Source organism: Cajanus cajan, chromosome 10 (assembly GCF_000230855.2).
Source record: "Cajanus cajan strain Asha chromosome 10, NIPB_CcT2T_4, whole genome shotgun sequence".
Lineage (NCBI taxonomy): Eukaryota > Viridiplantae > Streptophyta > Magnoliopsida > Fabales > Fabaceae > Cajanus > Cajanus cajan.
The window spans coordinates 14,777,159-14,849,247 of record NC_138526.1 but is presented as its reverse complement, the minus strand read 5'-3'; the positions used below and the strand labels follow the sequence as shown (position 1 = coordinate 14,849,247).

At 34.4% G+C, this 72,089-nt stretch overlaps 3 protein-coding genes across 6 annotated transcripts; all 3 read left to right on the top strand.

The window, feature by feature from the left end:
* The first annotated feature begins 5,128 nt into the window (after positions 1–5,128).
* LOC109810304 (Ribosomal L18p/L5e family protein) lies at positions 5,129–17,063 on the top strand. Of its 3 annotated transcripts, none has more exons than XM_020373725.3 (3): positions 5,129–5,275; positions 12,223–12,436; positions 16,438–17,063. In XM_020373725.3, exons 2-3 carry the CDS (start codon positions 12,326–12,328, stop codon positions 16,888–16,890), a joined length of 564 nt encoding a protein of 187 aa, XP_020229314.1. In that variant the 5' UTR covers positions 5,129–5,275; positions 12,223–12,325; the 3' UTR covers positions 16,891–17,063. The 3 variants fall into 3 exon arrangements, with proteins under 3 accessions (XP_020229314.1, XP_082921117.1, XP_082921118.1); XM_083064991.1 differs by lacking the exon at positions 5,129–5,275 and adding an exon at positions 9,173–9,259; XM_083064992.1 differs by lacking the exon at positions 5,129–5,275 and adding an exon at positions 12,889–12,967 and having other exon boundaries at positions 12,229–12,436.
* Positions 17,064–36,958: 19,895 nt separating this feature from the next.
* On the top strand, positions 36,959–47,038 carry LOC109810305 (uncharacterized). The gene is made up of 4 exons (XM_020373726.3): positions 36,959–37,110; positions 43,299–45,424; positions 45,503–45,619; positions 45,706–47,038. Exons 2-4 carry the CDS (start codon positions 43,343–43,345, stop codon positions 46,441–46,443), a joined length of 2,937 nt encoding a protein of 978 aa, XP_020229315.2. The 5' UTR covers positions 36,959–37,110; positions 43,299–43,342; the 3' UTR covers positions 46,444–47,038.
* Positions 47,039–61,429: 14,391 nt separating this feature from the next.
* On the top strand, positions 61,430–67,473 carry LOC109810308 (uncharacterized). Of its 2 annotated transcripts, none has more exons than XM_083065248.1 (4): positions 61,430–61,574; positions 65,631–66,258; positions 66,342–66,458; positions 66,543–67,473. In XM_083065248.1, the coding sequence occupies exons 2-4, from the start codon at positions 65,644–65,646 to the stop codon at positions 67,272–67,274; spliced, it is 1,464 nt and encodes a 487-aa protein (XP_082921374.1). In that variant the 5' UTR covers positions 61,430–61,574; positions 65,631–65,643; the 3' UTR covers positions 67,275–67,473. The 2 variants fall into 2 exon arrangements, with proteins under 2 accessions (XP_082921374.1, XP_082921373.1); XM_083065247.1 differs by having other exon boundaries at positions 61,434–61,579.
* The last annotated feature ends 4,616 nt before the right edge of the window (positions 67,474–72,089 follow it).

The following is a 72,089-nucleotide window of genomic DNA, read 5'->3' as shown; positions in this document are numbered from 1 at the left end:
ATTTACAAAAGGATTAAGGAGCAATTTTATTGGCAAGGATTACAAAGGAATGTAAAGAGAAGGATTAGGAAATGTGCCACTTGTCAAAGGTTTAAATCAGTAAACCAATTACCTACAAGGATTCTTTATCCTCTACCTATACCTGATAAAGCATGGAAGTCAATCTCTATGGATTTCATCACAAGTTTGCCTAAGTCTTATGGGATGAGTGTCATACTAGTAGTCATAGATGCACTCACTACGTATGCTCATTTCATAGCTTTTGGACATCCATTTAGTGCAGCAAAAGTAGTAGAGTTATTCATGAATACAATGGTGAGATTGCTTGGATGGCCAAAGGAAATCATTTCTAATAGAGATACAATCTTCTTAAGCACCTTTTGGATAGGTTTGATGCAGTCACATGGTGTTAAGTTGTTAAGATCAACAGCTTTCCATCCACAAACTGATGGACAGACTGATAACTTCAACAAGTCCCTAAAAGCTTACTTGAGATGTGCTATAGGAAGTATGCCCAACAGTGGAAAAATCACTTAGCAATGGCAGAACTATGGTATAATACCAAGTTTCATACAACCACCAAAATGAAACCTTTTGAGGCCTTATATGACTACGTCCCTACAATTCCTAATTTGGTAGACAATGGAGAAACTCTAATTGAGGCAATAGATTACATAGTGAAGATAAAAGAGTAGATTGGAAGAATGTTACAGGAAAATCTCTGTAAAGCTCAAGAGAGAATGATGATGTATGCAAACAAGAAGAGGATAAACAAAGAGTTTAACTATGATGATCTTGTGTACTTGAAGATTCAACCATATAAGCAACATTCTTTGGCAAACACACCTTTTCACAAGCTATCAACTAAGTACTATGGTCCCTACAAGGTTATTGAAAGGATTGGGAAAGTAGCATACAGATTGGACCTTCTTGCAAAGACCAGAATTCACAATGTATTCCATGTGTCATTATTAAAGAAGCATCATGGCAGCCATGGAGTTTCAGAATAATTACCAAGATTCAATGAAGAAGGAGACTTATTAATTAGACCAATGGCCATATTGGATAGAAGAGTGAAAAAGAAGAATAATAAAGCCATTAATGAAGTATTAGTACAGTGAGGGCAAACCAACCTTGAGGATGCAACATGGAAAGAATTACATGAGTTGTAGATCCAATATCCAAATTTTAAGTGGAAAGTAGTGTAAGGGACTTGGAGACAAGTCTTAATTTGAAGGGGAGAAAATTGTAATAATAGGAAGTGAAAGGAATTAAAAATAGGATTAATTCTATTATTAGTTGTTACTTTTTCTTAGAAAGCAAACAATTAGGATTCTGGCGCGAAAAAAGGTTATAACCATTGGAAGCTAGAATTATAAATAGAACCAATTGTACATAATTTCAATAAATCAATAAGAATTTCATTGTTCAATTTCCTCTACGATTTCTTAGAGAATTGTGAGTGAGTGAGTGCAATCAAGGTTAGAATCAATTACCTTTGACAGCCTCTAATGTCATTGAGAGTGAACTTGGCCAACATTGTCGACGATGTGGCTGCCCTCGGTCTCAACATGCACGTCCTTTGTGATCATCGTCTGCACGACGACTTCATTGAATAGTCCAGCCATGAGGCACTACCACTGCCATGTCCAATCAACATTCCCTCGCTTGTTGAATAAAAGACTGCTCATGCTCAAAGTAACTCGTGCCCAAGTTTTTGTAAGCAACTTGACTCTTGCCAAAGTATTAAGATCGCCATGGACACATAAGTCCTTTATATTATTGTCTATGATATTGAGAAAACGAATGTGTATGAATTCTTGAGACGTGCAATGCACCGAACTAAATGATGGAAACTCCAAAGAAAGATTAAATTGATGTAATTCCTCCTTTAAGCTTCTAAAACGGATCTTTTGCTTCTTGGTCTCCTTTTAGCTTCTTCAATGGCTTTCTAAGGTGTTAGAAGTCATTTCCAAATACACATGGAAGAGACGGAATCTCCCTTGGTGATGCCACACTTATGTAAGTGATAAGTCCCTCCAATTCTCACCACACTTAAGAGAGGATAAGAGAAAATGATCAAGTTTCAAGGAGAGAAACAAGCTTTGAGAGAGAATTTGGAGACAAATTTCGTTCAAATCATGTATATTACTCAAAACATACAACAATATCTAGAGCTAGATAGGTGCGGCTTAAACTCTAAAGACCCCTATTGAATATTCATAGATGAAAAAAAAAAGTTTTCGCTGAAGGAAGGTTAAACCATGATTCTTTGTTCGAGAGAAAGTTTGTTGAGATACAAACAAAGTCTCACATCATTGGATGACGTGGAGAAATAAAAATTTATAAAGTACACATAGTTTTCATTAATACGAGACCTTTTGAGAGATGATAAAAAATAAATCATGAGGGTTTAAAGTCAAAGTGGACAATATTATATCAATGTGGAGATGTGTGTGAACTTTGTGTGTCTGATAATAAATGGGAGACCACTCTTACCTTATCATTCAATTTTATAGGTTTCAGTTAGGTTTAAATTCAGTTTCCTAAAATTTTTCTTTATTTTATTGTCCCATAGAAGTTTCATATTTTTCTGGAACCAAAGTTGTGGCCTTACCACACCTTTTAACTTCTCCTTGAATGTGTGCAAAATGTTCCTTTAACCTAGTAATTCCCCCGATATCATTTTTCCACAAAATTTACAAGCAACATTGTTTCTACTTTTACCCGACAAGACACAAGTGTACCAAAGTGCCAACCAATATCATCACTTGGACCACCTTTTGCTTTACCATTTGGAAATTGTTCCATTAAAACCAACAAAAAAATTAAAATGCTTTTGAAGTACAAAATAAACACAAATTATATAAAATATAATTTGAAGTCATATATATATATATATATATATATATATATATATAATGAGCTTATAAAAAAATCTTTAATTTATTTTAGTTTTAATTTAAATGATAATTTTGTTTAGTTACTAAATTATCTTATAATTTATTTTTAAAATTTATATCATAAAATTGTTTTAAATATTTTATTAATTACTATTTCATAAAGTATTGATGGTTGAGACGAACTTTGTGTTCAATTTCTTAACTCTTTATCCTCACTTCTTCGTAAAATTACTACTTTATTATTTTTGAAATCCTAAATCTTAAATACTATTTAACTTCCATTCTAACGCCTCTCTTTTTTGAACATACACACACATACACACACATATATATATATATATATATATATATATATATAATATTTAAGATATATATATATATATATATATATATAACTTTATCTATTTAACTTTCTTAAAATATAATTGACAAAAAGAGAAATTAATTATAAAATTTTCAATAAAAGATTATGAAATTATTATTTTATATATTAGAAACACGGTTATATTACTTATTTTTTTTAACTTTTTCTGTAACTCATTTTCATTACAGTTTTAAATTATAATCTAAATTAATTTAAAATAATTTAGATCATTAATTTCCTTTTAAACCTTAATTAATATTAAGAAGCCAGATCAATTTCCTTTTCGTTAACCAACCTTCTTCTTTCTTATTTTTTATTCAGATTTTTTTTTTTCAATTCATAATCCTCTTCTTTCTTATGATTCAAAAATATAAGGCTAAAAACCTATTTTAATCCCTTATAATAATTGTTTGTTTCAATTTAGTCCCATTTTTATTTTTAGTCTCAATTTGGTCCCAAATAAATTAATTGGTTGCAATGTCGGACTTCCGTCCAAATTATTTAAACAGAGTTAACTGTTGGCCACGTGGATGCCACGTAGATGCATAGGTGGACGCCACGTGGATGCTAAATTTCTTGAATACTCCTAGAACCAGAACGGTCCGTTCTGAAACCAGAATGACCCGTTCTGGTTGCACTCTTAGTATGTTAATTTTGCACCTGGAACGGACCATTCTAGATGCAAAATTAACACACCAAGAGTGCACCCAGAACGGGCCATTCTGGTTCCAGAATGCCAAACACAAACGATCGATGATTATAGTTCATGGTTGTGAATCGTGGAAGTAAAAAGACCCAAGGTACAAAACATTTCAAATACTGGATTTGGTAATATTGTCAATGGAAATTGATAACTTCAATTGCTAAACAGTTGAACTATACAGTGTATCATTAAGGACACTGCATATCACTAAGGACAATGATAGCATATTTTATTTCATTGTTAGTCAAACTGGAGTGAACCACTTACTACCAAATTGACACTATACAGTAAAAGATGAAATGACATAGTATTTTTCCTTGAAGTCATTAATGATGTACCCCAACAACAACAACTTGTTCTTGAGGAGGTACAACCTGAAGTAAAGGAAGAGGATATATAGGACTAACATTTCACCACACAACCACGTGTACAGGTAGATAATGTTGATATCATATTGTCATTCAGTGTTATATGGTGGATAAGATGTATTATTGGCACCTTCAGCGTTATCTAAATGATTTTCCTTCTCAGTAATTTCTTTGAACTTTTATAGTATATGTTATGTTCTGAATTTTTGTTTTAAGTCTCTAAACCATATTTCTGTTTTTGAATTTATGATATATGAATTTTTATTTTCAATTTTTGAATCACATTGCGGTATTTTGGTTGGCGCAAGGATGAAGTTAGCGTTCTGGAACGTGCCATTCTGAATCCAGAACAACCCATTCTGAATCCAGAACAGCCCATTCTGAAACCAGAACGACCCGTTCTAGTTTCAGAACGGACCGTTCTGTTGTACTCGTGGTGTGTTAATTTTGCACCTGGAACGACCCATTCCAGGTGCAAAATTAACACACCAAAAGTGCACCCAGAACGGCTTGTTCTGAAACTAGAACGGGCCATTTTGGTTCCAGGTGTATTCAAGAAATTTGGCATCCACGTGGCATCCACCTATGCATCTACGTGACATACACGTGACCAACAGTTAATTCCGTTTAAATAATTTGGACGGAAGTCTGATATTGCAACCAATTAATTTATTGGAGACCAAATTGAGACAAAAAATAAAAGTGAGACTAAATTAAAACAAACAATTATTATAAAGGACCAAAATAGGTTTTTAGCCGAAATATAATCTCTTACGTTTTTTATTTTTAATTTTAATTTCAACTCCCCCTTTTCTTTATATAAATTTCAGTTTCTCACTTGGAGCTGGAGTCTCTTACCACGCTTGTTTGGCACGTTAAAACAAAGCAATTGAATTTCACCTCTTTCGACATTTTCCGAGTTGACTCAGATCCTAAGGTACTTTCCTTCTTGATTACACCTTTCTTCTGTTTGCGTGGTTTTATTCAGACGATGAATTTCATTTCGGAACTCGCGAACCTCAATTTCATGCAATTTAATCGTTTCTAGGGCACACATTTTGCCATTAACTGTTCGTGTTTATTTTTCGCCATGTGAGAATGTCTACCTCTCAATTTTGAGTGATCAATCGCGCGTGCAAAACCTAAATTGATTATGGTTCAATTCTTCACTTGAATATCTCATTATCAACTCACCTTGGCATTGTTTCGATATAATACAGTTGTTTGCATGGTTGCCCCTCTTAGATCTTACAAACACAATCTGTGAAATATGAAACTCTCTAATGTGATTGGGAATGTTATTTTTTGTTTGAATATTTAAGTCTACACAATCTGTTAAATATGAAAAGATTCATTTGCCTTTTTTTTTTTTTTTTAATTATTAATTTAAGAAAAGAGATTTTATTAGATAAAGGAGGGGAAGAAGCGTTAAGATTGCAGGATAGGGAATCTTCAACAAAGGCAGTAATACCAAAATGAGAATAAAAGAGACAAAAAGGAATCTCACTGAAGCTTGTTAGTAGTTTCTATAGGAGAGTTGTGCTGCCCTCCTTGTAAGGGTTAGAAAACCTGCTTCGGTATTTGAGTTTTGATTGTTCAACACTTTGCACAAACATTGATTTCTATTTCATTTATTTGTTATCTCCAATAGTTGTTTTATGAGGTGCCCTCTTCTTTAGTCTCTGTTTCCCACCTCATAACCTTCTGCATTTTTCCTTTTAGGTTCCTTATTTTTCACTGGAATGGTTGAAATTATATGTTTTTGTATTCACAAGAGTGTTGCTTGGAATGAGAATTAGCGTGGTGTTCATAGTTTACTTTTGAAATAAGTAAACGTGAATATGTAATGAATATTTTAATAGCATTTCTAACTGTGGTACCTTTACTATAATGTCACACTCTGTCGTTAGGAAACAAAAAATTAGAACAAAAATGAGGGCTTTATTCAATCCAAAACCAAGCTCAATGAGCAGATAACATACAAGAACCACTACCTCTTCCAGAGCAAAAGCTCCTGCTCCTTGGAGGTAATACTTTCTCTGCCCAGCCAAAGGGCCTAACAACTAGAGAACAAAACATAGATACAGTACTATAGATACTAGGTACACAGACATCTAATGTAACTCCTTATTACACACATTACTGGGGTGAAATTATAATTTTGATCATTGAACAACAGTATACTAAAATTGCAATTAAATAAAAGTTTAATTAAATGTTACGTGGGTTAGGATAAGTATATATTGAAAAGACAAAGAAAGTCTCGGATTGAGTTTTGGGACACTGTGGGTGGTTTCAATTTGAAGCACCTGTGTGCATTTTCATCGTCATTTCCTCTTTTTCTCTGCCCTTGGAATCTCTCTCTCGGTAAGGTACTCTTTCTCTCTCTCTCTCTCTCTTTTTTTTTTTTGTATATTGTTTTTTATTGCAGCTCTTTCCTGCGTGTGGTTTGGGTTTTGAGATGAGGGGAACATTTTGTTATTGATGTTAGATAGGGTGCTGGATAAGTTGCTAGCTAACTGCAGAACTGTCTTGTACTAATTATATGAGTTTTTTTTTTCTCTTGGTTTTTGGATATTTGAGTGAATTTAGGGTTATTTTTTTTTTGAAATGTATGAGTGAATTTTGGGTTAAATTGATTATGCTTCTTCATGCACCTTCAATTAAGCCCTTATTATTGTTTTGGTGTATGTCTTTTATTTTTTTGTAAGCGGACTGGTGCAAAGTATATGTTGTCTTTTTTTTTTTTTGGGGCAATTTTTAAACCTTATTATGATTTGTTCAATGTTTATAGTTTCATCACTGTTTTAACCTATGACACAGCACTATTTAGAGCATAGCACTGTTCATATACATATAAAGACATGTTGGACACAGACACTTTTATACTCCTCAAGTATGATCTTGTGGTTGGCTTTTGGAATGACTAAATACTGATATCAGACCATGTCTTAATATGATCCAAGTATGTCACTTTTACTCTAATGTCAAACTTAATTTAGTAACCTTTGTTTTGGAATAAATAATCACTCTTTGTTGTATTCCCGAGACAGTTTTGAAAAAAAAATGAATTATTTCCTAATAAATGCAGTACCCAAACATTTTGCATGTTCCATTTTGTTCTCTGTTTTGTTGTGCTGCTGTTCTGTTGAATTGCGTTTTGTCGGTTTTCTGTTTGTGTATTCTTAAGTTTCCATTTATTGTGCTTATTCCTCTGTGCATGTTGGATGGTGGCAAGAAATTGAGGATGTAGTTGTTATTGTCAAAATTTCTACTATATATATTACACTCTTTTTTCTTTATTTTTATTTTATATCTTTAACACTTTTAATCAACCTATAAAGTTTCAAATGGTTTGGCTTTATATGATTTTAATATTGAACTACACTAAGACACAGTGAAATTAATTGATAAATTCATCACATCACAGCAATACATCCCTGATTTATCTTTTTCTGCATTTGGTAAGTTACTCAAAGCTAACTTGTCAATGTTATAGTGATGCATGAATATATTGTAGACATGGCCTTAAGCATTTATCCTTTGTTTTGTTGAGTTTACCTGTTTGTTTATTTTTATTACTGAGGTGAAACTCTAATTCCGATCGTTGAACAACACTAACAAGTAGTTTTTAGATTCTTATGATTTGATACAATTCAGCCACCTATCGATTTGTATCATCAGATGAATCTTAAATGACTTTCTATCTTATGATACATGAATGAACTTATGTAATTTCCTATCATTGACACGAATCATACAATTCAACAATTCATTATTTTTTTTCTTCTTTTTTTACCCTTTCACCAATTCTCTTGGAAAAATTGAAAAGTCATATAATCTTGAATTGTTAAATGAAAAGGAATTGAAGGAACACTTACGAAATTATCCTATTTGATTATTCCATTTCTCAATTTGTAACCCACTCATTCAATGTATATACTCTATTTAGCTATTTACTTGATTTGTTTTCATTCTTCTAAAATAAAGGTTTTCACAAGCTCATATATAACTAATATTTTTGTTCTACAAGATTTCTACTTAAGTTGTTTTATTTATTTCTAGTTTAAATATTGTATATTGAAAACTCTAACCTATATGATATATTTAAATATTGTATATGTTGTTGGTTTGTGTATATGAGATAGTGAGATGGTATTGGAAAGAGAATCTGCTGGGTACATTTTTTATTTTTGGTAATTTTTAAACCTTATTATGATTTGTTCAATGTTTGTAGTTTCATCACTGTTTTAACTTATGAAGCAACACTATTTTAGAGCATTGCACTGCTTATATACATATAATTTATAGACATGTTGGAAACAGACTCTTTTATACTCCACGAGTATGATCTTGTGGTTGGCTTTTGGAATGACTAAATACTGATATCAGACCATGTCTTAATATCATCCAAGTATGTCACTTATACTCTAATTTCACACACAATTTAGTAACCTGTTTTGGAATAAATAATCACTATTTTTGTTGTATACCCGAGACAGTTTTGAAAATAAATGAATTATTTCCCTAATAAAGGCAGTGCCCAAACATGTTGCATGTTCCATTTTGTTCTGTTTTGTCGTGTTGCTATTCTGTTGAATTGCGTTTTGTTGGTTCTCTGTGTGTGTATTCTTCTTATGTTTCCATTTATTATGCTTATTCCTCTGTCCATGTTGTATGGTGGCAAGAAATAGAGGAAGCATTTGTTATTGTCAAAATTCCTATTATATATATTACACTCTTTTTATTTTTTATTTTTTTATATTTTATATCTTTAACACTTTTAATCAACCTATTAAGTTTCAAATGGTTTGACTTTATATGATTTCAACAGTGAACTACACACAAAGACACAGTGAATTAATTGATTCATTCATCACATAACAGCAATACATCCATGATTTTTCTTTTTCTGCCTTTGGTAAGTTACTCAAAGCTAATTTGTCAGTGTGTGAGATGTTGCATGAATATATTGTGGACGCGGTTTTAAGCAATTATCCTTTGTTTTGTTGAGTTTACCTGTTTATTTATCTTTATTTATTTTCTATTGTGTCACCGGTAATGGGTTTCAGGGTTTCAAGGCGTATAATTCTTCCTATTCCTGAAGTCTTGGTGCATCGCTTTCTTTTCCTCATTAACTCTGTAAAGCAATAACATTTTTTGTATATTTTATTGAACTGTTGCAAATGACTGTATTCTTAGATGGCCTATAAATTTTTTGCTTTGTATTCTGTACTAGTTATTTAGGATTGTTCTATGGTCTCATAATTGTCAAATTTATTTGGCTGTCAAATTGGCAGAACAGATTAATGGCCAATTGTTCTCTTTTTTTTATATATATTTTTTTTGGGAGGAACTATATGACTTTTATTGGTTATTACTACTTGTAAATCTACTCATTTTAGTTTGAGTAAGTTCTTGAAAAGTTAAACATAACATTGACTGGTGATGAAAAAGTGCTGTGAATTGTTTCATGCATTAGCTTGAGCTTCTGAATGAAATGATTTCCTAAAATGTTGTTAAAGCTGATTAAAAATGAAGTTACCTCAGTGCCTCCCTGTCTTGTAATTAAAGTTTCCATGTAACAAATTGTTAGTCTAAGTATTAGTAAACTAGTAATGTTGTTATTTTTCAACGCTTCATTTCATCAGCTTTAAACATTAAGGGAAGTTATAAACATCATCCTTACTCTTATATGTAATAGTTTGTATGTCAAATGGGTTGTTGACACTTTCTTCTTTCCTCCCTTTATTTCTAGTCTAACCCGAGCCTTAATATAATTGTTGTCTTTTCTGCTTCCTGTGAATTGTCAATCAATTTCTAAAGCCATTTATATTTGCTCTGTTTTATTTACCTATTTGAATTTCTGTGCTCAAATGCTGTAAGATGCAGGTCTGAATTAGTTGACAAATTCATTACAACCCTAAATTATCTTTTTCTGCTTTGTTTTGTCATTCAAAGTCAACCTTTAGGTTTTTGGGTAGATTTATGAATATATAGTGGACATGATCTTAAGTCTTAAACATTTATCTTTGCTTCTTTAAGTTTTACTGGTAGTTCCTTTCAGGGTTTAAATCATATAATTTCTTCCTCTACTGTTTTCTTCATGCCTTGTATAGGACTATTTGCGTGGCTGATTACTGGAATACATTCTCTTTTATTTTAAGATGTACCGGTCTTTTATTATTTATTACTGTTTGTAGATCTTCTCAACTTAGTTTGAGAAGATCCTTAAAAATCTGATCTTAATATTCATACTTATCAATGGAACAGGATCACGCCACTATAGTGGCTGAGTTGTGTATTGTATTCTGGTCTTTACGAAACAACTGGTAGAGTCTCTGCCAGTTTTGTTTTGTATATTTATGTGTTTCATTGATGCCAGAGTTGTGGTCATGAAGCAATTGACATCCTGGAATAGTGACCATATTGGATGCTATGCTTCACAGGGGAAAATCCTGTTTCTACACCTGATATTCTGCAAGCATGAACCCAATTTTTTGTGTAGTTTTGAGATTTCTATTTTGGATACAAACACAGGTTTCTGATTGGAGAATGAGCACAATTTCTCACTGTTTTGTGACCAAACAACACAAGTGCCTAAATCTCATTTCTGGTGAACCCACAACGCACAAGGTTATCAATAACGGATAATGGTCTATGGTAGTAAGCCCAAAATCCGCCATAAACATATAGCGGATGACATGGCGGCTTATGGAGGATGCCATGACGGACAAAAATAATATATATATATATATTGAAAAAAAAACCAAAAATTAAAAAAACAGACTTTTAGGATGCATGACTTTAGTTTTGGGTGCTTACTGCTTCCCATTGTGCTATAAGTGAAACAAAATTGGGAACAACATTATAGGTTTAATATAGAAAACAATATAGCAGACTATGATAATGAAATTCTAAAATACAGATAACTAAATTCCAAAATTTTGAAAAACCAAGAACAAAAACATTGAACAGATGCAGAACAAGAACAGTCACACAAACTAAGAGAGAGAGAGAGAGAGAGAGAGAGGGAGAGAGAAAGAGATGATGAACATCTGAAGAAATGAAAAATAGATGAAAAAAACAAAGAAAAAGAAAGAAATGGAAGGAAGAAGAAAAAACAAATAGAAAATAAAAAAGAACTCTTGCAGGTCGTTGGATTTGTTGGCCGGAAAACTTTCTGGAGCTCAGGCTGCTATGGTTCACGTCTCCGAGAGGCTGTTGGCCTAAGAAGGCTCACCGTAGTTGTTTGTTCACAATTTAGGAGCTTCACAAGAGAAAAGATGAGAAAAGAAAAAGAGGATGAGGAGTATTTCCACCATGAGCACCATGAAGCCATGGCCATGGCAGACGCCGCTATATAACGGGAAATAACGGATAGCGAATGTTGGAGGGGTTAGAAAACGCCATGTTATACCTTTATGGTGGCGCCATAATAGTTATTTGATAACATTGACAGTGTTCTACCGTCATTTCTGGCAAACTCACTGCTCCTCACATCATTGCAGTCAAAATTGCGATTTTCCTCAACTCATATAATTACGCAATTCCCAAGTTTTTATCTTAGCAATCCTGACCTCCCCAAAACACTCATTGTAGTGTGCTTGCATGATCTTTTGTGTTGAATTAGTGGTATTGGATGATTCCTATGGGGCTCTTCAACCATGAGATGTAATGTATATTTGACATATTTGTCAGTGCTTATTTAGATTTCTAGTTGGTGATTGTCAAATTCTGAATTAGTGAGTATATATTTGGCAGCTATGAATTAGCTGAATTTGAACTTATTGATGTGCCATTAGAAGATGAATGATGATATATTATGCATATTATGGTTATGGTTATTATTTGGCTCCTAATTTTAAATTAATCTTCTTACAGATAAAGGGAGCAATTTGTTTCCATTTCCCAGTCAATCCTATACTCCTTAGGCTGCAGTAAGCTTCTGCTAATAAGGAGGAGTTATTATTGGGTTTTGAGAAACATGTTGAAACAAGCAATTAGCAGAATTTGCAGAACCAGTTTTTATGCTTGGGAAGGAAACACAGTTTTGCCATGCATTTATGTGCCTTCATGTTTTTTACACAATGGACAAGTAAAGCCTCCTATTCTGCCTTTCAAAGCACTGTTTCTATTTATTTAGTTTTTCATATTTTAATGTAAAATTTCTTATTTATCTGTTAGCTAAATAGTAGAATTTGACTGAATATAGATTTAAGTGTCCAACTTTTAAGTGCGGCTTTATTCTTTTATAAGTAAGAATAATTTTGAAGTTTTGAGTACAATATACGGTTGAAGGTAAACATTTTATATATGTGTCAGAAACAACTGGTGATAAAAACTTCATTTCCATTTTCTTGCAAGTTATATGGTGCGATTCAATGCTTCTAACTGAAATAATTCATTTCATAGATAAATCAGGGAATCAGATGCTAAGCTTCAACAAAGTATGAAATCCCGAGGCTTATAAAGTTGTATAGGGTTAAGTTGGAATGTTGATATGTTCAATTCTGATAATTAAAATAATTTGTGAGCTTTTGAATATAGTTAGGAATGGGCTTGAGTTCAACAGAAGGAATAAGGTTTGGAAGGTGTACTGCAGGAGGAATAATATTCAGTAATTAAGGTCAGTTACAAACTATCACAGCTGGTACTATTGATTTTAAATTGTAGTGCAGCAGTTAGAGACTGTAACAGTTACAGATTGTAAGGGCCATTGGTTAATATTTGAAAAATGAGTATGTCGTACAGCAGTTCAGATTGTAACAGCTGGTATTAAAGGGAATTAGTTGATAGTTAAGAGAGTAGTTTGATTGGTGGAGGGATGTGAAAAAAACTAAATAAAAAAATCTTGTGTGAAGGGGCTAGGAAGTGATCCCTTGTAATTCAATTAGAAAATTTCCTCCTGTGTTATCCTTCCTTCACCGAGTTCCCATAAAATCTTTAACGATTATTCATTATTTTATTGTTATTCTGGATTCTGGAACAACCCCAACAGCAGTCATTTCACTTTCACGGGATTCTGTTTTATATATTTGTTTTAAATACTCATGGTGTGATTAGTTTTGGAAAATTTTAAGGATCACCACAGTTTACTGTTATGCACATATTTTGTTTTTGTTTTTTGACTGAAATTGTTTTTTTTTTGTGTGTATAAATGGATTTTCGAAAGAATTCATCAATTTTGGGAGTTATGCATTATATTCAAGTTGAATTATGCCATTGAGCCAAAGAGCAATTACGGATAATAGATGTAGCTACTACCTTTTTTATTGCATAACTTTTTATATCCTGAGAAAGGAATTAATGCGTGTTAGATTTTTGCTGTGAAATACTTGCTTTTTCAATGATTGATTTCTTAAATTGTCCTTTTTCTCCCCGTGCTTGTGCTTGTGCTTATGAGGATAGCAGATTTTTTGACAGTTGTTTTTATATAAAATACTTCTATATTTTGGCTAAACATCTCGATAAAATAAGTACTTTCTCATACATCCCGCCAAAGAATTGTTCTGAAATAAAGCAGTTTTTGTATATTTCACAATTCACAGCATGGCTAAATACAAGGTGTTTGTCATATGGATCCTCCTTTTTGTGGTGTGAACTCTCAAGTGATTTTTCATTTATTTGTATGGGATCCATCTGGACTCTTGCATATACAATCTGGTGGAAGAACATTTCTAATCCATCTTCCCAAGTTATTCTATGATAGGACATAACAAGAAGCTGAACCCTCTTCTACCTATCATTCTAATATGGGAATCACTTGTCAAAACATTTATTAATTTAAGTGTAAATATAATAATAGGAAAAGTAGGAAAAACTCAAGAAGCTGAACCCTCTTACAAGGGGATGCCACCTTTTCGCTCTATTTAACTTGAAAAGAAACCTCTTGCAACTGACTGTTTGATTCATTGACCGCTGATAGAACTGGACCAGGTATGTTGAAAGAGAAAGAAACAAGAAAAAAAGAAAATTGTGTATTTACTGATGATGAGAGAATTACAAGAAAAGTGAGACCCAGGTAACTCGAGGAACCTGGCCCCTCCCACTCAATTCACTAACCTTTTCCTACTCCACTCTTAACACTTTTGTCCTTATATACCCTGACTACTGCAAGCCCAAAACAGAAACTAACTCCTGTTAAGTAACTAACCCACAACTAGTTAGTTATCTGTTAGTTTCCTTTTATATCTTCTGTCATGAACCTGAGTTCTATCAATACTCCCCTCTATTAGTGGCTCCTTGTCCTCCTGGTGGATGTTAGCATAACTAAGAACAGAGTTGTATGCCACTCCCTCAAGATTGCTTCCAAGAATGTTGCTACTTTTGGCTATTGCTATATTTTTCTCCTCAATGGGGCGTACCATATTCATCATCCCCGAAAGACTCTTCCTCTTATACAATTTTAATTCTGTCCGAATCTCCTCTCTCAACCCACTGGAAAATATTCTCATAAAAAACTGTTCATCCAGCCCCTTCACCCTTCCTGCTAGCCTTTTGAACTGGGTTATAAATTCAGCCTCTGTCTGCTCTTGTTTGAAGGTTAGAGGAGATTCAGAAGGATCACCCTTCAAAACTGGTTGTAACCTTTCAATCAAGGCAGTCTTGAATCCTTCCCAAGATTGATTTGAAGTGCAAGTTTTCCACCATTGAAACCATGACATTATATCTCCTTCAAGAGCCACCATCACTGTCTCCATCTTTTCCTCTTCCCCTATTCCCCTTAACTGAAAATACCTCTCCAATTTTCCTATCCAACCTAAAGCATCCTTCCCTTCAAAGATTGGTATATCAAGCTTATTCCATTTGTTCACTTTCCCCGATTCAAGTTGCATGTTCTCTCTGGACTCCTCTTCATTTTCTCCCCGGTTCTCACCCATTGGGTCTTTTGTTGTTGAATTCTTTTCAGACATAGACACCAACTTTTCCACCATCCGTTGCAGCTTATTCATGCGTGATTCTTGCTGGGAGAATTTTGCTTCCAATTTTGCATCCAATTCTTTTTTGAACTGACTCACCTTCTTCAAAGCCTCAACCCAGGACTCAGTCCTTGTATCCCCCATTAGAAGCTCTATTACCCACCCAAAGCTCCTGGATTCTGGAGCTGTGATGCCAGTTGATAGAACTGGACCAGGTATGTTGAAAAAGAAAAAGGATGAAAATTGTGTATTTACTGATGATGAGAGAATTACAAGAAAAAGTGACACCCTGATAATTCGAGGAACCTGGCCCCTCCCACTCAATTCACTAACCTTTTCTTACCCCACCCACTCTTGACACTTGTGACCCTTATATACCTTGACTACAGCAAACACAAACAGAAACTAACTCCTGTTAACTAACTAACTAACCCACAACTAGTTAGTTACCTAACTGTTCAATTTCCTTGTCTTCTTTCATAAACCTGAGTAACAGGACGTATCCTATCAACCATGTAATTAACTCCAAAAAAACCAATTGTAACCGACTCATTAAACTCCTTATAAAAACAATTTATTATATATATGCACCTATTATTACTGTTTATTTCTTCTTGTCTGGTGTAGCACTGATTGAGGAAAAGATAAGAGTAGATTGCATAGTTTTTAGTCTTGTAAAAGAGAGGAGAGAGATTAAGAAGGCAATTGGAGAAAGTTGTCGAGGAATAAGGTTTTTTTGTTTCCTAGAATTAGGCTCCAAAGTCCAAACCATATTATCATCATTAATTATTGGCATGGACTCATGCCCAGCACCAAGAGAATTATGACTTGCAGCTACCTAAATTTATTTCAGATTGAGTTCATTTTTCCTGATAACCACTATCATTAATTATGTTAAGCACTTGTTTGTGATTTCATTGATACTTGTAGCAACTTTGAATTACTGTTTTTACCATTCATTATCAGAACTATGCCTTTCAACAAGACAGGCAGCAACTTGAATCTCCTCATCCTTTGTGGTGTATGGGCAAAGTTACCATACCTTGTAGTTAGTATGGATTTTGTCAGATTGAAACTTGAAATTAAATACTTAGAATTAATAACACTGAAATGCCAATTTGAGGCGAGTCATTTATGTAGCATTAGTAATCGTCTTTAGAGCATTTCTTTTATACAGGCGCATATGGCACCTAGAAGCTTTTTTGGGGTAGAGGATTTCCTTGATGATGACAATAGCCGACCTTACACATATCAAAAAGGGAAGAAGTCAAAGAATCCAAATAAGCATGTATCATTCAAACAAAGAACAATTGCTTACATGGAGCCTTTTACACTTGATGTTTTTATCTCAAAACGTTTTGTATCAGCTTCACTCACTCATAGGGTGACAAGCAAACAGGTTGCAGTTGCTGGAACCAACTCAAAGGACATAAAAGCTGTTCTTAGGTCTCGTTCAGACATACCAGCATGCATAGCCATTGGTAGGATTTTATCTGAAAGAGCAAGAGAAGCTGATGTTTACACTGCTTCTTATACTCCAAGGGATAGGGACAAGTTTGAAGGGAAAATCAGAGCTGTTGTTCAATCACTTATTGATAATGGGATTGATGTCAAGGTTTATCTTGATTGATCATGTTTATTTAGCTTTGGTTGATAATTGAAACATCGTTATTTGAATTACATATTTGGTAATTGAATTAGATGAATCTGTGTTATATTGTGGTAATTGTAGTTAACTAGTTTCTCACCCCGTGCACTCTACGGATCACTAACATTGGGAATAAATTTGTTGTTTAACTTTTATACATGGAAGTTACTAAAAATTATCCCTTTAAAATTAAGTATTTAGGTTGTGTTTAGATGAGGTATTATAAATTTTTTTAAAATTGAAGTTATTTTAATTTCAATTTTTATCATTTTAATTCAAATTATTAAAATTTAAATTCTTAGTTTGGATGAGACAATTTAATTTTTACTAGGCAAAATTGATTATATATATTAAAATTGTTTAAATATTGTAAAAATAAATATTAGTCAATTTTTAAATACTTAACAATTTAAAAATTTTAATATTATATATTTTAAAAATTAAAAATAATTTTGTGTGTGTGTGAATTCACCACACCAGAAAAAGTATTTTGGAAATTTTGAAATTATATGATTTTGAAGAATTTCAAATACTCTTGAATTTCAAATATATTTATCTATTTATAATATAAAAAAATTGTGCTACAAGTTATTACATTAGCACCTTGTTATAAAATTAATCTTACACATTATCATGTTAGCGTATATGTTTATGTGTCAACTCTTCTTCATCCTTTTACATTATGGTGTAAATTTCAAAATTAATGAATATTTCACTCTTATTCTATAATCACTTCTATATATTTAACTTCTTTTACTCTTGTGCATGACTTTATTTCTCTATCTTTTTGTTTGTCCATTTCCTACTGCCATTTTATTTGCATAGGAGGAAGAGAATTTATTGAAAAACTCAAATAAATTGTCATGAAAGCAAAATATAATTTATTGAAGAACAGAAATTGTCATAGAAACAAAAGACCATCTTAGTTAAGAACCTCAAAACATCAACCGATAAAAGAGAGAAGAATTCATGGGACAAGGTGTTATTATTTTTCTCTAATTTTTCATTTTCCTTCATTTTTAATTATAAATCGCAATTTTTATCTTATATTGCAATTCTCATTAGAAATTAAAGATAATTTTCATTATTTTTATTATTTCAAAAAATGATATTGTCAAAGATGACATTTGTTCTCTTTTTACATGAATGTTTGGAACTACAATTCTCATATATTGTCATAATTTTAATCTTTCTTGTACTTAGGTGGTATTAGTTTAACTTCTCTCGTGAATAATCTAAACTGGAGTTCTCATTTTCATAATTCTTATCAAAAAATAAAGGTGATCTTTATTTTTTTTATTTTTAAAAATTCAATTGTCAAAGATGATGTTCTTTCTCCTAATTTGCTATTCTTATATGTTTTTGCAGCCATCACAAAAAATGGCCACATAATTGAAGAGGGAGGAAGGAATTGTTTAGTATCCATATATGTCTATGTATTGCAAAAGTAATTAGTGAATAGTGATATGTTCACAAATTATTTATATTTTTTATATGTGAATTATGTATTGTTTTTTATTTTATTTTTATAAATAGTATATTAAAACTTATCATTTGAAACTCATGGTAAAATTATAATATTTTTTATTGCTTTAATTCTTTTATATGATATATCTGTAATAAATTCAAACTAATTTTACGTAATTAAGTACAATCAATCATGCTTAATTGATTCAATAAAATTGATTATAAGAATAACAATTATATTATAATTAGGGTTAAAATCACACATAATGATAATTAATTATAAATACAAATTTTATAATTAGATTTCAATTAGTTGAATTATACTACTTCATTATTTAACCTAAAAATTAATTATTTAATGTCTTTTAATTATATTTAATATGTGAAAAATCATATACACTAACAAATAGTTGGTGATATGTTAACAAATTATATATTTTATATATGTAAATTAATCCCCTAAAAAAAATATATATATATATATGTAAATTATGTTTTGGTCTTTTTTTTTAACTATTATATTAAAAAATCATTTAAAATTTATGGTGAAATTATAATATTTTGATCAATTTAATTTTTTTTATCTTACTATTTTTAACAAATCTAATCTAATTTTGTATATTTAAGTACAATAAATAGTTGAAAGTGAAAACAAGAAATGAAAACAAAAAACAATTTCTCAAAGTAAACAAACCCTAAAATTTATTCCTATTGTTACTAACTACTTTCTTGAAAAATTCAAAGTTAATTTGTAATACATTTTGGGCCACCAAAGCAACAAAAACAGATAAAATGATTGTCCTTCAGGGTTTAGGATTAATTTTAAAAAAATATTATAAAAATAACAGTTATAATATTGAATTCATATTTAATGATAATGAATTATAAACGCAAATTTTATAATTAGACCTCTAAAAGTAATTATTTAATACCTTTTAATTATAATTAATTATATTTTTATTAGATGGCATAACATGTGGTATTTATTTCACACTTAATTTTAATTAACTTTATCAACAAACATTAATTATACATAATTATATTATTATGTACAATTGTCCAAATTCATCAACTTAGTTATATTTAATTTTAAAAAAATGATTTCAATTAGTTAAATTATACCATTATACTATATAACCTAAAGACTAATTATTTAATATCTTTTAATTATATTTAATTTATAAATATGTACTAACAAGTAATTAGTGATATGTTAACAAATCATATATTTTATACATGTGAATTATATTTTGGTTTTTTTTTTAAGTATTACATTAAAACATATTATTTGAAATTCATGGTAGAATCATAATATTTTTTATCACTTTAATTTTTTTATCTTGCATATTCTTCAAAAATTTAAACTAATTTTATATATTTAAGTATAATCATTCACTTCACCTAAAAAAAAAAAAAGTATAATCATTCACTCTTTGTTAAGTCAAAAAAAGATCTTGAACCCCTTAAGATTTAGAATTTTAATGTTAATAAACGAAATATTTTTACAAGAGAAAATGTCTTTGAAAATGATTATCAGACAAAGTGTAAGATGTAAAATGTTTGTAAGATGATATGAATCAAACGAAGCATACAATTTATCTCTTTTACATTAAATTTTTATTATTTATTGAAACTAACGACAAATTTTATTTGAAAGTTTTATTCTTGAACAGATTGAACTAGAAAGTTATCTTGAAAATCACAAATTGGTTAAAGAGAACAAAGTCAATGTTTTTGTTAGAACTAAGGACGAAGGTTCCTAAAATCATAGAGAAAAAGTACATAAAGGTGTTGGTATTGATGCTTTGTGTTGACATTACTTATGCAAGCTCCGTTTAGTATAAAAAGATGATAAGTAGCCTTTTTGATCAAATAAGAGGTACCATTTGTTAAAATGTATTTAATGTTTGCATTAAAAGAGTTAACAATTACCTCTCATTACAAGAAAAGATGTTGAGGATAGACAGAAAAAACTTGTGAGTTAAACTCAAAGTGTATGATCATCTTCTCCAAAATTACTATATAAGAAGATTTGAAGCTAAAAAAGAGTAAGAGATACATTCGAGAGAGACACATTATGTAAATTATATGTGTATAAATTTCATTCACTCTTGTATAAAAATTATAGCACTATATTAGATATAACGTTTGAGTGAGACAAAAAACATCTTTATAACCATTGTTGTAAGAAACTAATAAGTGAGAGGTGACTTGGGTACAAGACTGTTTGTTCTTAATTTTGGTGGTGAAAGAGAAGCTTGTATTTGAGTTTATGGGAGACGTTTAGTCATGAAAGGGAGAAGAAGATGTGAAATGATTTGAGTTTTAAAGCCATGGGAAAGAGTAAAGTTAGGCACGAGTTTGGTATGACAAGTCACGAGTGTGAGACCCCTCTTCTTTTCCTTTTCCTTTCCCGACACTCTCACTCACTCTTGCTCATCTTCTTTCTCTCTTGGCTTTCGGGTGATCTTGGTGGCTGTTAGGTGTGGGTGGTGAGTAAGCTGATTTCCTTCCCGGGTGCTGATTCCTCGAGCTTGTCTTCTTCTCCATTCAAGCATTTTTCTACCTTCTTCTCCGTTTTTTCGCGGTCCCGAAGCTCGGGTTGTCTTACCGAGGTGAGGGAAGCTAGGTTCTTGCAGATTGTTGGCTGAAAATGAGTTCTAGAAGCTCATTGTTGTTTGATGTCTTGGTGATTTTGGCGGAAATGGAAGAAAACTTGTTTTCGGGGTTTTCGGGGTTTTTGGGTGAAATTTGGGTTTTTGATTTTTAGTGGATGCATGTTGAAAAAGATTGTATTTTTGGAACGTTTGATGAAAATGTGGTACCTTGGATGTGTTGCATGTGGAGTTTATGTTGATTTATGCAGGTTTTGAGCAAAATTTTCGAAGTTGGAGAGTTTCTGATTGAGAGTACGTCGGGTGTTATTCTTGGCGCCGGGCGCGTAAGCAACAAAGGGCTTCATTGGTCGAGTACGCCGGGCGTAGAGTTGTGTGCGCCGAGCGAGCTTGGAGATGGATGCCCCTGGATGGTTCACGCCGGGCGTCGTTGGATCACGCTGGGCGCGTTATCAGTCAGTGACCCACTCTTTTGGTTTCTGATGTGGCGCTGGGCGTGACTACGTCTCGCCAGGCTTGGAGACTCCTTGGGAGTCTCTGCCAGTGGTGACGCCGGGCGCAATTTATATTGCGCCGGGCATGAGACCCTGGGGAGGTCTCTACTTTCTTGTGCCGAGCGCGAGATAAGTACGCCGGGCTTGGGAGACCTTGTGAGGTCTCTACCTTCCCTCACGCTGGGCGCAATGGGAATTGCGCCGGGCACGCTGGTTCCCTGGTACTCTCTGGTTGTGTCACGCCGGGCGCGACCATGAGGGCACCGGGCGCAGGTCTAATGGTTACTTATATGTTGTTACATGCTGATATGTTGGAAGAATGCTGATTAATGTCGAAATATGTTGTGCTGAGATGTAAATATTGACGTGCTTATTTGATGTTCATGTTGAATCGTAATGTTGAGCCGTATTAGATGTATATTGATGAGTTGTGTTGTGTTGTAAGCTGTTTAGCCTTTCTGTAAGCTGTTATTACTGTATGTTGTAAGCTGTACTATGTTGTATGTTGATATGAGTTGTTGTAGGCCGTAAGGTTGAGCTGTTGTAGGCCGTAAGGCTGAGCTGTTGTAGGCCGTAACGTTGAGCTGTTGTAGGCCGTAAGGCTGAGCTGTTGTAGGCCGTAAGGCTGAGCTGTTGTAGGCCGTAAGGCTGAGCTGTTATAGGCCGTAAGGCTGAGCTGTTGTAGGAGATCTCCGAGCTGATATGCGTGATGACGCACTGTGTGTTATTGCTAATTATGTTGTATAACTGATGAGATGTATGTTGATGATGTGCTGATAGTTGTAGCTGTTCATACTACTTAAATATGTTTTATATGCTGATTCTTTACACTAGCTTACCCTTTGTTGTTTCCATGTGTTTGGACTGCGATGATCATACTATGTGTGGGAGCAAAGCAGGGATAGGCCGGTGGCTGGGGGTGAGTTTGCAGCTGGCAGACAGAGCTGACTCTTATTTTGGTTGTTTTGTTGATTTAGCTACTTGGCGTAGAAGCGTTAGATGTATTTTATACACTTTGAATCTAGCCAGATTTGGATCTTGTATATATGTATATTCTAGACACTATATGTATAAATATTGTTTCCTTTTTGTCCGGTGTTCGGGTGTGCTGTGCAGTGTGTAGTGACCAGCCGGGTCGTTACACTTTAGTGGTATCAGAGCCTAGTTCGAGTCTAGTGGACACTCTGTGGGGGTGGTTCCTCTAGGCTTTTGTTGTGCTGAGCTTTGGGTTGTGTTGTCTTGTTGTGTTGTTTGCTATGTTGATTGTTGTGATGTCTTGCTTTGCTGATTTCTGTGTTGTTTTGCTGTAATGTTGATTGTTGTTTGGTTTAGTTATTGTTTACTAAAGATGTTGTTACTTTTGTAGACAATGACTAGAACAAACGAACAAATAGCCCGTGCCATGAAGATGATGGCTATGGCTATGCAACAGCAAAATGCCTATTTTGCTCGGATGGATGCTGATAGAGCTGCAGCTGGTGCAGCAAGGCCTGCTAGGTCACAGGAGAGCCGGGATCTTGCAGAGTTCCGGAAATGCCATCCTCCACAGTTCAAGGAAGATGCAAATCCGGAGGTAGCTGACCACTAGATTTGTGAGCTGGAGAAGATCTTTGCTGTTTTAGGATGTTCTCAGGAGAGGAGGCTAGCATACGCTGTTTATATGCTTGTTGGGGAGGCTGAGCATTGGTGTAGGGGTACTCACCACATGCTTACTACTAGAGGAGTTACGGTTGACTAGGAGTGCTTTAGGGCAGTGTTCTTGGAGAAGTACTTCCCGGAGAGTGTGAAGTAGGGATGGCAAATAAACCCGTACCCGTGGGTAATACCCGAACCCGTCCCGACTTTGACGGGGAATACCCGGTTTGACCGGGTACGGGGACGGGTACGGGTAAAACCCGATAAATTAAACCGGGTACGGGTACGGGTACGGGTATGACATCATACCCGTACCCGTACCCGTACCCGATTTAATTATATTAAAAAAATTTAACATTTTATTATATGTAATTATTTATTATAATGTGAAATATTTATAGTTGTATAATTATTAAGAAATCTCTTGATTAAAATATGAGATAAAGAAATAATCTAATTATAACTATAATATAATAGAAAAATAATTTAAAAATATTATTTATTTTTTTTGCAAAAAAAATAATAATTTTTTACGGGTACGGGTATACCCGATACCCGACGGGGACGGGGATGGGGATAAAAATCACATACCCGACGGGTACGGGTACGGGTACGGGGATGAGTTTATGTCGCGGGGACGGGGACGGGTATCATAAAACCCGTACCCGACCCGCCCCGTTGCCATCCCTAGTGTGAAGCACGCCAAGGAGGCGGAGTTCATGCAGTTACACCAGGGTGGGCTGTCCGTATCGGAGTATGCGATGAGATTCGAGCACCTGGCTCGTTTCTATTCGCAAGCTATATCTAAGGCCTGGAAATGCAGGAAGTTTGCAGAGGGTCTGAAATTTGAGCTGAAGAGGGTGGTGGTGCCTATGGCCATCACCGAGTTTCTGGCCTTAGTAGAGAAGGCGAAGGTTGTGGAGAGATTAGAAAGTGGTAACCGTGTGACTAGAGCTGCTGAGGGACCAACTGGGTCGAAGAAGGGAGGAAATCAGAGGAAGCCATATGATAGGCCCCAACAACAACAAGGGGGTCCTGTCATTAGGCAACCTGCTGATGCTGCCAGGGGAGGGAGACAGGGTGGAGGTGCTGCCCTTAGATGCTACAGGTGTGGTGGGCCCCATTTGATCAGGGATTGTCCCCACACAGAGAGTCGGTGTTTCAGGTGCCAACAGATGGGCCATGAATCGTTCATCTGTCCCACTAGAAACAAACCGGAGAGGAGTGCTCAGAAGAGTGATGTGCAGAGAGGTGATGCCCAGAGGGGTGACAGACCCACTACAGTTGGTAGGGTGTTCGCCTTGACGGGTGCTGAGGCTTCGACTTCTTCTGACCTTGTGAAGGGGAAGGGCAAAGCTGCTGGTAAGGATGTGATGTTTTTGTTTGACTCTGGGGCTTCTCATTCATTTATTTCTTATGATTGTGCTGCTATGCTGGGTGTGCCTGTGTGTGGTATTTCTTATGATTGTGCTGCTATGCTGGGTGTGCCTGTGTGTGGTTTGGGGTTGAGACTGTTCGTGTCGACGCCCGCTTCTGCTTCGGTAGTTGCTTCTGAGTTGTGTGCTGGCTGCCCTATTGTTGTGAATGGGATGAGGTATAAGGTGAACTTGATTTGTTTGCCTTTAGTTGATATTGACATAATCTTAGGGATGGATTGGTTATCTGCCAATCACATCCTTATAGATTGTGCCAATAGGCAATTGATTTTTCCTCAAGTGGAGGATGAGTTGTTGATTTCAGCTGGCCAAGCTGAATCGCTGATGAGGGATGAAGCAGAGTGTTGTCTTCTGCTTGCTGCTATGAGTGTGGAGACCGAAAGGGTCATTGCGGAGATTGATGTGGTGCGGGATTTTGCTGAGGTGTTCCCGGATGAGGTGCCTGGGTTGCCTCCTGTTAGGGAGATGGAGTTTAGCATTGATTTGGTTCCAGGTGTAGGGCCAGTGTCGGTGGCTCCCTATAGGATGGCTCCTGCTGAGTTGGTTGAGTTGAAAGGTCAGTTGGAGGACTTGTTGGAGAAGCAGTTGGTGCGGCCGAGTGTTTCGCCGTTAGGTGCTCCTATGTTGTTGGTGAAGAAGAAAGATGGAGGTAGTCGGCTTTGTGTGGATTACCGGTAGTTGAACAAGTTGACCATTAAGAACAAATATCCACTTCCCCGGATAGATGACTTAATGGATCAACTGAGGGGAGCATCCGTTTTCTCGAAGATTGACTTGAGGTCAGGTTATCACCAAATTAGGTTGAAGGAGGGTGACATACCGAAGACTGCATTCAGGACTAGGTATGGTCACTATGAGTATGTTGTGATGCCGTTTGGTGTGACCAACGCCCCAGCAGTGTTCATGGATTACATGAACAGGATTTTCCGGTCTTTCTTGGATAAATTTGTGGTAATGTTCATTGATGACATCCTGATTTATTCAAGGACCCCGGAGGAGCATGGAGAGCACTTGAGTTTGATGCTGGAGATTTTGAAGGCGAAGCAGCTGTACGCTAAGCTTTCAAAATGTGAATTCTGGTTGGAAGAGGTGAAGTTCTTGGGCCACGTGATTTCAGCTGAGGGGATTGCTGTTGATCCGACTAAGGTGGAGTCGGTGTTGTAGTGGGAGCGTCCGAGGACTGTCACTCACATTCAGAGCTTTGTGGGTTTGGCGAGTTACTATCGTTGGTTCATTGAGAGATTTTCCAAGATAATAGCACCTCTAACCCAGCTGACGAGGAAGGAGCAACCTTTCATTTGGACAGAAGCCTGTGAGCGGAGCTTTGAGGAGTTGAAGAGGAGGTTGACTACTTCTCCTGTGTTGGTGTTGCCAGATTCTGGTGAGCCCTTTGATGTGTATTGTGATGCTTCTCACCAGGGTCTTGGGTGTGTGTTGATGCAACACGGGAAAGTGGTGGCATATGCTTCAAGGAAACTAAAGAACCATGAGAGGAATTATCCCATTCATGATTTGGATTTGGCAGCTATTGTTTTTGCCTTGAAGATATGGCGACATTATCTGTATGGTGCTCAGTTCAGTGTCTTCAGTGTTCACAAGAGTTTGAAGTATTTGTTCGATCAGAAGGAGCTGAACATGAGGCAGAGACGGTGGATGAAGTTTCTGAAGGATTATGATTTCCAGTTGATGTATCATCCTGGTAAGGCCAATGTTGTGGCGGATGCACTGAGTAGGAAATCCATCCACATGTCTAGTATGATGGTGAAGGAGCTGGAGCTGGTTGAGGAGTTCAGGGATTTGAGTCTCTGTGTGGAGTTAGCTCAGGATCACATTAGTTGTGGGGCAATTACCATAACTAGTGAGTTCTTGAGGCAGGTTGGACTCAAGCAGTTGCAGGACGTTGAACTGGTGAAGCTTCTTGGTTTGCTGGGTACCGAGAAGGCTGTTGGTTTTGAGCTGGGCGGAGATGGAATCTTGAGGTTCAAGGGCAGGATTTGCCTACCTCAGGATGTTGAGCTGAAGAGAGCTGTATTGGAGGAAGGCCACAAGAGCATACTTAGCATACATCGAGGTGTGACTAAGATGTACTAGGACCTCAAGAAGACTTTCTGGTGGTCTGGTATGAAGAGGGAGATAGCTGAATATGTGGCGGCCTGTCTGACCTGTCAGAAGGCGAAGGTGGAGCATCAGAAGCCGAGTGGGTTGATGCAGCAGATTGAGATTCTAGAATGGAAGTGGGATAGCATTACTATGGATTTCATTGTGGGGTTGCCTAGGTCAGCTAGGAATAGTGATGCTATCTGGGTGATTGTCGATCGATTGACCAAGTGTGCGCATTTCTTGCCTGTCAACATCAAGTGGTCATTGGAGAAGCTGACGCAGTTGTATGTGAGGGAAATAGTACGGTTGCACGGGGTGCCTTCCAGTATTATTTCAGACAGAGATCCGAGGTTCACTTCCAGATTTTGGCAGAGTCTACACCAAGCCTTAGGCACGAAGCTGAAGCTGAGTTTTACTTATCATCCACAGACGAATGGTCAATCAGAAAGGACAATCCAGTCCTTGGAGGATTTGCTGAGGGCTTGTGTGTTGGACCACTTGGGTAGTTGGGAGGAGGTCCTACCGCTGGTGGAGTTTACTTACAATAATAGCTTTCATGTTAGTATTGGGATGACGTTGTTTGAAGCCTTGTATGGCAGGAGATGTAGGACTCCTCTGTGCTGGTATCAGGATGGTGAGTCAGTGGTTGTGGGACCGGAGTTGATCCTACAAACTACTGAGAAGGTGAAGATGATTCAGGAGAGAATGAAGACTGCCTAGAGTAGGTAGAAGTCTTATGCTGACAAGAGGCGGAAGCCTTTGGAGTTTGCTGAAGGGGAACATGTATTTCTGAAGGTGACTTCGACTTCTGGTGTGGGTAGAGCGTTGAGGGTAAGGAAGTTGACACCGAGGTTTGTGGGTCCCCATCAGATCATACAGCGTGTGGGTCCGGTTGCTTATCGGTTGGCCTTGCCACTGTCTCTTTCAAACCTACACGATGTGTTTCATATCTCCCAGCTGAGGAAGTATGTTCATGACCCGAGTCATGTGGTAGAGCTGGATGATGTGCAAGTGAAGGAGAATCTGACGTATGAGAAGTTTCCAGTAGCTGTGGTTGATCATAAGCTGAAGGAGCTGAGGGGCAAGTCCATGGCTCTGGTGAAGGTGTTGTGGGGCAGCAGTCCAGGGAGCGGTATCCGTTTCTTTTCTCGAGTAAGTCTATTTTCGGGGACGAAAACTCTTGTTGTTGGGGTGGTTGTGAGACCCCTCTTCTTTTCCTTTTCCTTTCCCAACACTCTCACTCACTCTTGCTCATCTTCTTTCTCTCTTGGCTTTCGGGTGATCTTGGTGGCTGTTAGGTGTGGATGGTGAGTAAGCTGATTTCCTTCCCCGGGTGCTGATTCCTCGAGCTTGTCTTCTTCTCCATTCAAGCATTTTTCTACCTTCTTCTCCGTTTCTCCGCGGTCCCGAAGCTCGGATTTTCGTACCAAGGTGAGGGAAGCTAGGTTCTTGCAGATTGTTGGCTGAAAATGAGTTCTAGAAGCTCATTGTTATTTGATGTCTTGGTGATTTTGGCGAAAATGGAAGAAAACTTGTTTTCGGGGTTTTTGGGGTTTTGGGTGAAATTTGGGTTTTTGATTTTTAGTGGATGCATGTTGAAAAAGATTGTATTTTTGGAACGTTTGATGAAAATGTGGTACCTTGGATGTGTTGCATGTGGAGTTTATGTTGATTTATGTAGGTTTTAAGCAAAATTTTTGAAGTTGGAGAGTTTCTGATTGAGAGTACGCTGGGCGTTGTTCTTGGCGCCGGGCGCGTGACCAACAGAGGGCTTCATTGGTCGAGTACGCCGGGCGCAGAGTTGTGTGCGCCGGGCGAGCTTGGAGATGGATGCCCTTGGATGGTTCATGCTGGGCGTGGTTGGATCACGCTGGGCGCGCTATCAGTCAGTGACCCGCTCTTTTGGTTTCTGATGTGGCACCGGGCGTGACTACGTCTCACCGGGCTTGGAGACTCCTTGGGAGTCTCTGCCAGTGGTAACGCCGGGCGCAATTTATATTGCGCCGGGTGTGAGACCCTGGGGAGGTCTCTGCTTTCTTGCGCCGAGCGCGAGATAAGTACACCGGGCTTGAGAGACCTTCCCTCACGCCTGGCGTAATGGGAATTGCACCGGGCACGTTGGTTCCCTGGTACTCTCTGGTTGTGCCACGCCGGGCACGACCATGAGGGCGCCGGGCGCAGGTTTGATGGTTACTTATATGTTGTTGCATGCTGATATATGTTAGAAGAATGCTGATTAATGTCGAAATATGCTGTGCTGAGATGTAAATATTGTCGTGCTTATTTGATGTTCATGTTGAATCATAATGTTGAGCCGTATTAGATGTATATTGATGAGTTGTGTTGTGCTGTAAGCTGTTTAGCCGTGCTGTAAGCTGTTATTGCTGTATGCTATAAGCTGTGCTGTGTTCTATGCTAATATGAGCTGTTGTAGGCCGTAAGGCTGAGCTGTTGTAGGCCGTAAGGCTGAGCTGTTGTAGGCCGTAGGGCTGAGCTGTTGTAGGAGATCTTCGAGCTGATATGCGTGACGATGCACTGTGTGTTATTGCTAATTATGTTGTATAACTGATGAGATGTATGCTGATGATGTGCTGATAGTTGTAGCTGTTCATACTACTTAAATATGTTTTATATGCTGATTCTTTACATTAGCTTACCCTTTGTTGTTTCCATGTGTTTGGACTACGATGATCATACTATGTATGGGAGCAGAGCAGGGATAGGCCGGTGGCTGGGAGTGAGTCTGCAGCTGGCAGACAAAGCTGACTCTTATTTTGGTTGTTTTGTTGATTTAGCTACTTGGCGTAGTAGCGTTAGATGTATTTTATACACTTTGAATCTAGCCAGATTTGGTCTTGTATATATGTATATTTTAGACACTATATGTATATATATTGTTTCCTTTCTGTCCGGTATTCGGGTGTGCTGTGCAGTGTGTAGTGACCAGCCGGGTCGTTACAACGAGTTTGGCGCGGTGATGGGACTAATGAGAGAAAAATTATTGTTGATATATTGAGTTTGTGGGTTTCCCACTACTCCACGCATTACTTTCTCAAAAACCAATGCATCTCATGATGTCTCGCATTGATGTGTTTTAAATGCACTTGAAACCTTTTTAAAAAACTTAGACAATATGTTAGTGTAAGCATCAAGTTAGACTAATGAAATGACACGTAGGCATAAGATGATGCTAGCTAGATGATACAAAGTAAGACAACATATATTTTAAATACAGATGATCTTTAATGAATTTAAAGCGTTATTCAACTAAAGCCTTTATAAAGATACCAGCCATTAAGTTAACAACCAGGTATTCTTTTACAATTAAGCCTATCTAGACTGAAAACAACTATTCTTTTTTAGACAAGCCTCTCTAGACTCAAATTTATAATAATGGTTATGAAGCTTACACAAATGTTGTGTTCATCTCAATTAGACGTTATACAACCAGCATAGATCAATAAACGTTTACAAGAAAGAATAAGTTTACAAATAGTATTTTTTTGTACAAGTGTATCTATATTTGTTCATTCTTTCTTTCTTGTGCTTTGAATCTTCTTATATAATAGCTCATAGAAGATGACCATTGCAATACTTTGAGTTTAGCTCACAAGTTTGCTTCGTTTGTCTTAATGGTCTTTCCTTGTGATGACATGTGACCGTTCGACTCATTAAATGCATTTCACTAACTGGTACCTCTTATCTGATCAAGGAGGCTACGTATCAACTTTCCATACCAAATGAAACTTGTAGAAACAATGTCAGTTCAGAGTAATTGTAGTAGTGACTTTGTCTATTTTTCTCCGTGATTTCAGGGATCTTGGTTATGATAGAAAACATGGTTCTTCTCTTTAACAGATTTGTGAGTTCCAAGATGGTTTTTTGGTTTGTGATTGGTCTTGTTCACAAGGTTGATTGGTAAGTAACCTTTCGGCAACAAATAGATCACCTCCATATGGTGGAGCTTCCTGACTAGAACTATGGCTTACATCTTCATCACTTGAGGAAAGGGAAAAAGACATAATGTTATCCTCACTTAGGATTTTATTTCCCCTTATCTTCAAGGTTTCCTTTGTAAGGCATTAAGATGCTATGTGACCCCTTCCTAAGCACTTGAAACACTTAATGGAACTAGTCCAAGTACATTAGAAGATTTTTCTTTAGGTTTTTCTTTTTCTTTTTCAAACGACTTTTCTACCTTATTTTGAGAGGAGTGTCCCTCCTTCTTGATGTCCTTTTTAAGGTATGAGGTAGAATTTTTTTGAAGACTAGGCTTCCTCCTTAATTGTTATTTTACCCTCATATAAAGTTGAACAAACTCATTAAGATCTCTATATTGATTCTAACTCTTGTCATGAGCAATTCCATTTGTTGTCTATACTCCTCCACACTTAAACTATTTTGTTGGAGTCTTTGAACTTGTCCATTAACTCTCACATAATAGGAGGATATATGTCTTTTCCTTAAGGAACTTGTTAGCTCATTCCAATATTGGATTAGAGGCTCATGATTTACTATTCTTTCTTTTCAAAGTGAAGTCCACCAATACAGGACATACCCTTGAAAGCTAAGGATAGCCATGAGGACTATTTTCTCTTTACTGACATTATGGCAAGTGAAGAGTTGTTCCACCTTAATCTCTCAATCCAAATATTCTTCTACATTGTCTTTACCATGGAAGGGAAGAAGGTCTACTCTAGATTCTTTTGGAGAAGGTTGCTATTGCCTAAGCCTATGTTTCTTAGGGGATCTTTGATAATAGTCATTATCATGATGACTACTATAAAGCCCTTCACTTGAAGTGGTGTGAGTGCGTGTATGTTGGCTTTTGGGCCTTAATGGTCCTTCAACATGTTTGCCTCTAGAAGGCTTGGAAGGCCCTTCACCATCTTGTCTTTTAGGCTTTGAAACCCCATTTTCATCATGGACTTTGGCCTTACTAGATTCACCCCCACCACTAATTTAGCCAATAACTCTCATATTGTTTCATTATTTTTTTTTTCATTTTCTTCTTCTTTTCTCCTAATATATTCCTTTAGTTCCCTAGGTTCTTCTTTAGTACTATTCCTACTACTATGGGAGTTTTAACCATGCATACTACTATTATGAGAATGATCACTCATTTTTGCTTGAAAAGATTTTTACAAGGTTTGCAAGTAGAGGAAAAATTGAAATGATAAATATTTTCACAAAAACTTTGAGTGTGCGTGTGCACGAATCCCTAATAAGTAAGGAAGCCTTCTAAACGAACTTGGAAATGTCCCTAAATGTATTTGTAAATTAAACTAATGAATAAAGCAATAAAAGAAAGCAAGTAAAAACATATACTAGTCGAAGTTCCTAGGGTGAAAGTTTAAGTGACACTTATTGCCCCTTAGAATACTTTCACAATTACTAAACGTTTCTAGAAAACAAGTAAACTAGATGTGTCCCTAGTGGAAGCCTAAGTGACACTTGAAGCCCCTTAAGATACTTTCACAAGTACTAACAAATACTAAGTTTCACTAATAAAACTTAGGAGAGGTAAGAGAACACCAAAGGTTTCCCAAGATAATCCTAGATGATCAAATACAAATACAATAAAAGCAAGGAATATAAAGAGTTAAGAAACAACAAAATACAAATGAGACACAAATGAAACGCAATTGAAATGCAATTCAAACAATTTAGAAAAAGACTTAGTGACAAATTTGGAGACGGATTTTGTGATGGATTGGCTTGCAATGGAAATTTTTTTCTCTAATTTCATTATTATTCCCTATTTTGAAATTTTCCCTACAAAAGGAACACACGAGTTAGCTTCACCAAAGTGTTTCACTCGAGATTTTAGGTACCTCAATTCCCAAAAGTTGCATCCCTCTTTGAAGTGGTTCCAATATATCTCAATTATCAACTTCTTTCCAAGTGTGAGAACTTGAAAATGAACCTATCAACACCAAGAATTAACAACCAATAAGAGAGTAGAAGCCAATAAAATCAAGACTAAAAAACATTATTAGAAGAGGCTAAACTCAAGTAGGAATAAATGTGACAAACTTAAAGAATATTAAAAGACATAAAACAAGAAATTAAAGTACAATTTCAACATTAGCTTTCAAAGGAATAATCCTAGGAATGACACTAAAGTTGATTATAAAATGAAACCAAAATTTGTCCTAAGTTTTTTTTAGAGATTTTAATGCGTTTTCAGCCACTAAACAGAGAGTAAACCAAAGGAAAAATACAAAAAATTACAAGGCCAAGTACTTTAAACTTTCTTTATTTTACACTTTTTTTTCTAGCTTTTGCTTTTGTTTTCTTTTTTTCTTTTATTGCCTTCTTGTCTCTTTTTTTTATACACAGAATATGAGCAATAAATAGAGGCATAACAATGAATTAAAAAGGTTTACAAGTGGTGGAAAGGAGGAATAGGAAATGTAAGTGTACTAGACAAGTTTTTATTTTACTAATAACTACTTTTGCTTCTAGTTTGTTCTCTTTTTTTGTACACTTTCTTTAATTTTTGTTTTACACTTTCTAATTTGATTGTATATCTCAAACAAAGTACAAAAGATTCAAGGAATTGTTGGCCTTAAATTGATAAATAAGAGTTAGCAAGTGAAGTTCACAAAAATAATGACACTAGAACATGCTAGATCTAATAACATGTATAAGAATCATTCAATGAACACTTCTAAGAATATTTATATGTGCAGCCAACAATATAAACAAACCAAAATAGAGACTAAAATTTATAAATTTCAAAAGATAAAGGCACGCAAAAGAAGTAATGACAAGTAAAGCAAATAAGCAAGACTTCTAAAACAAAATTAGGAGATTAAGAAAGGAAAAATGCATACAACTACTTGTTTTTCTTTGGAGTTTTCTTTTGACTTAAAATTTTAGAGTTTCAAACAAGATATAAGCAATCCTAAAGCATTAAAATTCAGGAACAAGATTAACCTAAAGGCACATAACAAGATTGATTCACAAAGATTGATGTATGAATTAAAAACATTGAAGACAAATTGATATGTTTTATAGATTTTTAGTTGTGACATAGTAACAGTTCTAATCCATACAAACACAATACAATCAAGGAGAAAACATATAGAACGAATTAAAATACTAAACAATATTTTTTGACTGAACAAAATTGAAAGAAAACTTAAGATAAGTGTTTACCAAGAAGACATTACTCTTGATACTAAATGATGGAAACCTTAAGGAGAAACTTGATTGATGAAACTTCTCCTTGTCGCAACCCAAAAATTTTCGATCTCGCGACTAATGGTTTAGACATCCTTTTAAAAGTCGCATCAATCAAGGAATGCCCAGACACCAGACTAATCCTTAATTAATGGTTTTGAAAAATGAGTTCATGGAGTCGCCACCAATATTTTACTCAAAACATTGGAAAAAGAAAAGGTTTTTAAAAATCCAATAATAGCCTTGATAACCAGAATTGGGTTCGGGGGTCGGTTACGTGCAGGGAAGGTATTAAGCACCCTTACAACGTCCTTAATTGGTACCTTATGATGAAGTTAACATTATAAATGATAATAATATAAATAATAAATCCCCTTTTATTAGTAATTATTTACATGCTTGAAATTTAAATTATATAATTAATCCTAAAATATCTACATGATTATTTTTATTATAACAATTTATTATAGAGAAGAAATAAATAAAAAAAAAGAGAAAGAGATTAATTGGAATACCTCTTGAATGAGCTCTATTGAATCTTCAAAACAGGAAGATTTTAGGTGCTATGTGGCAACCCTTCACACTACAATGCCTCACAAAAATCTCAAGAAATGCAAAAGAGAGGGGAAGAAAGAAAAAGAGAGAAATTTCGTGCTCTAAGGAGTCTGGACGAAATTTTGGAATCCCTCAGAAATGTGCCCAAGCTGTCTATTTATAGGCTTCAGACAGGGTCCAGAACGGCCCGTTCCGAAATCGGAACGGCCCGTTCTGGATCTGGCCGTTACGTGTTAATTTAGTGTATTGGAACGGGCTGTTATGAAATCGGAACAGCCCGTTCTAGAGGCGCGTTTAACACGTAAATGCCATTCTGGAACGGCCCGTTCCAAATTAAGGATTTAAGCCTTTTTTGTTATTTGGAACGGCCCGTTCCAATTTGGGAACGGCCCGTTCCAAATGTATCTTTTAGCCTTTTTTTAAAGAACCTGGAACGGCCCGTTCCAAATTTGGAACGACCCGTTCCGATTTTGGAATGGCCCGTTCCAGTTTAGGGTTTTAGGCTCTTTTTGTAAATTGGAACGGCCCGTTCCAGTTTTGAACAGCTCGTTCCGGGCTACTAAAACCAGCTTTTTTGGACTTTTAGCCTTCTGATGTCATGTCCTGTTATTTCCATGATTGGGAGCTCCTTTTCTTGATAATAGACATCCATTTCTTCGTTTGTATGCCCCTCGGACGAAATTGGGTGTCTACACTCCTTCAAGCTTCTTCCTAGATCTTTGACTTCTTGACACTTTTTAAGTTTCTTCATGGTATCCAATCGAAAAGGAAACCTCTAGACTCACCTTTAATGGTGAAGAACTCTCTTTAAGTGGTGTTGCTTCAAGGAAGAAGATAAAATCACTTTAAATCACACCACACTCTTAGGAACAGGATAAGAGAATTGAAAGCAAATCAAAGAGAGAATTTATGCTTTTGAGAGAGAGAATTTGAGAGAAAAGTCTTGGCCAAACCCAGATATATGCTCAAAAGTGAGTTTTATATGTGAAGGAACCAATATATAGTGGTGGAGAAGCTTGAAGTGCAAGCTAGACAAGGTGGAGACAAGGTAGGAACACTTAGATATAGAAAAACTAATCATAGAATACCAAGTGTCACCTTGCCCCTTGGCAAATCAAGTGGCAAGGTGTGTTGGAGAAACTTGCAATTTTGGCTAAGGAGAAGGGAGGGGCGACCAAGCTTGCTTTCCTTCACTTAACCCAATCCAAAAAGTTGGAAATTAGTTTAGTTAGGTTCTCCAAATGATGATGAAACCTAGTTAAATCAATTTCTTTGATTAAATGGAGAAGAGCAAACTTAATATGTAAAATTTAACGTAGGCTCATTAAAGGGCCAATTGTTAGCTCCACCTACACAATTACTACCCCACTACTAAAACTACAAATATGAAAATCTATGACCCTTAGTATTAAGTCAAATGAAGTAAAAGTCTCCAAGCAACATATCCTAAAATTCTAAGGTTATGACCTATAAAGAAAGATAAAGATGTCTTACAAATACAAAGACAAAAATAAGTCTAAACGTGTATCTACTATGTACAATAGAAAAGAACTTAAACTATATAAGATATGTAAATTAGAGACTATGAGACTAAATAGAGAAATCATTCTCAATATTTATATAAAGCATAGGTCTAAAAAACATTTTTTTTTCTTTTATAGAAACTTTCTCAAACCTCCTAACCATAGACTTAATTAAAGATCCAGTAGTCTTTATGCGTGAATCTTCCATAGATGATCCTCCATCAATAAAACAAACGCATTATTTTAACTTTAAATAGTTGTTATAAAAAATCAAGCTAGGAGAAAAAAAATGACATCGGATGCACTTGAACTTAATTTATTTATTCAACACTTTTATATCTTTTATCATTTCATGTAAATCAATTTAATTAAAGTGACAATATATGGATAAAGTATGACAAATTTCATTTGTTGCATATTATTTTCCATCTTCAATTGCTTTTTATTGTTTATCAATTGTGTATATTCCAAAAAGAAATTGTGTACGTAGTCTCACGTGAAATGGGAGGGGGACAAATTTTGTTTCATAAGTATTAAAAGAAAGTTAACGAGAGAAACTAAAAAATTTAAAAAAAAATATAAGTATAATAAATTAAAAAAATTGTCTTAAATTACAAAAAAAAAGATAAAAAAATTATATATAAAAGTAAAAATATTATTTTAAACTAGAGGAATTGAGACACTTCGTGTCTCTAATAGTTACACGTAAATAAATATTAGAAACTGAATATTTATTTAAAAATAATATAATATTTTTTTTAATCCAAAAAATATAATGATTTATTATAAAATAGAAATCAAAAAAGTAATTACTAAAATAAAATAAAAGTATATTAATAAAAATAAAATAATAAAAATATATTGATTTAATTAATATTATGATTAAATTCTTAAATTTAATTAAAAGATATTTTTTTTAGTTTTTTTTTAAAATATAATAGTAAAAAAAGTAAAAATTAAGGTAATTATTCAAAAAGATATATTTTTTTTTATATATTAGTATAAATTATAGAGATAAAATAAAATAAATTATTTTAACCGATATAACTTGACGAGGCATTTATTGAATAAGGTGATTTGTTTCATTTCATTTGATGAGGCCTTCTTTCGCTACACATTTCTTCACTCTCTCTGTCTTTCTCGACCGTTCGACTCTTTCGACATTTTCCGAGTTGACTCAGATCCTAAGGTACTTTCCTTCTTGATTACACCTTTCTTCTGTTTGCGTGGTTTTATTCAGACGATGAATTTCATTTCGGAACTCGCGAACCTCAATTTCATGCAATTTAATCGTTTCTAGGGCACACATTTTGCCATTAACTGTTCGTGTTTATTTTTCGCCATGTGAGAATGTCTACCTCTCAATTTTGAGTGATCAATCGCGCGTGCAAAACCTAAATTGATTATGGTTCAATTCTTCACTTGAATATCTCATTATCAACTCACCTTGGCATTGTTTCGATATAATACAGTTGTTTGCATGGTTGCCCCTCTTAGATCTTACAAACACAATCTGTGAAATATGAAACTCTCTAATGTGATTGGGAATGTTATTTTTTGTTTGAATATTTAAGTCTACACAATCTGTTAAATATGAAAAGATTCATTTGCCTTTTTTTTTTTTTTTTTTAATTATTAATTTAAGAAAAGAGATTTTATTAGATAAAGGAGGGGAAGAAGCGTTAAGATTGCAGGATAGGGAATCTTCAACAAAGGCAGTAATACCAAAATGAGAATAAAAGAGACAAAAAGGAATCTCACTGAAGCTTGTTAGTAGTTTCTATAGGAGAGTTGTGCTGCCCTCCTTGTAAGGGTTAGAAAACCTGCTTCGGTATTTGAGTTTTGATTGTTCAACACTTTGCACAAACATTGATTTCTATTTCATTTATTTGTTATCTCCAATAGTTGTTTTATGAGGTGCCCTCTTCTTTAGTCTCTGTTTCCCACCTCATAACCTTCTGCATTTTTCCTTTTAGGTTCCTTATTTTTCACTGGAATGGTTGAAATTATATGTTTTTGTATTCACAAGAGTGTTGCTTGGAATGAGAATTAGCGTGGTGTTCATAGTTTACTTTTGAAATAAGTAAACGTGAATATGTAATGAATATTTTAATAGCATTTCTAACTGTGGTACCTTTACTATAATGTCACACTCTGTCGTTAGGAAACAAAAAATTAGAACAAAAATGAGGGCTTTATTCAATCCAAAACCAAGCTCAATGAGCAGATAACATACAAGAACCACTACCTCTTCCAGAGCAAAAGCTCCTGCTCCTTGGAGGTAATACTTTCTCTGCCCAGCCAAAGGGCCTAACAACTAGAGAACAAAACATAGATACAGTACTATAGATACTAGGTACACAGACATCTAATGTAACTCCTTATTACACACATTACTGGGGTGAAATTATAATTTTGATCATTGAACAACAGTATACTAAAATTGCAATTAAATAAAAGTTTAATTAAATGTTACGTGGGTTAGGATAAGTATATATTGAAAAGACAAAGAAAGTCTCGGATTGAGTTTTGGGACACTGTGGGTGGTTTCAATTTGAAGCACATCCCTGTGTGCATTTTCATCGTCATTTCCTCTTTTTCTCTGCCCTTGGAATCTCTCTCTCGGTAAGGTACTCTTTCTCTCTCTCTCTCTTTTTTTTTTGTATATTGTTTTTTATTGCAGCTCTTTCCTGCGTGTGGTTTGGGTTTTGAGATGAGGGGAACATTTTGTTATTGATCTTAGATAGGGTGCTGGATAAGTTGCTAGCTAACTGCAGAACTGTCTTGTACTAATTATGAGTTTTTTTTTCTCTTGGTTTTTGGATATTTGAGTGAATTTAGGGTTCTGTTTTTTTGAAATGTATGAGTGAATTTTGGGTTAAATTGATTATGCTTCTTCATGCACCTTCAATTAAGCCCTTATTATTGTTTTGGTGTATGTCTTTTATTTTTTTGTAAGCGGACTGGTGCAAAGTATATGTTGTCCTTTTTTTTTTTGGGGCAATTTTTAAACCTTATTATGATTTGTTCAATGTTTATAGTTTCATCACTGTTTTAACCTATGACACAGCACTATTTAGAGCATAGCACTGTTCATATACATATAAAGACATGTTGGACACAGACACTTTTATACTCCTCAAGAATGATCTTGTGGTTGGCTTTTGGAATGACTAAATACTGATATCAGACCATGTCTTAATATGATCCAAGTATATCACTTTTACTCTAATGTCAAACTTAATTTAGTAACCTTTGTTTTGGAATAAATAATCACTCTTTGTTGTATTCCCGAGACAGTTTTGAAAAAAAAATGAATTATTTCCTAATAAATGCAGTACCCAAACATTTTGCATGTTCCATTTTGTTCTCTGTTTTGTCGTGCTGCTGTTCTGTTGAATTGCGTTTTGTCGGTTTTCTGTTTGTGTATTCTTAAGTTTCCATTTATTGTGCTTATTCCTCTGTGCATGTTGAATGGTGGCAAGAAATTGAGGATGTAGTTGTTATTGTCAAAATTTCTACTATATATATTACACTCTTTTTTCTTTATTTTTATTTTATATCTTTAACACTTTTAATCAACCTATAAAGTTTCAAATGGTTTGGATTTATATGATTTTAATATTGAACTACACTAAGACACAGTGAAATTAATTGATACATTTATCACATCACAGCAATACATCCCTGATTTATCTTTTTCTGCATTTGGTAAGTTACTCAAAGCTAACTTGTTAATGTTATAGTGATGCATGAATATATTGTAGACATGGCCTTAAGCATTTATCCTTTGTTTTGTTGAGTTTACCTGTTTGTTTATTTTTATTACTGAGGTGAAACTCTAATTCCGATCGTTGAACAACACTAACAAGTAGTTTTTAGATTCTTATGATTTGATACAATTAAGCCACCTATCGATTTGTATCATCAGATGAATCTTAAATGACTTTCTATCTTATGATACATGAATGAACTTATGTAATTTCCTATCATTGACACGAATCATACAATTCAACAATTCATTATTTTTTATTTTTTCTTTTTTTACCCTTTCACCAATTCTCTTGGAAAAATTGAAAAGTCATATAATCTTGAATTGTTAAATGAAAAGGAATTGAAGGAACACTTACGAAATTATCCTATTTGATTATTCCACTTCTCAATTTGTCACCCACTCATTCAATGTATATACTCTATTTAGCTATTTACTTGATTCGTTTTCATTCTTCTAAAATAAAGGTTTTCACAAGCTCATATATAACTAATATTTTTGTTCTACAAGATTTCTACTTAAGTTGTTTTATTTATTTCTAGTTTAAATATTGTATATTGAAAACTCTAACCTATATGATATATTTGAAGTAATTTTTCATTGCTTCTGAATCTTAAGATTCGATACAAATTATGATTCACGATTCAAAAATTAGGTCGGCAATTTACAATTTGAATCCTAATTTGATAACCATGTACTACATGTTAGTTTTATCCCCAGCTAAAATAAATCTCCCTTTCTCTTTGATGCACTCATGGACTAAATAACCTGCCCTTTCTCATGTGATCCATCCCCTCAAATGGCAACAACTTACCACCTCTTCCAACCATAGTAGTCAATAGCGGCCGGAGCGGCCGCTATCGCGGCGCTCCGGAGCGGAGCGGCGTCACCCCGCAACGTGGCTGCTGTCGCGTGGCGGATTTCTGTAGCGGCCGGAGCGGCCGCGTCGGAGGCGTAGCGGAGCGGCCGAAATCGCGGATTCGCGAGCGCGATTTCAGACTTACCCTTCATTAAGGGTAAGTCCGTCTTTTCAATGGGGTTTTTTTGCCCTAATCATCCCTTTCCCATTCGCGATTTCAGACTCCTCGAAACCAAACCCCTCCGCTCGTCTCTCCCTCTCATATTTTCTTCTTCTCTGGCAATCGCGTGCAACTCCGACGAAGTCCGGCTCCGACGCACCTCCATCGGCGACGCGCCTCCAGCTCCGACGCACCTCCGACTCCGACGAGCCTCCAGGTCCGACGCAGCTCCGACGTGGCCGCAAGCTCAGACGCGCGTTTGTCTTCTCCTTCCTCCGACTAACGTTTGCCCTCTGTTGTCTGTTCCCCTATTCTATTGTGTCTTTTACTCTTTTATGCAACATGCAACATATCTTTTTTAATTATTTATTAAATTATTTCCACTGATTTTTTTTTAATTTTTGATTAAATTTAATTGAACAAATTTTATTTTTAAATTCTGATAAAATTTAATTCAACATATTTAATTTTTAAATTCTGATTAAATTTAATTCAGAAAAATTTATTTTTAATTTCTGATTAAATTTAATTCAGTTAATTTTATTTTTAATTTCTGAATAAATTTAATTCAACAAATTTTATTTTTAATTTCTGATTAAATTTAATTCAGCTAATTTTATTTTTAATTTCTGATTAAATTTAATTCAGCTAATTTTATTTTTAATTTTTGTTTTTTTTAGCTTTTATATATATATTATTAATTATTTAATATATATAAATTAATATTTAAATAGCTGTTATCCCGCTCCGCGTCATCCCGCTATCCCAGTTTTGGGGTCGGCCGCTCCGCGCCGCTATCCGGGATTGACTACTATGCTTCCAACTGATTAACTTATGACCCTTCTAATTCTTTTCACCCTACATTTTCCAAATTGTGGTCTAGTATACTAAATTCTTTTCTCTATCAGAGTTTGAACAAGGGATTATATCACACTCAATATAAAAAGAATAGTATTGTAAGAACCTATGTTTTTCTGATCTGTTCAAAATTTCTATGTTAGACTTGCATTTTTTATGATTTGTTATGTGTGTGCCATGTTAGGCTATTCGGTTTTAAATTTGGTTGTGTTCTTGTCCTGTTATTGGCCTAACTTATATTTGCCGTTCAATTTGCTGAACTGATAATTTATTATGTTTTCTTTTCTTTTGGAATAAAATATGCTACCACCATTGGTTATTACTCATTACTGCTTGTAAACGTATCAATAGCTGCAAATAGTGTAGCTATCACACTGTAGAGTGGGGTGTAGTGTACGTAGCTGCTGGCCACTACAGGAAACTCATAGCATTGCTTTTTTGCCATGCAAATAGAAACCGGATCAAGGAGGATAGTGCTGCTATTCATTGTTTGCACCTCTGCTGGCGCCTATCCATTTTCCGGTCAAACCATTCTAGTTCTACAGACCCGTCCAACTATTAATTGCTTTGGAAGTTGTCATAGGCTTTTTTCATGCATTATCCTCTAGTTACAATAAAATACAATAGATGAGTACTCATTTTATGTGATATTTTATCTTAAATATTTTATCTCATTTATTTACTATTAAATACATAAAAGTATATAAACCCAATAACTAGGATTAGTAACTGATTAGAATCAGGGTTTTAAATAGCACGCTATAGCAGTGTGAAGTGGCCCCTTCCTGCTACAAATGCTGCTGTAGCAGAGCAGCCGTAGCAGTCCAAATAGCAGGCTGAATAACATCCGTAGTGGGCACTATGGGTTGATTACCAAAAATGTCCCTTTAATAGAGACATTAGGGCTTTTTCGGAGGGTTATTTTTGGAATTTTAATTTACAAAAATGAAATCTATACATCTAATAAGTGAAAATGATAAAGAAGACTTGGATTTAGAATATGATGTTGAGTCATGATTCTATCTGGGAAACTTGTACGTTTTGTTTAAGATACCTATGACTTTTTTTGATTAATTATGAATGCCATTAATTTTGTTTAATTTTTTTAATCTTTTTTGAGACTTTAAATGTATATAGTTTACATTATATAAATTATTATATAAAATTTTTCAAAATAATGGTTATCCTGCTATACACTATCTTGCTATAGCAATTTTGGGATTGGCCACTATGCACTTCCATCTAGGATTTAAATCATGATATGAATGAAGAGTGAGTAGGTACTAGATTTAAAAACAAAAATAAAAAAGAATTCAGCTCAAGTTGAGCTTTTGAATGAAGTGATTTCTTGAAATATTGTTAAAAGCTGATTGAACATGAATTTATCTTAGAACTGCCTCATATTAATAAAGATTCAAATTTCAATAGAATCATGGTTTTAATGTTTGTACAAGTGGTTTTAATTTTGTTCTTGTTCCTTGCATTAATTCCAATGGCTTTACACAATAACAGAATTTCTAAATACCTTGCTTTGGCCCTTGTTTATCCAGCTTTTAGGTCAAATGGTTCAGTGACTGCTGATACTTTCTTTCCTATTTTTTTATTTTTATTTTTGTCATTCTCAACCACCTTAATTGAATTGTTTGTCATTTCTTTTTATGGTTAATGTGAAATATCAATCCATACTAAAGTTGTTGATTTTCTCTTTATTATCTTTATTGGCTGTAGTTAATTTTTCCATTGGCATCAACCGTGCTAAGTTCCTATATAGCATGGATCTTGAAGACACCAAGATGGGCACTGTGAATCCCCCTGAAATGTCTTCTAATCTTATTTCATCAGGAAAAGATGAGATAATGGGTTCTGAGAATCCTCCAGAAGTGTCTTTGAATTCTCCGTCTTCAGCAAAAGATGGTACGATGGGCACTTCAAATCCTACTGAAGTGTCTTCTAATTCTCCACCTTCGGGAAAAGATGATATGATGGGCATCGACAAACCTCTATCATCAGGAAAAGCTGATATGAGTGCTGAGAATCCTCTTAGAGTATCTTCTAATTCTCCTGAAGAATCTAGTAAACAAGATTTGAGTGAAAAGAATATTCCTCAACCATTGAAGGCAAAATCTAGAATTGTTAAGAAATCTCAGGCAGGTAAACTTAAGGCCAAGAAGAACAGCAACATGGGTGTGAATCCTCCTGAAATGTCCTCTATTCCTCTGTCATCAGGAAAAGATGAGATGATGGACACTGAGAATCCTCTTTTATCAGGAAAAGATGGTGTGATGGATACTGAAAATACTCCTGAAGTGTCTTCTAAATCTCCTTTATCAGCAAAAAAGGGTATGATGGACACTGCAAATCCTACTGAAGTGTCCTCTAATCCCCTGCCTTCCGAAAAAAATGATATGATGAGCACTGAGAATCCTCCATCATCAGGGAAAGATGATATGGGTGTTGAGAATCCTCTTGAAGTGTCTTCTAATCCTCTTCCTTCAGCGAAAGATAACATGATGGGCACTGAGAATCCTCCGTCATCAGGAAAAGATGATATGGGTGCTGAGAATCCTCTTGAAATGTCTTCTAATTCTCCATCATCAGGAAAAGATGGTATGATCAGCACTGCAAATCCCACTGAAGTGTTTTCTAATCCTCCATCATCAAAAAAAGATGATATGATGGTCACTGAGAATCTTCCTGAAGTGACTTCTGATCGTCCATCTTCTGGAAAAGATGATAGAAAGGATACTGATTCTCCTGCAGAATCTAGTAAACCAGAGTTGACTGGCAACAATGCTCCACAATCATTGAAGGCAAAATCTAAAATTGTTAAGAAATCTCAGGCAGGAAAACTTAGGGCCAAGAAGAACAATGGTTCTCAACAGATTTGTGGGAAAAGAAGAATTGTGACTTCAAAAAATGTGGTGGACAAAGCTGAATGCTGTCATAATGCAGATGAGAGACAAATTTCAGACAATAGTGAGCTCAAGGAAACTAATGATGAACCACCTAAGGAGAAGAGTAAGGAGGCTGAAAATAAAAGGAAAGAAAGTCAAAATAGGAGTACTAGTGACAAAAGTCCCAAGGAAGAGTCAGATGGTAACCAGCAGAAGGACACTGATTCTCCTGAAGAATCTAGTAAACCAGAGTTGAGTGACAAGAACACTCCTCAATCATTGAAAGCACAATCTAAAATTGTTAAGAAATCTCAGGCTGGTAAACTTAAGGCCGAGAAGAACAACGTTTCTCTACAGATTCGTGGGAAAAGAAAAGTTAGGACTTTCAAAAAAGTGGTGAACAGCACTGAAAGTTGTCATAATGCAAATGTCAAACAAATTTCAGACAATAGCCAGGTGAAGGAAACTAATGGCGAACCACCTAAGGGGAAGAGTCAGGAGGCTGAAAATAAAGTGAAAGAAAGTCAAAATGGGAGCACTAGTGACAAAAGTCCTAGGGAGAAGAGCCAGCAGGCTCAAACAACTAAGGCCAGTCAGTTGGATAAGACTGAAAAAAAACTAATGAGTAAAGATAAGCATAGGGAATCAAATAAGGGTTCTTCTAGGAGTAGAAAAACCAAAGAGATGAGAAGTGACATGGGTCAGTTAAAAGGCCATAAAGGTGAAAAGCTTGGTGGTTTCATCTTTATGTGCAATGCAAAGACGAAGCCTGATTGTTTCCGCTATCGTGTCATGGGTGTTTCGGCTGGAAAAAAAGATGATGTTTTACAAATCAAACCTGGGTTTAAGCTTTTTCTTTATGATTTTGATCTGAAGCTACTGTATGGTATTTACAAGGCTTCATCTTCTGGTGGCATGAAGCTTGAACCCCGAGCTTTCAGTGGAAAATTTCCTGCTCAGGTTACTTTCTTTCATTTTCCTGTATAATTATCCTGATATTTTCTTTGATTTTTATGTGCTGATGGTTGACACCTTCAGGTGCGGTTCAACATATCTTCTGATTGTTTCCCACTACCTGAGAGCATTTTCAAAAAAGCCATCAAGGATAATTATGATGAAAAACACAAGTTCAGAACAGAACTTACCGTTAGACAAGTAAGGATTAAATTTTACCTCTGGTGTGGCCTGTCCATCTGTTTCTATATTTCTTTATGATGAATATTCAAAATATTCTGTTTCAGGTTAGGAAGCTCACTCAACTTTTTCGACCAGCTGGAATTCATTCAGCTGTTCACCCTGACCACACCCAGCCAAAAGTAATAATTCGAGATAGGGAATCTCCTGATGGTATTAGGGGATCAAGGTCCCATTTGCAAAGGGAAAGATATAATGTGCAGTCTCTTGATAGGGATCATCAATTTGACCAGCGAGAGGAAATTAGTCATGATCTGTTTCGAAGGGAGAACTACCGAGTGTATGATCTACAACGAGATAGAAGGAATGTGACTGTCACTTCTCATGTTAATCCAATATTGGAATCTTATGAGGGAGATTATGAACCCCGTCACCTGGACCGCAGCTACCTGGGTAATGTCCCTGCTCGGGTAGAAAGTCGTCGAACTGATCATCTTAATTTGAATGACCGTAGGGATCCATACCACACCTATCGTCGTGGTGCTTCTCCTAGGGATGCATATTTGACACCTTTAAGCAGGGAAGAAATCTCGCCAAACTCTTATTTGGTTGGGGGAAGACCTTTTGTTGGCATGGATAATATGCCTAGGAGAGAGACTGTTCAACATAGGCGTTACTCAATATATTCTGCTGATGATGATTTGTCTGGTTATAATCGAATGCGGCCATATCATGGAGATGGTTTGGAAGCACGTACGCGGGCATATCATGGAGATGATCTTGAAGCACGTGCACCAGTTTCATCGCGATACACTTTTTCTGGCCCTTCATTTCGTCGTCGCTGACTTGATATGTATTTTTGAATCCCTAGACTTGTGTTCCTTACTACTATCTTTCAAATTGTGGTGACTGACTGGTAGATATTAAAAGACTATGAAGTCTTAAGTACTTGAGCACTTCTGGATTTGGAAAAGCATTTCTGACTGGTGAGATTTGAGTTCATGCAGATTACCATTTGAAAACTTGTTGATTAACAATCCCGACACTGTTTAATGATTGCCAATGGAACTTCAGATGAGAGTCCAGTTTGATATAAATTGATTACCGGTGTGAAATGGGGTTTTGTGGCTACTTACAGGATGCTGCTTTAGTGAATAGGAAGATAGATAAGCATCGTTTCAGTTAATGAAAATAAATGTTGCCGTAGTTTGTACTTGTAGGTTGGTAATTTGGGGAAATCATATACAAGAGCAAAGAAATCCCTTGCAAACTTATGCTAGCAATTGGATAGCTTCTGGTGTTACTGTAACTGCCTTACCTTGGAGGTTGAAGGGTTTATGACTGCTCGTCATTTTTAACATTTTTTTGTCCTTTCCTCTCGTTGCACTTATTTAGCAGTGAACTAATTGGGTCCTCAGAATAAAAAGTTTACTTTCTTCAGCTGATGTTTATAACCTTTTTAATAAATCCTTGCCCGGGATCACAGTTGTAACATCTTTGTTGAGAGCTTTGCATGCCACAGTTACAATGGAACTGCAACTTGGATAATTGCATCCCAATCCCATGGTGACAAAAACTTGAAAAAAGAGAATGAATTTATTATTTCATTCATATGTATTACATTCTGATTTCACATTTGTAACAATCTAATCTTCCAAAATAAGAAAATAAGGAACTATAATATGCTGAAAAATAAATAGAAGATTCTACAAATATTTTCTCTAATTAGGAAAATATTTTCTCTAATTATAATACTCTTCTTCAAGTTGGTAAATGGATATCAACCATTCCTAACATGTTTACAAGATCTTGAAATCTATCTTGAGAGAGTCCTTTTGTAAAAAATCTGTTATTTGAAGTTTTGCAGGAATATGAGTTGTAACCACAAAATCTTTGTCTAGATTATCTTTGATGAAGTGTTTGTTAATCTCAATGTGTTTGGTCTTATTATGTTGTACTAAATTATGGGTAATGCTCATGGCAGACTTATTGTCATAGTATAGTTGCACGGGATTGTCCACGTTGATTTTAAGTTCATCCAAAATGATTTTCATCCAGAGTCCTTCACACATTCCTTGAGTAAAGGCTCGAAATTTAGCTTCTACACTAGAATGAGATATTCTATCTTGCTTTTTGTTCCTCCACGTTACTAGACTATCTCCAAGGAACATACAACACCCGAAAGTAGATTTTCTATGAGTGATAGAACTTGCATAGTCAATATCAGTATATAATTTTATAGTCAACGTGTCTTCCCTTTTGAACAATACTCTTTCCTAGACTTGACTTCAAGTATTGGAAAATTGACTTCAAGTATTGGAAAATTTTGTCAACTGCTTGCATGCATCTCTCTCTTGGGTCATGTATAAACTAACTTATTGCATTAATTGCATAAGCAATGTCTGGTCTTGTGTGTAATAAATAAATCAACTTTCCTACCAATCTCTGTATTGAACCTTCTCTACAGGAGTACTTTCTTCTTCCAATTCTATGATTCTGTTCTATAGGAGTTATTGAGGTTCTATATCCCAACTTTCTTGTTTCTTTGAGGAGATCAAGTACATATTTCTTTTGGGAGATAAAAAGTTTCGTTCTTAGAGTAAGCAACCTCTATTCCAAGAAAGTACTTGAGTTTTCCTAGGTCTTTTATTTCAAATTGGGTTGCCAATTTTTCTTTTAATGCCAATTTTTCTATTTCATCATCTCCTACAATAATCATATCATCTACATAAACAAGTAGTAGAGTGGGTGTAGAGTGGGTTTACCTGTAGAAGAGTGCTTTATGAATAGAGTATGATCTCTTTGGCTTTGTTTGTATCCCAAAGAAATCATTGCTTTTGTAAATCTTCCAAACCATGCTCTAGGGAATTGCTTAAGACCATATAATGCTTTCTTTAGGAGACATACCTTGTTTCTTTCATTATGCACTTCAAAACCTAGGGAAATCTCTATGTACACTTCCTCTCCCATATCTCCATGAAGAAAGGCATTCTTCACAGCTAATTGGTGTAAGTCCCAACCAAAATGAGCAGCTAAAGCAAGAACAACTCGAACTGTATTCATCTCTGCCACTAGGGCAAATGTCTCCCCATAGTCAATCCCATAAGTTTGGGTGTAGCCCTTTGCCACCAATATAGCTTTATATCTTATTATCCCATCTGTCTTATGTTTCACTATGAATATCCATCTACACCCTACAACCTTTTTGTCTCTTGGTTTATCAACAATCTTCAAGTTGAATTTCTTTCTAATGCATTCATCTCTTTTCTCATGGCTTGAGTCCAATTTTCAATTTTCATGGTTTCCTATATTGAGGTAGAAATTTCTGTGGCATTAATGGCAGCAACAAAGTTTTGGTGCTTATTAGAGAGATTATTAGTGCAAACATATTGAGAAATGGGATATTTAACACATAACCTTCTTTTCTTTCTCAATGCAATGGGTAAATCCTTAGTAATACTTACTTCCTCACTATTATCTTCAGGGATCCTCACCTCTAGGTTAGACAATTCTTCTTGCTCTAAAGTCGAAGTGGGTTATTTTTTTCTTTTATATTTTTGCCAAAAAATTTGTCTTCCTTTCTCATTGTGAACCATGGTAGCTTCATTGCTTAGATCTAGGGCATCCTATAAAGACAAATATGGTAATGACAAGAAGGATAGCTCCTCCATTTCAAGTGCTTGCTCCCCTTGAAGTGGAGGTTTGACATAAAAGGCTTGTGTTTCATGAAAGGTGACATCCATCGTGATAAAGACATGACGACTCTGAGGATGATAACATTTGTATCTTTTTTTATTAGAAGGATACCCAATAAAGACACATTTAAGAGCTTTAGGATCTAATTTAATACGATTATGATGATGAGAGTGAACAAAAATAATACATCCAAAGAGTCGATTAGGTAGACTTGATACCAGGGGCAAAAGGGAACAAAAGATAATAGAGACTCTATAAGACTAATTCCATTTAAGATATGAGTGGGTAACCTATGAATGAGATACGTGGCAGTTAACACAACTTCTCCCTAGTAAGTTTTGGGAACAAATATTTGAAAAAGAAGAGCTCTATCTACTTCAAGAAGATGACGATTCTTTCTTTCTACAATCTCGTTTTCGTGAAAGATGTTTACACATGTTAGTTCATAAACAATACCATTATGAGACAAAAAATTGAGAAATTCATGATTTACATATTCAATACCATTATCAGACTTGATTCTTTTGATATTTTTTCCAAATTGATTTTGGACAAGACGGAAAAAATTAACAAAGATTTGAAAAGCTTATGATTTATTTTTCATAAGGTATGTCCATGTGACACGAGTACAATCGTTAATAAAAGTAACGAATCATTTGGCTCTAGAAATAGATTCTACGATAGGTCCCCAAATATCAGGGTGAATTAAATCAAATGGAGAAGTACTCTTTTTATTACTAATATGATAAAAAGTACGATGATGTTTTGATATTGGAAAATATCACAATTAAAAGACTCAACAGAATCCCTAGTAAACAAATGAGGAAACAAGGATATGATAAGGTTGAATGAAGGATGTCCAAGCCTTTTATGATGTGGCCATATCTGGGAATTTTCCCACGTCTCAGATATAGCTTGTTAACTTATTATCTTTGTTTTGTTTTGGTCATCAGACTCTAACATATACAATCCACTATACTCCTTAGCAGTCAAAATTGTCTTCCTCGTGGCAAGGTCCTGAAAAACACAATGAGTTAAGAAAAATGTTACTAAACAATTTAAATCATTTATGAGCTTTTGTACAGAGATAAGACTATTAGCTATTTGTGGAATATGTAAAACATCCTTTAATACAATAGATGATTTCAAAATTATATTCCTAGAGTCGCATATGGGTACACCCTGACCATTCGCAATTGTAATAAGTTCTCTATTCCTTTTAATATATGATTTGAAGATCATATGAAAGGGTGTCATATGATCAGTTGCTCCTGAATCAAGAATCCAAATAACTTGAGACACAGGACCACCAATATGGAGAGAACTCTTACCTTTCATGGACATAGTACATGGTCTAGAGGGCTTACTTATTGATTCAATCATTACTTTCAAACGATCTAGTTCCTTCTTAAAAGATTTCATATCAAGATCTGATGGTGGTGAAGTAATGGATAGATTGATGGCTTCAATGATTTTGTTTATGGCGACAACAATGAGTGGGGTACACCAAAAAAGGAGGAAAAATTCAAAACTCAAATCTACTAGAATCTAAGCCAAATGGGACATCACCGACCCGTGGAATGGACTTAGGAGGCTCTAGTGACCAGTTCTGTGACGGTGGCAGCAAATGGGTCTCATTGGAGCTAAGCATCTGGGCTACACGCACTGGCAACGGTGGTGGCGCGTGATGGCGCATGGCAGTATTTTTCACAAAGTGACTTTCACCGTTGTGTTCGCCAGAGTGGGACACACCTTTCTGCCCTATCAACAACCTCCAAAGGCTACAACAACAGCTGTAACGTAGCAAGTTGTTTCAGAAGGCCCAAAAGCCCAATATGAGTGATTTAGTAGCCTAGAACGGCCGTTCCTAATTTGGAACGGGCCGTTCCAAACTATTAAATTGACCTGTAAATCGTAGTTGAGAACGGGCCGTTCTGGATGGAGTACGGCGGTTCTGAAGGGAGTACGGGCCGTTCTGGATGGAGAACGGACCGTTTTGGATGAGTTCCAGAACGGGCTGTTCTGGTTTCAGAACGGGCCGTTCTGCATGTGATTTTTACACATGATGAAGGGGTGCAAAACGGGTCGTTCCGGATCGGAACAGGCCGTTCTGGTCACTCCTGAACTTCTATAAATAGGGGTTGGGTGGTTGAGGAGAAAATGAGGTTTTTAGAGAGAAGTTTTAGAGAGAAGGACTCTGGGTCTGTGAGCTCCTTTCTCTCCTAAATTTCTTTGTATGATTCTTTTTTTCCTCTAGATCACTAATGCCTTCTGTCTTTTCTTGAAATTCAGATTAAGAAGCTTGCTTTGGGTGTTCCGGGTTGAGCTTCGGAAGGAAATTCTACTTTTTCTTAGTTATTGGCTATTTTGAGCCAATCTTCATGTGAGGGAAGCTAGAATGTTTGTTGTTTAAGTTGCATGTGAGTTTAGAAACTCAATTGATGCATGAAAGTTGAGGATCCATGGCTGGATTGGAGAATTCGCTCATTTTTTGGGATTTTGGGAAAAATAGGGTTTTTGGTGAATTTGATGCATGAGATGGGTGCATGTTGATTTTGAGTTTGTTTTGTGTTGTATGGAGCCTATGCATTGTGTTTTTGTGGTTGCAAATGGTTGGATTTGTTAGTTTGGATGAGAGTTTTGAACTCTCTGACTGGGATTAGGCTAGGCGCAGGTTGAGCGCCAGGCGTGGAAGAGCTTAGGGCTCTCAGGCTGGATGTTGGGCCAAGCGTGATTTGGTTGCGTCAGGCGTGGAGACTCTTAGGAGTCTCTGTCTCAAGAACACCGAGCGTGAGTTGAACGTGCCGGGTGTGGATGAGTCTTAGGACTCTCAGGTTGGGACTAGGTTGGGCGAGCTCAGGCTGCGCTAGGCGTGAACATGTTTATGAATGAAATGATGCTAATGCATGTTAAGTTGAAGTTTTGGATCATGTATGTATGATATATGATGTATGCTGAGGTGTGATTCATATGTATGCATAATGATGATATATATGAATGTTTAAATATGATATGGCATGAGTATATGTTCATATGTGTATGATTATTGATCATAATGGTGGGTAGATCATGTATGATGTATGATGCATTATTGCATGTGATGTCTTATGACATGTGTATGATTATTGATCATAATGGTGGGTAGACCATGTATGATGTATGATGCATTATTGCATGTGATGTCTTATGACATGTGTATGATTGTTGATCATGATGGTGGGTAGACCATGTATGATGTATGATGCATAATTGCATGTGATGCCTTATGACATGAGTCTAGCCTAGGACTTGAGGAGAGGAAAAATGTTTTCGAATTGGAAGAGCTCACATAGAGTCGCTTGAGAGTGGTGCTTGGATAGGCCATTGATATATGAGAGTGGTACTCTGGTAGGCCACTAGATTTGGGAGTGGTGCTCAAGTAGGTCACTGGGTTGGGTGAGTCTCCTCTAAGTCCTTAGCTAGTGTTGGAGCGGGATATGAGGTCGAGGGTTATTCCCTTAACCAAGTACTCGGGAAGGTGCGTGGATCCTTGCGGATAGTCAGTGGCCAAACTCCTCAATTGACTTGGTTATGCATGCCAAGGTCGTGGTAAGCCCGTACCCAGCTGTGCTATACCTGACAGTGGATCTGGACTTCAAATTGTGTAAGTGACATCATCCGAGTAAACCCGAGTGAGGATTATATCCTGTTTAGTTGTGACCGAGCGGGCGCATTGGGCGTGAAAACGGTTGGGGTGGTTTCAGTAGGATGGGATGTCACATATACAACTCTGTTGTTAGGGAGATCTCCTAGGTGTATGCGTGACGACGCATTAAATGATTGATATGCATTGATATCTATCATGAGATGCATTTATTGCATGATTATTAATATGATGAAGTGTGTGGTGTTTGACTTCATGATTGGTGGATTGTATTTTATGCATGAGTAGTATTGGATAAAGTGTATGGTGTGACTCTATGAATATGATTGATAGTTGGATGATTGTGTAGTATAGATTATTGTTCTATACTTGTATGATTGATTTTTGAACTCTAGCTTACCCTTCTGTTTCCATGTGAATGGACTGCGATGATCATACCTTGTATGGGAGCAGGTCAGGGCTAGCTTGGAGTTGGGGTGACCGCTGCGAGACGAGGAGTTTGATCATCGTATTAGAGTTACCATTTTGGGTAACGATTTTGTTTGTGCTAGACCGACACTAGGGAATATTATTTTTGGGATGAATGTACATATATGATGTTCTATTTTGTATTTAAGAAACTTAGTTATTTTAGTCTTATCTATACCTGTATGTATGAGTTATCTAGCTTAATATTCCTCTTAGTTCACTAGTAGTAGTGCGATTCCACTAAGTGTAGAGACCATGGTGGGTCGTTACAACAGTTGTGGTGGCCGAATAGTGGCAAAGATGGCTACTATTGCAGCGAAAATGGAACTCCCAAGATTGGGAGCTCTGATACCAACTTGAAAAGAGAGAGTGAATTTATTATTTCATTCTTATGTATTACATTCTCATTACACCTATTTGTAACAATCTAATCTTCCAAAATTAGGAAATAAGGAACTAAAATATGTTGCAAAATAAATAGAAGATTCTACAAATATTTTTTCTAATTAGGAAGATATTTTTTTTTAATTACAACACAAAATGAATGAACTCGTCATGTCCCATTTTTCTTGTTATTGACTTATAATCAAGAGGCTAGTGTGGGCTAGTCTATGAAGTCTCGCACCTCGGGGAAGGTTTTTTTTACTATTTGGTCCAATTTTTTTAGGTCAATGGTTATTTATTTATTTTTTTAAAACTCTTACTTTTTCTTTTGCTCCTTCAAAATTTATCCTTTTTTCATTCATCTTCTCGAAATACATAAATACCATAATGAAGTATACGATGGGAGAGCTTCTGATGTAACTTATAGTGGAAAACATGTTTTTCCATCATTAGATCTCTTTATATTTAAATTAATGGTCAATATATATATATATATATATGTATATATATATGTTTTACGTTTATATTTTCTCCCTTTTCCTAATTTATCTTGCTTTCTTTTTTCTTCTTTTGTTCTTATTCTTCTTCTCAGATTCTACTTGAGGTTTGTCTAGCCAGTGGCAATAGTGGCTAAGCTTCAATGAATCCATTTTTGGAATTTTATCACGACAACATGTGGGTTAGGCTCTATTTTGGCATGCTCTACAACTAATTTATGATACCATCAACATATTTTGGTCAAAAGCTTGTAAATGTTGTCGCAACTTCTTCCACACTATTCAACACCTTGTCTAGCTATTTGGTGTTGAATGATGAATGAGATGATGAGAATAACGAATGTTCTTGTGTAAGGATTTTGGGCTTCAAAATTTGAGATGATGATTTCGTACTTCAAATTCTGTTTCATGCGTTATTTCTAGCTAGAATCATGTTCTAGATGATGAATTAGTGAACTTTAATGGATTGCATGCTAGATTTTATGTTTAGAAGGTGTTGAAAAATGTAAGTACCATGAAGGTTTTATGCATTCTCACTTAGTGAGATATTTTCGTTGAACGAGCCTTTATAAGTTGAAGGTCAACAATATAGATTATGGTTTTTTGGTTAACAATGTATGTCTTGCTCAACAAATTTGATGCCTAGATGAAGCTTTGTTGAGTAATAAAGTCTTGCTGAATGAGAGTTGGTCTCTAAACCTAGGACGTGTTGTAGTTGTTCAACGAGGTGGTCTTGCTTAAGGATTGTGGATCTTTGGATGAAGGGTCCTGTTGTGGTCACGCAATGAGATATTATTCCCCAATAGCATCAAACCTCTACTTGGAGAGGCTTAAGTTGCTCAATCAACAAGAACTGTGCCTAGGATGACACTTGTGTAGTTTGCTTAGTCACCAGTAGTAAGGCTTAGAGAGCTTGAGAGATAAGGAGGTCTCTTAAAGGGAATGGTGGCAGGGTTGACACCTTGTGAGACTCACTCATCTATGGTTAGCAATAGGGATAGGAATAGGTCAGACCTTAAATAGGGGCCTATGGCCTATCCTCTTTAAAGCCTGGCCTGACCTCATCTCTTTAATAAAAAAAGTCAAGTTTAAACTTTTAAAAAAAACCTATTTATATAAAATGGTTAGGCTTAGGCTTATAGAAAAGTTTGTTAAACCTAATAAGTTAACCTATTTATTTATATAATATAATAAAAAGTTATTATATATTATTAAAAAATATAAATGAACAAAAAATTTATAAAATAAAAATAAATTATTAATATTTAAAATATTTTTTATACAAGCATTTTTTTCATTATAGGTTTATAAGTTTATAACTTATGCATGAGTGTACAATAACATACATGGTTATATTTTTGTTGAATTATTCTTTCAACAGAAAATGATTCAATTTTTCTCATATGTTTCTTTTAAAATTTAAATTTTAATAATATTAAGTAAATTATATTTTAAAAATAATTTTGTTAATTTTTAAAAATTAAGTTTATTGGTTTAATTAACAATAATAATTTAAATAGGTTTTTAAATAGGTTAATAGGTCAGACCAAACATTAAAAAGGCCAAGTCAGGCTTATAAAAAAAATCCTATGATAGATAATATGTCAGATTTAGGCTTTAATTTTGCAGAATAGGCTCAACCTATATTTTCAAAGCTTGACTTGATCTATTCTCATCCCTAGTTAGTGGTTAATCAAGGTTAAGAATACCTAGTTTAGGCAAGAGGGCTCGCCCAACGAGATGAAGCTTGTTAGGTGAAAGTTGCCTTATCTTGGTGTTCTTGCACAACAAGAAAGGGCTCGCTTAGTGAAACTATTATTTTGCCTAAAGTAAATCTAATGCTATTGCGTAGTGTTTTCTGAGGTCTTGTAGATCAAGTTGATGAAAATGAGGTTGTTTATGATATGTTGATGCTTGTGTTTATAGTAATGATGTTGTTATATGTGTGTTTATAGATATATGCATATTGTTAGGTGCTTGATGTTGGCACAAGCATGTGATCTTTATAGTTGAGAGTGAATGTAGGGAAGACCTGAACTCCTAATTCACAAAGTTGAGCGTGGTGTTAGGAAGGTCAATTCTCCTTCCCCGTGTTTTCTATATAAGCCTTTAAGGTAGTTTGAAAAAGAATGGTGAACTTAGATTATTTGTTGAGTTGTTAAGCTGGATATGCTAGTTGATTAGGTCTTTGGGAGCCTAGTGCTTCGTAGTCCTATATAAGTACAAGTTTTTAAGAAAATGTGACTCTTCTACAAATGGTGTTGTGAAAATGATATGTGGGGAGTTGTTGATACTAGTTGTTGAATGGTCTTGTCTAGGTTCCTTGAACCTAGATGTTGGGTTGACATGTAAGTGGTGGGTGGTCATCTAGTGTTGGAAGGGTGCATGGTATCTTGGGGGTAGATAGTGAACTAATTCTTAGGGGACTTGGTTTTGAAGACCAATGTTGTTCTATACCCATTAGGTGATATTGGACCTTTCAAGTTTATGTTGACGATACTTGAGTAACCAAGGTTGTTATTATCCGATAAGGTAGGGTTGAATAAAACACTTGTATAGTGGATCTTTGCTGTTGTTTGTGCATAATGATTTGCATGGTACAAGTAGGTATGTTGTTGTGATTCTTGTGTGCAAGTTGTGGGATATGTAGTTGTGAGATGATGGTGGTTGTGCACAAAATCTTTGTGGTGAGATAGTTGTGATATTTGAGTAATTGAGACTCAGTGTTGTAAGATATTTATCTTAGTTGCATACATTATCATGAATTTTGTATACTCATATATATATATATATACACTTACACACACACATACACACACATACATATATATATACATATATATATATACATCCATAAATATCTATATATGTATATATATGTGTATATATGTATGTATATATATATATATGTGTGTGTGTGTGTGTGTGACATTTCAAATGAGAATACCTTTTATAATGAGAAACCAAAAATATTGATAATAATTATTAGATTAAAATACATAGCTCAATTTAGAAAGATACAAACAAAACTATTACACATAGTCAACATTATAGTTGTCTATGTCATAATCATCATCACAACTGTCATTGCCATCATAATTGCCACCATAATTGCTACATCGTTGTTGCCACTATCGCCCCTATTCCCATCACAATTGCCAATGCTATTGTTGCCAGTAGCACCACCATCGTCAATCGCCACCACTTAGGAGTATTCATGGATCTGTTTAGGAACTAATTAGTTTTGATTTAGTTTGGATTGAATTTACAAAAAAATTGCGATTTGAACCAAACTAATTAATAGTGAGTTGGTTTGGTTTAGATTAATTATTTTCTTAAAAGACTAGCAAATATTTATTTTTTAAAACATATATATATATATATATATATATATTATCTTAAAATTTAAGTAAAACTTATTAGTAAAAGAGTGTAAATAACATTCAAACGTAAATTAAAAAGTAATATATGAATTATGAAATTAAAGTAGTCAAATATAGTCTAACATTTGAAATTAAAGTATTCTAACATTTAAAACTAAGTTGATCTCTCAAACATAACTAAATTGTCTAAATTAAAATTATTATCCAAGTAGTCTTTGGTCATGCCTTATTTTCTCAACTTGAGTATTAACCTACAAATAATATGTTTAATGAAAATAAATGTTAATTTTTTTCTCTAGTATTTAGTCTATTGACAGGACAAAGATGAAGTGAACAATAATTTTGAAATTAAACGAAAAATGACAAAGTCAAATGGTTAAGGAGTGTGTGACTAACGAAATGATGATGAGTAGCTGCCAAGATCAGATAAGAGATAGACATCTTCACACAAAGCATTAAATTCTTACAACAACGACTAATTTACTCTCTCTCTCCCTGATCTTGAAGAGAAGACAGATGAAGCATTATGAGAAGATTGCTCAATGGTCATTTTCTTCTAAGTTACTATATAAGGGATTCTCAATCAAGACAGAACTTATAGGACAAAGATATACAATATAAGAGACAACAAGGGAAAGTAATAAGAAAAGAAACAAAGTTTATACCTTGTAGATACATTATGTCCTATACAGTTTATTTGTGCTTAATTTTTGTAGCATCACGTCTAAAGGAGACGAAGTTATCCTTGTAACTCTTTTCAAATTTATTTGTATGGGTTGAGCTTGAAGAAACTTGTTGAAAATAATACTTGGTGCTGAGCTTAGAGAGGCTTGTTGAAAAGAATACTTGGTGTTGAGTCTAAAGAGGCTTGTTCAAAGAAATATTTGGTGTTAAGCTTGGAGAGGCTTGTTGAAAGAATACTTGGGTAGTTGTTTGAAGAGACAAGTAAAATACTACTTAGGTTTGAGTCAGAAGTGACTTGTTAAAAGAATACTTGTATCTTGAAAAAGATAGCAGAACTTAATCTGGTTGGATTGAGAACTGGATGTAGTATTTGGGTTTTAGATGAACCAATATAAAAAGACTTGTTTTGGTTCGTTTGGCATTTTATCACTACGTCTTAAAGTCTTATTGTTTCACTGTTTTGAAACTGAGAGTTTTTGATATACACTATTCAACTCCCTACTAGTGTGTATCTTTTTCTTTAACACTAAGGATTATGTGATACTATACTCAAGATCATGTGTATCAAATTTTACATGATTCCAAAATTATTTAGTAGTTCATCATATTACTTTATTTTAATGTATAATATGATACTTAAAGTATATGTAAATATTCATTTTTGGATAATATATCTAAAAAAGTTTAAATCATGTGAAATTTGATATACATAATCTTGAATATAATATCACATAATTCAACAATTGGATTAGTTAAATTTACATTATATAAAAAAAGTTATTAAAGGTCTAAGGTTTATTGTAAGTCTTTTAAACTTACATCTAATGAATTCTAACTTATAATTTATTATAAATTTTGTTTAACTCTTATATATTAAATACAAATCACTATCTTACACAAGAACATTTTTACAAACTATTCTTCGGTGAGAGTGTTTTTGGGAATTCTTTTAACCTTTTGAGTCTTATATCTTATTTATTTTTTTAAAATACACGATCTTGAGTCTTATCATATTTATTTATAAATTAAAATTTAATATTTTTAAAATACATTGTCAATAATTAAAAATGATCTTGTGTCACAATATAAATAATATTATTTTTTCATATTTATATATTCTCTTGCAACTTTTTGAATATCATATAGAATTTTATCTATAACATATATAAAGATGACAATCTAATTTATTGTACACATTTTTTTAGATGGTTTTACCTTAAAATTTTTATAATAAAAATAATATTAAAAATTAACTATTGTTATAAAAGATAAGACTCGAACTTAAGATTTTGAGGTTTAAAGACCAAACAAGACATCAGTTAATCTAACTAACATTGATATTTTTAAATATTTTTATTAAATAAAATATAGAGACATGAAGTGTCTCAATTTTACTCGTTTAGATAATAATTAAGCTTTTTCACACATAGATCACATTGGTTTTCTTTTTTAAAAATCAATTTACTTATTTTAAAAGGATAAATTATACTTCCAGTCCTTATATTTTTATCAATATCTAATTTTAATTTTTTATTTTAAAATAGAGACATTTAATTCTCTAATTTTAGAAATACAAAATTTTGGTCTTCCTGTCAAATTGACATATATTAATCATTAAGTTATAACACTTATTCATATTTATTATACACCAATGTTTATACATATTTAAGTGATATGACGTTTAGTAACATAACATTTGAAAATAAAAAACTAAAAAAATTTGTGCAAATAAAATTTATTAATAAAATAAATGTCAATCACTCATTAAAATATATGCTAATGAAGATCTTTTGTATGTTTTTTTTCTTCTCATTATTATCTTTACATGTCATTAAATATCATATCATTAAGTATCATATCACTTAAGTGATGACAAATTAACAGACGTCAAAATTTAATGATCAACGAACATCAAATTAACGGTAAGACTAAAATTTTGTATTTTTAAAAATTGAGACTAAATATTTTAAAATAAAAGGACCAAAATTGTGAATTGACAAAAATAGAGGGTCCAAAAGTGCAATTTGACTTTTTTAAGTTATCATTGATTATTATCACATGTATGGTTTTAAATTGGGATATATATATATAAAGAAGATTCAAACGACACCGATGTAACTTTTATTAGATATTACACCATTTAATAATTTTATATTAAATGTGAATTTTATAAATCCAACCATTGAATTATAACTTCATATCACTTTATATGTTTATATCAAATTTTGTTAAAATTGAACAATAACTTGAAAGTAATCAAAGTATTCATATTTTATTATATTTTGAAATATATATATTATGTCAATTTTGTTTTATAAGAATGAAGTATCAAATCATCTTTGATTAATAATTTTTTTTTATATATAATTTAAGAATAAAAAACTTTCAATCTTACAATTAGATTTATAAAATTCATATTTAATATAAAATTATTAAATAATATAATACTTAATAAAGTTATATCAATATTATTTGAATCTTCTTTTATATATATATATATATATATATATATATATATATATATGATAAGGTTTGGAATAAAATGCTATATTCAATTGTAACTTTACACATAAGACAAAGATCAAATTGATGAAATTGAAAACACATTGACTGAATTAAATTTTTATTTTTTATGAACTACATTAAAATAAACATATTAATATTAAAATAAAAAAAATTAGAGGTTAATTTCACTTTTATTATATATATATATATATATTATTGAGTTTATAAAATTTTGCTATGTAATTTTTAAAATTATATATTTTAGCATTTAATTTTTAAAATTATATATTTTAGCATTTAATTTTTAAAATTTTATAATTTAATATATAGATAATAATTTAGTATGTCAATTACTTATATAATACATTAATTAATGACTAATGTGTTATGTCGGTGATTAACTAATAACAATATTACACTTTTAATTAATGAAATGAAAAATGTGAGAAGTTTTAAGAATTGTTAGAAAATATAAAACTTCAAAATTGTAGCAACAAAATTTAGGACATGGTAAAATGTGACACAAAAATTGTAATTAAATTAAAGTTAATTAAATATGTTACAGGGATAGAATAGGTATATATTGAAAAGACCAAGAAAGGCTCGGATTGAGTTTTGGGTCGTTGCGGGTGGTTTCAATTTGAAGCACATCCCTGCGTGCGTTTTCATCGTCATTTCCTCTTTTTCTCTACCCTTTGCGATCTCTCTGTCTCTCTGTAAGGTACTCTCTCTCTTTTCTCTTCTACTTGCTTTTGATTGCAGCTCTTTCTTTGCGTGTGATGTGGGTTAGATGATGAATTAGACTCAATTATTTTGGTCGAGGAACGCATCAACCTAATTTCGATGAATTTGAGTAGTTCAAGGGTACCCATTTTAAAAAATCTGATGGATTTCACCTCTAGAAATCGTTGTGGTTTGGGGTTTTTGAGATGAGGGAGAATTTTGCTTTTGATGTTAGATAGGGTGCTGGATAAGCTGCTACCTTACTGCAGAACTTTGTCTTGTGCTAATTATTTGAGTTTTTCTTTTCTTTTTTCTTTGGATATTTGATTGAATTTAGGGTTTTGTTTTTTTGAAATGTTTGATTGAATTTAGGGGTAAATTGGATTATGCTTGTTCGTGCACTTCAACTAAGCTCTTATTTCTCTTTAGACTGGCGATTAACTCTATATATATATATATATATATATATTATTTTATTTTATTTTTTTAATTTATTTATTTATTATTATTTTTTTTTGTAAGTGGAGTGGTACAAAGTATATGTTGTTGGTTTGTGCAAACAGAATAGTGAGTTGGTATTGGAAAGATTTTTTGTTTTTTTGGTAGATTTTAAACCATATTATGATTTGTTCAATGTTTATAGTTTCATCACTGTTTTAAACTATGAAACAGCACTATTTTAGAGCATAGCACTGTTTATATACATATAACGACATGTTGGACAGACACTTTTATACCCACAAGTATAATCTTGTGGTTGGCTTTTGGAATGACTAAACACTTATATCTTCCAAGTATGTTACTTTTACTCTAATTTCACAGACACAAAATTTAGTAACTTTTATTTGGAATAAATAATCACTCTTTTTGTCGTATTCCCGCGACAGTTTTGAAAAAAAATGAATTATTTCCCTAATAAAGGCAGTACCCAAAAATGTTGCACGTTCCATTTTATTCTCTATTTTGTTGTATTGCTGTTCTGTTGAATTGTGTTTTGTCGGTTCTCTGTGTGTATTCTTAAGTTTCCATTTATTATGCTTATTCCTCTTTCCATGTTATAGGGTGGCAAGAAATAGAGGATGTAGTTGTCATTGTCAAAATTCCTATTATATATATTACACTCTTTTTTTCTTGATTTTTATTTTATATCTTTAACACTTTTAATCAACCTTTAAAGTTTCAAGTTGTTTGGCTTTATGATTTCTGCATTTGGTAAGTTACTCAAAGCTTACTTGTCAGTGTTTGAGATGATGCATGAATATATTGTGGACATGGTTTTAAGCAATTTTCCTTTGTTTTGTTGAGTTTACCTGTTTATGTATCTTTATTTATTTTCTATTGTGTCACCGGTAATGAGTTTCAGGGTTTCAAGGCATATAATTCTTCCTCTTCGATATTACTGAAGTCTTGGTTCATGACTTTCTTTTCCTCATTAACTCTGTAAAGCAATAACAGTTTTTGTATATTTTATTGAACTTTTGGGGGCATTTGGTACATGGAAAATTTTTTCATGTTTGGGAATCATAAATCCTGGAAATCATGACTCATAAGAATAATAAAAATCTATTTAGTTGGTCATAAATGTTTCTGGGAATGTTTTAAGTGTTACTTGAGTATCAAATATTTTTGCTGCATTAAATATGCAAATAAAGGTAACATAATGTTTTTACCACATTAAAACTTTATTTTTACCTCGGAAAAGTTAGTGTATCACCTCCCCCACGGGAATATTTTCATGAGAAACCTATCTAAAATCCATTCACGGAAAACAATGTTTCCTAGGCATGTTATTTTTTATGTAATAAACTAAATGCGGGACTCTAACATTTCTGATGTCTGATTTCCGAGAAAGTAAAAACTTTCTATGTGCCGAATGCCCCCTTATATGTAATAGCTTGTATGTCGAATGGTTGGTTGACACTTGACACTTTCTATTTTCCTTCCATTTTTTCTAATCCAACCTGAGCCTTAATTTAATTGTTGCCTTTTCTGCTTCCTGTGAATTGTCAATCAATTTCTAAAGCCATTTATATTTTCTCTATTTTATTTTCGTATTTGAATTTCTGTGCTTAAATGCTGAAAGATGCAGGTCTAAATTAGTTGATAATACAACCCTATATTATCATTTTCTGTTTTTATTTTGTTATTCAAAGTCAACCTTTAGCTGTTTTGGTAGATTTATGTATATATTGTGGAAATGGTCTCAATTCTTAAACATTTATCTTTGCTTCTTTATGGTTTACTGGTAGTGCCGTTCAGGGTTTAAATCATATAATTTCTTCCTCTACTGTTTTCTTCATGCCTTGTATAGGACTATTTGCATGGCTGATTAATGGAATATATTCTCTTTTGTTTTAAGATGTACTAGTCTTCTTTGATAATTTATTACTGTTTGTAGGCCTTCTCAACTTCGTTTGAGAAGATCCTTAAAAATCTAATCTTGATATTCATACTTATAAATGGAACATGATCATGCCACTATAGTGATGGAGTTGTTTGTTGTATTGTGGTCTTTACGAAACAAAACCGGTAGAATCTCTACTAGTTTTGTTTCTTATATTTATGTGTTTCATTGATGCCTGAGTTGTGGTCATGAAGCAATTGACATCCTGGAAAACAGTGGCCATATTGGATGCTATGCTTCACAGGGGAAAATCCTATTTCTACAGCTGATCTTCTGCAAGTCTGAACCCAATTCTTTTGGGTAGTTTTGGGATTTCTATTTTGGATAGAAAAACATAGGTTTCTGATTGAAAGAATGAAAACAATTTCTCACCATGTTTTGTGACCAAACAGCGCAAGTGCCTAAATCTTATTTCTGGTGAACCCACAGATCTCTGGCATCATTTCTGGCAAACTCACTGCTCCTCACATCATTGCAGTCAAAATTGCGATTTTCCTCAAATCACATGATTACGCAATTCCTCAAGTTTTTATCTTAGCAATCCTGACCTCCCTAAAATACTCATTGTAGTGCGATTGCATGATCTTTTGTGTTGAATTAGTGGTATTGGATGATTCCTATGTACATCTCAGAATGATTTTTTAGTAAAAAGAGATCCACCTGATTTTGAAGACCCACTTGAGAAGAACCTTCGAACTTTATTTCCTTCTTCATTTTGACTATGCTCTGGTACTTGTCAAGCTTTTCAATTAAGGTTCTGACGGAAAGCAAATGACAAAGGCTTCAAAGGTAAAGTCAAATGAGAAAATAGCAACACTCTTGGTTGAGGTTGGAGTTAGTTTTGAAGAGAAAGGAGACAGGGTGTTAGTGTATATATCAGATCTTTGGAATTGAGTGTATTAGAAATGACTAGAAGGATAGATTAGAAAGGGGGCAAAATCCAGAAAAGACAAGACTAGCCAAGTCCACTTAACTCTTTAAAAGTTATTTTCCTTATTTTTTTAACCCAAAATTTGTTTATTTTCTAACATAAATGATTTTTAAATAATATTATATATATTATTACTGCATAATTTAAATTTTATATTTTCTTTCTTTGAGTATTGTTGTACTCTAGATAATTAAAATGTTATTTATCTTTTATATTTATATGTGTGTGTGCGTGTGCACACGAGTGTATAAATGCATGTGTTTCTAAATATAATTTTATGTTTTAGGCTGGTAGTAAGTTACAGTTTGTGTTATGATTACACAATTTATGTATTTATCTCCCTCTTCTAATCCTAGGTTGGGTCTCAATTTTGACTAGCTTGCTCCAGATTACCTTGAACTTTTTCAAGCATTAGGTTTAGCTTTTGATTGAAGTGCTATCTTGAAATATTGTTAGAGATGCTTGACCTGTTGAGCTATAAAGCTACTGTCAGTATTTTGCAATTAAAGTTTTGATGTGATGGAGTGTCCTGTAGTACATGGGTTTTGACATTTGCGGAAGTTTCTATCCCATGCTTAGGTCAAGAGGTTCTTTTGACCCTTCTGTTTCCCCTGCCCATTTTTCATCTTCAATTTCATATTCCTTAATTGAATTGCTGTTGCATTTGTTTACTGGTTCCAGTAACATTTACCTTTCGAAATTTGTCTGCTCCAGTACCTGTATAAATATGAGACAACACAGAAAGGACAGTAAGAATCCTCCAAAGGAGTCTTCTAATCCTCAATCATCAGAAAAAGACAATAGCAATAAGGATACAAATCCTGCTGAAGGATCTAGTAAACCAGAGCAGAGTAACAAGAATACTCCACAATCATTGAAGGCCAAATCTAAAATTGTTAAGAAATCCAAGGGTGGCAAGTTCAAGACCACAATAAATAAAGGTTCTCAACCGATTGGGGGAAAGAGAAGACTTCGAAAGAACAAAAAAGTGGTGGGCAATAGAGATGAACTGCCTAAAGAGAAGAGTGAGAAGGATGGAAGGAATAAAGAGAAGGAAAGTCAAAATAGGAGTGCTAATGACAAAAGTCCTATTGAGAAAAAGAGAGAAAAACTTGGTGGTTTCATCTTTATGTGCAGTGCAAAGACAAAACCTGACTGTTTCCGCTATCAGGTCATGGGTGTTTCAGCTGCTAAAAAAGACATTGTTTCAAGTATCAAGCCCGGGACTAAGCTTTTTCTTTATGATTTTGATCTGAGGCTGTTGTACGGAATTTACAAAGCCTCTTCTTCTGGTGGTATGAAACTTGAACCCCGAGCTTTCGGTGGTAACTTTCCTGCACAGGTTACTTGCTCTAATCTCATTGTCCTATCTATTTTGTCCTTATGTTGTCTATGTTTATTATGCGCTGATGGTGCAACCTTCAGGTGCGGTTCAATGTTTCTTCTGATTGTTTCCCGCTACCAGAAAGCATTTTCAAAAAGGCAATCAAGGACAATTACAATGAGAAGAACAAGTTCAAAACAGAACTTACTGCTCGACAAGTGAGAATCAACTATTCTTCCTGTGGGCCAGCTGTCATTTTCTTAATTCTTCATCATAGATGATATTCAGATGTTCTTTTTCAGGTTAGGAAGCTCACTGAACTTTTCCGACCAGTTGACGTTCGTTCAGGTTTGCCACCTGTTCGCACTCCTCCAAAAGCAATAATTCATGATAGGGATGCTCTTGATGGTGGTAGGGGATCGTGGTCCCATTTGCACAGGGAAAGAGATCCCCAAATCGAACGGCGAGAGGAAATTCCTCATGATTTATTTCTTACTGAGAAGAGCTACCGAGCTTATGGTCTCCAAGGAGATAGAAGGAATGTGATTCCAGCCTCTCAGGTTAATCCTATGTTGGATCCTTATGAGAGGGATTATGAAAGACAGCACCTTCATCCTGTGGACCCTGTCTACCGTAATAATGTCCCTGCACACACAGAAAGTCTTCATGCTGGTCCTCGTCATCTGAATGAGAGCGAACACCAGGCCTATTTGCATGGTGGAGTTTCTGAACATGCAGACGATCCTTATCACCGGTATCGCTATGGTGCTTCACCAAGGGATCCATATTTTCCATCTAGGAGTAGAGAGGAAATCTCTTCAAGGTCTTATTTGGCTGGGGGAAGAACTTTGATTGGAAGTGATTCCTTGCAAAGGAGAGAGGCTGTTCAGGATAGGCTTTACTCAACATATTCTGCGGCTGATGCTTTGTCTGAATACAATCGGATGCAACACTACCAAGAGAGCTTGGAAGCAACAGCTGTACCAGTTTCATCCCGTTACTCTTTTGCTGGTCCTTCATATTCACTTCGCTAAATCAAACAAGCACTTTTGAAAACCCTCTTGTCATGTCTTCCTTAAGATTATCTTCTATTGTGGACATTAAAGAACTGTATGAATCCAACTTGAGTTTTTTCTTAGGCCTCACTCTGAACTGGGAAAACATTTGTTCATTGTGTCTGAGATTAGATGTGCAAAATACCATTGATAATGACAATTGACCTTGCAGACACTAGTAGCTTTGCAACTTTCAAAATTTGTGGTTTATAGTTAATTGGCTTGTGCTGTTTTAACAGATAAGAACATAAACCAGCAACGTTTCAATCGAGTTTTTCAAGTCCGGTTGTCATGTTTTGATCGCTGACAATTTCTGTCCGATCTGTTTGAAACCTGTATGAATGTGTGGGTACCCTGTATGATTTTCAGTGTTTCTGTAATACACTGTTTACCCATGTTTTCATAACCAGAATGGTGAACTGTTAAAGAAAGAAGTCCGATTTAATGTTTTTAATCTGACCTATTGAATGACATCTTTTCTATAGTGTGGATTTAGTAATTACTTTGCTATTAATTTCTGCTTGTTTTACATAATATACTTTATTTAAGTTTGGTTTCCCGTAGGGGCTTTTAATCGCACAGACCGTGCTCCCCTCCCTGTTTTGGTCTCATGCTAAGGTCGACCTGTCTATGTTTCGAAATGTCTGAATACCTCATTTCATTCAATATTAAAGGGGTCTCAACCTATATTTAAATATATCATGTTCTGTCTTGAAAATGGTCATTTTCTTCATCCACCTTATTTTCTTTAGGCTTTGAAACTCTCTTGAATTTTTAAGTGGATTTGGAGCCATCTTGCGCTGGCTTTCATCGGTGTTGTTACTAACCGACATGAAGATGCCCCCTCGAATAAAATTGAGTTGTGTCACAAGACTATTCCCTTAGATATAGGTATCAACATATATTGTTTCGCATCTGCTGTGAATTAAATCCAAATTAGGTAAAGGATGCCGTTTTGGAAAAGGTTGTGTTGAAAAATATTGTACAATGCAACTATTTTAAATTTGGATTGAACCCTAAACAGGACAATTGGAACCATCAAAGAAATGGGGCAAGTTAACCCACAAAAAAAATATTGAAAAATTTAACTCATCCCACTTACCGGTAGATTGATCCACTTTAGTGAGTTGGTGAATTAAAAATGGTGGATTGATAAGTCGACTTACCTTCAACCCATTTATTTTTTTAAAAAAAATCTCATTTGAAGTATTTCAATATACATTTCACTTTTGTTAAGATATTGCGAAGATTTATTAAGGTTAATCATATCTTAGCAAATCATATCATATAATATCATATCATATCATGTAAATCCTTATTTTTTTTATATTATAAATAAGAGTTATGTATGCTGAAGATTGACATACAATTCCTAAATCACAATATGGTATCAGAGCTTAGAATTTTATTTTATAAGAGTTATGTGTGCTTCTAATCATATGACTAGTAACCAATCCCTTTTCTCTCACTTGTCTTTTTCAACCTCCTTGCCATCAATTACTCTTGCAATTGGTTCTCATATTTAAAGTTCATGGCATTAGTCAAACACATCCACTCCCTAACCTCCCTTTATATTCTGTCTTGTTTATTCCTGATTATCCTTTTTATTTAATTTTTATTAGTAAACTCACTTGTAACCTAAATTTCTCCATCTTGCTTGTTAATAATTTTGTTTTTGTTCAAGATTGGCGTACCAAACAAACGGTTAGAACAGGACATGAGTCTGGGGGATTGTATCGTTTTTCACCATTGGTTGCTTGTGTCTCCACTTCTACTGAGCTTGCTCAACAATGCCTTGGTCACCCCAGTTTGGAGAATTTGCATCTTTTAGTTCATAGTTTTTCTTTGATTAAATTCATCTAGTGTGAGTTGTGTCAATTAGGAAAACATGTACTTCAATCCTATAAATCTAGTGTCAATAAATGTGTTGCGTCACCTTTTAATCTACTTCACTATGATATTTGGGGACCTAGTTGAGTCAGTTCAACTTTAGGTTATACTTATTTTATTAGGCCTATTGATAATTTTTCGCGTTGCATTTGCTTTTTTTGAATAAAATACAGTTCTGATGTTTTCAATATTTTCCAATTTTTTTTCACTAAAATTGCTACTCATTTTTGTAATTCAAATTGATTTTAGTAATTACTTTCTTTCACTTTATTACTAGAGTGCATATATCATATCAAATTTAACAAATCAGCAATCTATAATATTTAAGAAAACATTTCTTTTACTTTCTTGAAATTCTTTTTTTATCAATTCAATATGAAATATAACAAGATATGAAGTTAAAGAGAGAAATTGCAAAGTGATCTATACTGGTTCAGCCATACAAAGGCCTACATCCAGTTTCAGACTTAATATTCATGCTAAATCCAATCTTTCTACTATAATATTCTTTACAAGCACCATGTACAAACAATATTATAATCAGAAAATACAATCACCTAATGTTGATCCCACAAGATTATACAATCACCAAAGTTCTTGCATCTCAAGAATCCATTTGAGAAAATCTATCTTAAGATTCCTCTTTCACTCTTTCTTGAGATACCCAGCTATACAAAACAAAAGTTTAAAGATCAGAATTGGTACACCTGATGTGTAGATTGATCTTCCACAAAGAATTGTTCATAATCTTGAATTTCTTGAACTTCTTTCAAGATAACAACTTTCTTGAATTTTCTTTACTCTTTGATTGTTCTAAAAAAATATTTGATCTTCACTCAAAAATGATTTTTAGATTCTTGAAAAAATATTTTTCTATTTCACTATTTGATCTCTCTCATCAAAAAATGTCATCTATTTTTTTTCTTTTTCTCATATATTTTTTAGTTTTCAAAAAGAGTTATATTTATAGAGCAAATAAGATTTCAACATTAAAAACTCGTAACAGTTGTAATCTATTGCTAATATAAGGTAATCTATTATCAATTTTTAATGAAACTAAAATTTGTTGAAACAAGAATAGAAGTAATCGATTACTGAAGTTGGTAATCAAATATCTCGATGATTTTCCAACTTGTTTCACTTGTTTTCACTCTAAAGTCACCATGGTAATCAACTATATGAATAAGTAATCGATTATCACAAATAGGATGTTGAATTCCTGATATGAACCCAGAGGGATGGATTCGTTTTACGGATCTATCTAGGTTGGAAAGCTCATAATTAAGAAATTAAAAGAAAAAAATATGGATTGAGGTAAGAAATGGAAGAAAAACGCCACAATCCCTAAGGATTGATAAGTTGAGGAAGATTCGCCACTTTGAATCAGGAAATTCAAGGATAAGAATCAAAAGTAGTTCCTAAGAACCTATAGAGAGAGAATCCTCTCAATTGGAAAAATATCCAAACTCTGAATAATTCATTCTCTATCTAAATTTTTTACAAAAGGTTCCTATTTATAAGCTTAGATGGGCAAGATGACATAAATTCCCATTAACACTTAATATCCACTAGAATTGACTATTCACTAGCCCACTAACTAAGCAATAAATTCTCACTAATTCCCACTAGCATTTATTTCCCCTTAGCAACCTAAAAGGCAAGGAAACCCATTAGATTTATTTAATAAAATAAAATAAAACAAAAATTACATTAAAAAAAAAAGATAATAGACTTATTTAATTATTCAGCTCCAAACTACTTAAATTTCAACCCATTAATCCTTCTTCTTTATCATATGACTTTGGGCTTATTAGTCTTCAATTTTACCCTGCTGGATTCACATCATACCCTCCTTCTTTGAGAAGATTCGTCCCGAATCTTAAGGTTTTATTTATTTCCTAATTTATTTAATTCACTAACTACTGTCGGAACGCAAATGCTTCCTCCTGGGTCAAAGACATCTCGCTTGTATCCATCTCTAGCTTCACCTGTTGGTAAGTTATTAATCATAAATAAAACCTCTTCAAACTCATAACTACAAGCGTACTCAATGAATAGGAATTGAATCCCATTCAAGTGGCAACTTTGGAAAATAGTAACTTCAAACAACAAATCAACTCCATTTTCCAGGTGCAAGGTCTCTTGAATTTTATTTTGAAAGGTGGACTGAATGTATAAAGGTGCATTAGGAATGATGTTGACATGCTTCTTCAAACAAGAAAACTTGTCCTCCTGTTCCTGTAAATTTGACACATCAAAAGAAGAAAATGTAACGTTAGAGTTGTCATCTTCCTCTCTATGTATCTCATCTTCTGCTCTCCTCTTCTCTTCTCTTTCTTTTTCTATCTTTATTTTCAATTTCAGTTGATCCTCATGTACAATGTCGATTGATAGACATATCAACTTAATCCTTCGTCCACCATGCACAAAAGAAATAGAAGGCCGTTCAGGATTTATAATTTTATTGTATAGCCATGGCCTCCCTAATAACATATGGCATGTCTCCATGGGGGCAATATCACAAAGAACTTCATCTTCATATTTTTCAATAGAGAATTTAATCGTTGCTTGTCCATTTGTAGTGGGCAGACATAATTTCTCAACCGCCCTGCTGCTCACAACATTTCTGAAATTGAATTCATCTACTGCGATCAAGAATAGAGAGTTGTCAACCAAACATCTTGTATAGTAAATTTCCATTTCCATTCCAAACCCAGAGCCAAAGCTCTGATACCAAATGATATAAACCTAGAGGGATGGATTCGTTTTACGGATTCGTTTTACTGATCTATCTAGGTTGGAAAGCTCATAATTAAGAAATTAAAAGAAAAAAATATGGATTGAGGTAAGAAATGGAAGAACAATGCCACAATCCCTAAGGATTGACAAGTTGAGGAAGATTCG

Bases quoted from the DNA above. Each gene is read 5' to 3' on its own strand.
- LOC109810308 (XM_083065248.1), top strand. From the start codon at position 65,644: ATGAGACAACACAGAAAGGACAGTAAGAATCCTCCAAAGGAGTCTTCT. The intron at 66,259-66,341 runs GTTACTTGCTCT...TGCAACCTTCAG, and splicing joins GTGGTAACTTTCCTGCACAG to GTGCGGTTCAATGTTTCTTC. The intron at 66,459-66,542 runs GTGAGAATCAAC...GTTCTTTTTCAG, and splicing joins CAGAACTTACTGCTCGACAA to GTTAGGAAGCTCACTGAACT.
- LOC109810305 (XM_020373726.3), top strand. From the start codon at position 43,343: ATGGATCTTGAAGACACCAAGATGGGCACTGTGAATCCCCCTGAAATG. The intron at 45,425-45,502 runs GTTACTTTCTTT...TGACACCTTCAG, and splicing joins GTGGAAAATTTCCTGCTCAG to GTGCGGTTCAACATATCTTC. The intron at 45,620-45,705 runs GTAAGGATTAAA...ATTCTGTTTCAG, and splicing joins CAGAACTTACCGTTAGACAA to GTTAGGAAGCTCACTCAACT.
- LOC109810304 (XM_020373725.3), top strand. From the start codon at position 12,326: ATGTTGAAACAAGCAATTAGCAGAATTTGCAGAACCAGTTTTTATGCT. The intron at 12,437-16,437 runs GTAAAGCCTCCT...TCTTTTATACAG, and splicing joins GTTTTTTACACAATGGACAA to GCGCATATGGCACCTAGAAG.